General features: G+C 48.1%; 1 protein-coding gene across 1 annotated transcript; it reads left to right on the forward strand.

Annotated features, from left to right (window-relative positions):
* Positions 1-12,620: 12,620 nt before the first annotated feature.
* Positions 12,621-29,046, forward strand: LOC146177389 (uncharacterized). The gene is made up of 2 exons (XM_084581544.1): positions 12,621-12,868; positions 28,644-29,046. Exons 1-2 carry the CDS (start codon positions 12,621-12,623, stop codon positions 29,044-29,046), a joined length of 651 nt encoding a protein of 216 aa, XP_084437670.1.
* Positions 29,047-72,089: the final 43,043 nt, after the last annotated feature.

Consider the following 72,089-nt stretch of genomic DNA (forward strand, 5'->3'; position numbering starts at 1 on the left):
GCCCACCTCGCGGCTGTAGCCGGCGTGCATCATGTGCTGTACGCCGATGACATCACCCTATGGACGTCGGAGGCCTCCCTCAGAGACAGTGAGGCCAACCTGCAAGAGGCGGAAACATAGTGGATCGTTATGCTCGCCACTGCGGCCTCCGATGCTCCCGCCCGAAAATTTGAATTTGTGCACATACGCCCATCACCCTAGTGCACTGCCAAAATAAATTGTCCCTCGAGACAGGTGCAATCCCTGAACGCGGGGAAATCTGAGTTCTGGGACTTTATATATCACCACAGACGGTCAGAAACGACATTGTCCAGACTCCGTAAGGTGGGGTACCAGATAGGCGGCATGATTCGAAGGGTTTCTAACAAGCGTGGCGGATTGCGATTGGCGCATGCTTTTGTAATCAGTCGAATTCTTTATTTGACTCCGTACCTCCACCTGCGGAGGTAAAACGGGCTCTCGACCTCCACATGAACACCTCTAATCAGCGTCTCCTGGGGCTGGGCATAGTGAACACATTTCGGGAGTAGCGGGAAGCCCACTTGACCAACATTGTCGGGTCGGCGCCTCCTTGCCCGACTACATATCCAGCATAACACTCCCATGGAAGAGTGCGTGCGCATTCCATCACAGTAGAGACGTGCCCTTCACGTATGCCCTCTTCCCGCCAACATGACCCGTAAGGACCTTAATGCCCGGCGCCTGGGGCAGACCGAAGTCCGGGCTCGTCTCTATAAATTAAAACCCGGCGTATTTTACTTGGACGTTCCCCCCCCCCTTCCCCATGGGGGATAGTATACAGCCGCAGTCTTCTACCAGACAAAGGCAGTAAATGGGCTTACTTTTCGAGCCTGGGACATATCACACGTTGAGGAGGACACCACTGCGTTGGCGGCTTCTCATCCCACTTCAAAAATAATAATTTCCGATTTGCAAGGGGCCTTTCGGAACGTCGAGCAAAGTCGGGTGCCATACCCAGCCTACCGCCTTCTACAAGGAGGAGGAGGAAGATGAGGAGGAAAAGCAGGGAGGGTAACCAGTAAAAGCAACCAGTTTGCTACCCTGCACTGGGGGAAGGGGATGAGTGGATATAAAAGTTGTGAGAGAGGGATAGTTGAAGTTAATACAGTCACATAACAGGCACGCCACATTACATCACGTCACAGTCGTGTCATAGCAAACTCATAGTCTTGATTAGGCCTGTGGTTCTCATAAAGCGGAGCAGTGCCTGGGAGGCCTTCACCGCAGACGATCGCCGTGGCCAGGGACCTAAAGTCTTAGTTTCACTCAATGGGCGTCCATCTAGATGCTCCAGCGTACGGCAAAGACACTGCCTTTCCTCACTGTATATCGGGCACTCACAAAGAATGTCTCATCGTATCCACAGTTTGTACATGCGAAAATGCGTAAATACCATGGACGTGCCGGAATATTATTTTGGCTCCTGCACACATGCACTTGAGGGAAATTAGGCAGCTGACGCCGTCGCCCGTAAATTCACTCACCGGGCATTCCCCTCCGACCCAGAAAATTAGGAATTACAATTCATTCCTGACTACGCTTTTAAAGATATCGTTCTTCGCTACGAACTGGCCTTAGTCTTTATCCTCGCTCATGTAAAAGCCTCTCGAAGGCAGATGAGCGGCTTCTGCTCTGTCTTTATACTAATATTTTGCTGTCTGTGCGTTGTCGCTGAGAAAGCATAATTGCCGCTGCGTGTGCGCATTTTCGGCGCTCGGCGGCTTGGCCACGTCGGCCTCCCAGGTAGGTCGCAAAAGTGGCGGCTTGTTATACGGATACACGTCTGCACGAAGAGCGTCTCGCTGCATCTATTTTAATTGAACGGTGAAGGTGAGATTTTATTGCCCTGAAAACACGTGTCGCATTGCGCAAAGCGGTCTGCTCCCTTTGCTGCGTGTTCTGCTTACTGCGTCGTATTACCGCACCAACGTTCGCTGAATGTGCTTTAGCCGGTGTTACAGGGATATTCCTATTTCCAAAGGGGTCCTTGTTAAATTCTGAAGTTATAAATGTTCAGCCTCACATCGGCTCCTCTCAGCGACAAATAAAGCGCGAGTAAAACAATGGAATCGCGAACACGGCGAGATTTTAATTGTAGGGTACAGAGCGGTATGGTTGCTATTTCCACTTGTCACACGCATTAACTTCTAAATGGTAGCAATCTCTGTTTTAATTCCATACCTAAGCTTTTATAGGTGTGTGTTCTAACGCTAGCGTTACAGTTATACTGTCTCGTTGTTTCTTTTTTTGTTGTTGTTGGTCTTTGACACTAATATATGCCTTGCATGGTCGCAAAATCTCCTAACCTTTCATCATCTCGCCGCATCTCGTTTGCACACCTATGCGCAGATCATTTGTTATCCAGAGGATTTCATGAAACTAAGGGTGGTCGCCTTCCTACAGTTCAAGATTTGCATTGTCGTGATGCCTTTATGCAGGTAATCGTGTTTTAATAAAGCCTGGCTTTCGATGCAGCACAGCTTCACCCTTTACGTCCTTAGTGAAATCCTTTAAGCCTGTGCTTTCCGAATTTACTTGAAGGCCCTGGATGTTCACAAACGTGCTGGAAGAAATAAGCCCCAGAATGCGTTTACATGACGCTCGACGAAACACTAGGCTAACGAAAATGGAGCCAGAACGAAGATGCCGTTAATATTTATACTAATGCAAATCTAGAGAGTAGAAATCCATGTCAAGTAAAGTTGGCTGCACAATAGTTACGGGGGCGTTTGAAGGCTCCGGTGTTCGGAATCATTGGAAATATGTACACCGCTCTGAAACTGAATTTCCGTAGCGTCAGACGAAGCAACTAAGTACAGATTACCTATTACAAGCCATTTCTCAGCAGTGCGATTAATTTAGTTAGACGGAGGAAATTTGTAAAAACATTATACGATTCTACTCCTGCGGCTGAAAGCTGACATCTTTGTGCATACTAGTGCATTTAGGGTTCACTGACTGCTGACGAAACGTCCCAACAATGTTTTAAGAAATTCACAACTAGGCTTTCCTCTGTCTTTTCATTTTTTTTTTCATGATGGCGATAACAAGACCGGAATTGTTTTCCGTTTCAAAGTTGCGCGGCGGTCCACTCCTTGTTTGCGTCCACGCCATTCTTATTCGTTTTCGCTTTTTTAAATTATGTTTGAACGCAGTGCGACCTAAATAAATTACCCTAGCGAAAAACGTCTGACCCACAAGTGAAAATAAAGACTGGGGGTATTAGCCATCGCGAGCCGAAAGAAGCGTCTGTTAAATAGAAATAAATAATTTACAAAAGCTGCACAATTTGAAGTGCGGCTTCCATAATACAATCTAAACCGCAACAACGTACCGGTGTAAAATATGCGTCTTCATTTTGTTCAATTAACACATAACATTTCACGCACTCCCTATTGCAATGCGCCTAATTTTAAACGGAATCTTCTTTGCACCAGCGCTACAAAAAGAAATCGCAAAGAAACTGCGCATGTAAATGGGAACCAGCCACCAGTGCTACGTTCTGTCAGAAAGGGGAGCTCGCGCAGAGTAAAGAGGTGCATGGCGGGCAGAAGTGATGCACCTCTTTACTCTGCGCGAGCTCCCCTTTCTGACAGAACGTAGCACTGGTGGCTGGTTCCCATTTACATGCGCAGTTTCTTTGCGATTTCTTTTTGTAGCGCTGGTGCAAAGAAGATTCCGTTTAAAATTAGGCGCATTGCAATAGGGAGTGCGAGAAATGTTATGCGTTAATTGAACAAAATGAAGACGCATATTTTACACCGGTACGTTGTTGCGGTTTAGATTGTATTATGGAAGCCGCACTTCAAATTGTGCAGCTTTTGTAAATTATTTATCACTTCTGCCCGCCAGGGGAGAAGGGTTGTAGAGCGGACGCTGTGCGGACGTGTTCCGCATGAGCTCCCGCCTTGAGACCGATTTTCGGTGGAACGCGCTGTGCCTTGGACTTGCTTTTTGTGGACTCGTCTGCAGGCAGTTGCCCTGTACCTGTGGACACCATATTTTGGCAAGTGTTCCCCCCTTTTAGGGGTTTTTTCACGATTTGTACTCGACCACGGCGCGGCAAATCCGGCCTAATCATTAGGCCGAGCCGACGCCTGCGGCACCGGGCTCCGGGGCTGTGACTTGTGGTTGTGGGCCTTTGCGAGGCTGAATACAATGGAGTACTCCGTTGAGGGAGAATCTATATCGCCCGAAGAGTTCGAGGCGGGAGAATGGACCTGGGTTTTGAAGGCGCAAGATCGATTCAAGAAGTCTGTGTACGGGGATCACTCCGAGAGTAGGCCTACCGAGAAACAGGCGGGCAGCGACGGGCGCCAGACGCACGGAGCAGCCCAAGTCAAGCGGGGGAAAGCGCCGGTGTGGAAGAAACGGGGACCGTTTCTGAAGATGCCAGCCAAGGATTTCAAGGTTGTGTGCCGGCCCAAGAATTGTGACTTGAGTATAGTGACGCCGAGGGAGCTCGGATGTGCCTTGAGAGCGGCAGCAGAGCTGACGAACGCGACTGCGGTGGAAGTAGACCTGGTGCGGGTCAATGAGACAAACAACACGATGACGGTGAGCACGCCGTGTATGAATCGTAGTGGGGCATATGCGAATGTAAAGACGCTCAAGCTGGGCGGTCGTGACCTTGAGGTTTCGGCGTACGTGGCGGCGCCGGAGAACTCTGTGCGCGGAGTAATTTACAATGCGTACAACGGATGCCCATTGGCAGAAGTTCGCGCAGGATTCTTGAAGAAGAACGAAGACATAGACATTTTGGATGCCAGACCTTTGGGCAAGTCAAAGGCGATTCAGATCACTTTCGGCGGGAAGCGCGTTCCCCGGCAAGTTATTTATTGGAACTGTCTGTACGCTGTGATCCCGTATAGAGAGTTAGTCGAGACCTGCTATAACTGCAGACGAGTGGGACATCGGGCGGACGTTTGCTATCGTCCGAAGACTAATTTGTGTCGCCGTTGCGGGAAGGAACATCCTGCACCACCGGACGGAGAGTCGCTGACCTGCACGCCGGACTGCATCGTGTGCCATGGGGCGCACAGCACGGGAAGCCGCAACTGCAAGTTTCGTCTAGCCCGTCAGCAGCCGACGGGTCTGCAGCACAGCAACGAGGACAAGAGCCGAACTGGCAAGCAAGAGCGGCGTTCGCAGCACAGCAACAAGGACAAGAGCCAAACTGACAAGGAAGAGCGTCGTTCGAGGCCCAGGAAGCGGTCATCTAGCGGTGCGAGAGGCGATAGCCAGAGAAGGGACCGGTCAGCTTCCTTCCCGTCACTGCCCGGACCCGAGCCTGGCAAAGGAGGAGGGCAAGGTTCCGGTCATGGAAGAAGTCCCAGTGCCACAAGGAAAAAGGTGAGCTGGCCAAACGCGGGCTCCCAAAATGAGACTGCTCGAGAGAAGGAGCTACAAAGGCAGGTGTTGCAGCAAGCCGAAACTATCAAAAAGATGGAAGCTAGGATGGCAGAGATGGAACGCGCGCTTAAAACCGGCAGAGTAGAAAGGGTACAGACGCCGCTGGCCCAGGCCCCACAAAAAGCGGCGCAGGCGAACGCTTCTAGCGTGGACGCCCCACAGAAAGCGGCGCAGGCGAACGCTTCTAGCGTGGACGATAACTGTACAGCTATGGAAGTGGAGAATCGGGGGACGGTCAAAAGGCCGCCGCCGGCAGATGAGGGAGCTCATGCGAAGAGAATAGCAGAAACTTCGGCGGCGGACACGCCGCAGCCAGTAGTTAAAGTCACTAGTCTTAGGAGGGACATGCTTACCCTTGCAGAGAGAGTAGGAAAACTGGAAGAAAGACAGGATAGGTTGGAAGGTCGGGTCGACAAGATCGAAGCCAGACTAGGCAAGATTGAGGAGCGTCTTGACGCCTTCACCAATGACTTAAAGGGTTTCCAGACCCAAGTAATGGGTATGTTTAAACACCTAAATGCTATGCTAGAGGCTAGATTGCCTCCCGTAGTCGGCCAGGAGCCGATGTTAGTGAACCTAGTGCCTCACCATGGCCCCTCGCCAGCAAATTGAGGTTTGGCAGTGGAACTGCAGGGGCTTCCGTCGCAAGCGGGGGAACCTGCAGTTGCACATACAAAATCTAGATAGTAAGCCGGACATTATAGCTTTGCAGGAGGCTAGCGGCTCGGTTAAATTACCGGGATTTAAGACATTTACACCACCAGAAATTGATCGAGGGGGCGTATCGAGCGTCTTTACGGCCATGCTAGTCCATCGTAACACCACAGTGATTCAGCATACCATAGATAGCAGCAGGGAGGACTACGTCCTGCTGGAGATTTTACCCAAAAGAAAAGGCGATAAGAGTCTCTTTGCTCTTAATGTATACTCTTCTCCAAAAGATAAGGGGGTGGGCTTGCCAGACCTCCTGATAAAGACGCAACGGCTAGCGGCTAGGTCTCAACTCATCGTGGTGGGGGATTTCAATGCGCCTCATCCGGAGTGGGGCTACATCCGAGCCAGCCCGAAGGGAAATAAACTTTGGCAGGTTGCCCAGGACCTGCGATGGACGATCTTGAACAACCCGCTAGATCATACAAGGATAGGCAACAGCGTGAGCATAGACACCTCTCCAGACCTCACATTTGTGAATGGTATCAGGGATGCAAAGTGGGTAAACACGGGACAGCCACTGGGAAGTGATCACTATATCCTTTCCACGATATTTAGTGCTGCTAAGCACAAAGACAATGTGAAAGGAACTCGAGTGACGGACTGGGACCGATTTCGGGAAGTCGGGAATGATACAGTGACCGGGGAAATCGAGGACTTAGGAGCCTGGGTTGAGGCACTCAAGCAGGCCGTGAAGAGTACCACAAAAGAGGTTCCAGCGGAGGAGGAGGGCTCTACGGCTGATTCCAGATTGTTACACATGTGGGAAGCACATGCGAGTCTCCTTCGGAGGTGGAAGAAACAAAGGCATAATGGTGTGCTCCGTAGAAAGATGGCCAAGTTAGAACGAGAAATCGAAACGTACACATTGGAGTTGCAGTGCAAACAGTGGGGGCAGATTTGTGACCGGATGAATGGGCAATTCGGATGCAAAAAAACATGGCAGTTGTTGAGGCACTTTTTAGACCCGACGGCAACCAAATCTGCGCAGAAGGGGCAAATGGCTAGGTTAGTGCATCGGTATCAAGGCACGACTGGGGAGTTTCTACATGAACTCCGAAGACGTTACATAAACGCAGAGGCGGGCGGTTGCTTGCCGGATTACTCGGGAGAGGAAAACCTTGAATTAGATGCAGACTTTACGGTGGCGGAGGTGGAGTTTGCAATGGGTCAGCTTCGTACCACGTCAGCAGCGGGTCCGGACGGGGTTACTAATAAGATGCTGAGGAACCTGGATTTCAAGTCAGTAGGGGCACTCACGAATTTGATGAATAAATTTTGGGTGGCCAGGGAGATTCCGCCAGAGTGGAAGCATGCTAGGATTACATTTATTCCTAAAGCAGGGAAGAAGCTCTGCATTGAGAATCTGCGTCCCATCTCGCTAACGTCGTGTTTAGCCAAATTGATGGAGCATGTGGTCCTGAATAGGCTTCAGGCTTATGTAGAGGACAAGGAGTTGATACCTGAAACAATGATTGGTTTCAGGGCTAATTTATCAACGCAGGACGTCATGATACAACTAAAAAAAGACGTTGTTGATCCTGGGTACGGCACGGGCACCAAGGCTATCTTGGGGCTCGACCTAACTAAGGCCTTTGACAATGTTACCCATGAGGCAATATTGAGGAACCTATCGGACATAAGACCGGGGGGTAGAACCTTCCGGTACATCAGATCGTTTCTGGAGGGTAGGACTGCGGAGATTATAGTCGGAGAAATGAAATCGGATCCCTTCCCATTGGGGGGCAGAGGGACACCGCAAGGGTCGGTATTATCGCCGTTCCTATTTAATCTCGCATTGATCAAGATACCACCCAGGCTGCAAGGGATATCGGGACTTAAACATACATTTTATGCGGATGACATTACTCTTTGGGTAACAAGAGGCAGTGACGCACATTTGCAAGAAACTCTACAGCACGCGGTGGATATTGTTGAGGAGCTAGCAGGGGAAGCAGGACTCTCGTGCTCTCAGCCCAAGTCCGAGCTTTTTGTGCTGAGGGACAAGCCAAGAGGGATACATGCGAGACACTATGTGCCGCCACCGCCTTTAGAGGTCAAAATGGGGGGCGTACCGGTCGCTGAGGTTCAAACGATCAGGATCCTGGGTATGTATCTGCAGACTAACAGGAAAAATAGCGAGTCCTTGAAAAGGCTTAAAAATACGGTCAATGCTACCGTGAGGCTAATCAGGAGAATAGCTAATCGTAAGAGAGGTGTTAAGGAAAAGGACTTGTGTATGCTGGTGCAGGCGTTTGTGCTCAGTAGAATAGTGTATGCGACGCCTTATTTGAAGTTGGACGCGACGGAAAAAGGCAAGGTGGAGGCTATGATTAGGCAGGCATATAAAGCGGCCCTTGGGTTGCCTCACAATGCGTCTACCGAAAGGCTGCTGGGATTAGGGGTGCACAACACCCTAGAAGAACTACGGGAGGCGCACTTGGTGATGCAGCTCGGTAGGCTTTCAAAAACAAAAGCAGGAAGGGACATATTGGAAAGGATCGGCATTGGAGTTGATGCTCCAGCTGGTGACACTAAAATTCAGATTAGGCGGGAAATGCACAAGGGCTTGTACATAAAACCTTTGCCCAAGAACATGCATCCAATACATTACGAGGACCGCAGGAAGGCAAGAGCCAAAGCTTTACATGTTAAGTACGGGAAGTACAACGGGGCAGTCTATGTAGATGTCGCCGAGTATAGGGACAAGGACGCATTTGCAATTGCGGTGGTGGACGGGCGGGGACGCTTGATCGCCTCCGGATCAGTCAAAACCCGCTCCCCAGAAACTGCAGAGGAAGCGGCGATAGCACTAGCTATTACTAGTAGTAATGCTGACTTGATCTTCAGCGATTCCAAAACAGCCATCCGAAATTTGGCGAGGGGCAGAATATCTGTCACAGCGGCGCGATTGCTGAATCGGGCCACGGGGCGAGGGACTACGGAGGCGGAAATTGTCTGGGTACCAGCACACTCTTGGAATCCTGGGAACGAGACGGCTCACATGAATGCTCGAGGTTTCGTCAGCCGAGTAGGTGAGCCGGACGTTCCGGGAAGGTCCACGAGAGATGGGCTGGTATCCTTTCATGACATTACTAATCATTTCAAACTTGAGCGGAGGATTTACCCACCCCCGGACAAGCAATTGGTGAAGGCGCAGGAATGCGTCTGGCGACGATTGCAGACTAGATGTTTCTTAAACCCATACGTGTTGAGCAAAATCTACCCGGACATTCAGCCGGAGTGCAAATGGTGTCAGGAATTGGCAACCTATGACCACATATCATGGAGCTGTAGCATAGCACCGCCACCGGCGGATATTATGCGTGATCCTTCCCTCGAGCAGTGGGAGGCCGTGTTGGCCAGCTCAGACCCGGTCGTCCAGACCAGGGCCGTGGAGTGGGCCACCCAGGTCGCCGTCAGCCATGGGTTGATGGCCATCTAACACGGAACCATCCATACATGCTCTCTGACGAAAATAAAGTTTTTCCATCCATCCATCCATGCCCGCCACGACCGCTAATAAGGCTGATAATCTAGCCAAACACTATCCAAATCTTTTGCGCAGTCTCCCAAGCCCGTCACTAGCTGACTGCTAGCTTCCGCAAAGAGGCAGCGGCGCAGCGTTACTCTAGGTCTACTGTGGAACAGAGCTTCCTCTTCAGTGAGGCCGCGCATTCGCATATCGTGGCTGGACTCTCGCTGATGCACTTGGGCTGCTCCCAGTGGTCGCCTCCCGGGCGCTCCGAATTATTCTGTGAGCACCTGTACTTCGCTAATGGTCCGGTGCTACTGGGAGTATGAACCCATAATTGTCTTGCCCTCCACCGCTACGTAACGGAAACCCCGTTGTGCAAGCCACCCAGAATGTCGCTGGCGCCCTACCAGAAATTCTTACACCGCTGATGAGACGAGGACCGCGTTCCCGAAGCTAGGCCTGGAACTGCCACTAACTTCCGCACGGTCCATTCGGCAAGATTCCGTTCTCTAAAAGGAAGGGTCATCTGAGCAGCGTCACCTGGCAACAAATAGCGGAAATACTGTAAAAATGAATAAGATTGCATTTAAAGCCTGCCGTACTGGTTGCTTCAATTTTTACAAATTGAAGATGATGATAGACGACCGCTGGATGCCCTCACCCTCACCGATAATTCGTTGATGGGTTTCTTTCTTACTAATCTGCTGCGTTCCTTCTTCAGATTTAGGCTAATTCGGGACCTCACCATCCTGTGGTCACTGCATCGCACTTTCCCTTGAAGATGGTGATAGACGACCGCTGGACGTGATCATTTTATTGGGTCTGCACAGTATCTGGCGATCCAGATTGGTTCAGGTATGCAGATGTTGATGCGAGGAAATACGGCAGTATTTCGCGAAACTGTTGCGAGTGTTATTGATGTTTTCAAGACACAATGTGCCTGAGTGGCTTCCGGAAATAAAAGTATTGCTGCAAATGCCTGGTTTGTAATGGATCACGCAAACCAAATCATGCGGTTTTAACCCATGCTTTGTGTTTGTGGAGCAACGTTCTTTATGTGTAAAATCTGATAATTTGGCAATAAATAAAAAATGGCGCTATGGATGGACACTACTTACCTGAGCACTGAGCGAATTGAACATCTGTTCGAATCCTGTAAGTGCAACTAGTGGTAAGACGCCCGACTACTGTGCCGGAGTTCCCGGGTTCGAACCCGACCTCGGCGGCTGCGTTTCGATGGAGGCGAAACGGAGAGGCGTCCGTGTGCTGTGCGATGTCAGCGCACGTTAAAGATTCCCAAGTGGTCGAAATTACTCCGTAGCCCTCCACTACGGCGGCTCCCCTTTCTCTCTTTCCACTTTCACTCCCCCTTCCTCCCTTCCCTTACGGCGCGGTTCAGGTGTCGACAGAGCAAGTGTGACAGATACTGCGCCTTTCCCTTCCTGTGAACGAACCAACCAACCAACCTCTGTTTTACGGTTACATTATTCAATTAGCTTTATCGTAATCATTTCCAGACCAACCAACCTCTGTTTTACGATTACATTATTCAATTAGCTTTATCGTAATCATTTCCAGACCTCAGTGTGTGTAACCTTTAGGTTGCTTTCAGAGACACCTCTTGGTAACAATTGTCATTTAACCCGCGCAGAGGAAACCAGAGAGGAGAAATAAGTCGCGTGACCCCACCGTTGAGGAAACGGAATAACGCAGGTGATGACCTTCCAATTCCTCCCCACATGACTGATTTATTTATAGGAAGGGAAAGGCGAGGTAACTGTCTCACTTGTTTTATGTGGGCACCTCAACCGCGCTGTAAGGGAAGGGAGAAAGGTGGGAGTGAAAGTGGAAAGAGAGAAAGGAGCCGTAGTGGAGGGCTACGGAGTAATTTCGACCACCTGGGGATCTTTAACGTGCGCTGACATCGCACAGCACACGACGCCTCTTCGTTTCGCCTCCATTGAAACGCAGCCGCCGAGGTCGGGTTTGAACCCGGGAACTCCGGCACAGTAGCCGGGCGTCTTACCACTGCACCACCCCGGCCATTTGTGCTTATAGGAGCAGCCTGAGCGAGCGCATGGCGGTGCCACATATACGCAAGCGTCATTGGAGTTCTGCCATCTCAAGGTCGCTATTGCCTGATGGCGAAGAAAGGTTTAGTCGACTGCTTTCGGATACGGCGCAGGTTTAAACTCCTGTTCTTTTTCAAGCCAAATGGGCAACATGTCAGTATCTTGTATTTAAACTACGCCAGTGCCACTGTCTTTACAAAATGTGAAGGCCATATTTGTAGTGATACGCAGCTTTATTGGGGCCCACGACGAAGCCATTGCAATATTATTCCTCAGGCAAAATCGCACCACGGCAGTCATGCCACTGACCGAAAAAGACGAAGCAGTTATTTGTAAATAAATGACGCTTTTCGGCCATGTAGTCCCATTTGGAAGGTGCTTTTCAGCTGGTCGCCACTACGAAACTGTCGCTTCAACGTCTTTATTGCACTCTACCCCATTCTTTGCAGGGAACTCCGTCTGTACAATACTGACAAAGTAGAAGCCTCTACCCACAAGGGCATAGTACACGGAGTAAAGGCGAAGTAGTATTTAAATAGTTACAAGTAAATTTACCATCAACATCAGAAAAGACTGCATTAAATTGATCCAAATATTTTTTATAGTAATTAATAATTTGAGACTTTTACCTCAATGCAATACTGCATCATTTTATATGTAGAAAGGAGGTACATAAATATGCCCAGAGCAGAAAGCCCAAAGCTAGAGGAGTGGGATCTCTCCGGCTGAGAAACGGAAAACTTTCAAGAATCGGCCGATAGAAAAAGCTGTTGGCGTAATCACAAAAGTGACGCAGGGACACCACAAGAAATGATATGTTTTCAATAATAATGTTTTCGTCCTCGTTTTTGTCGGTGCGTGTAAATGCGCAGCGGTTTACGGGACGAAACCGAACACACGATGTTAAAGAAAAGGAGGAGGAAAAGATGGCAGTCGCTAAGAGTCTGTTCGAGGCCTGCGTCAACTCTGAACAGTGTAAGCTTAGCGACCCACTCACGCGTTGCATCGACTCCTTGTGCTCATGTCCTCAGCCGTACGTGGTGACTCACAATGCGCGATGCGCGGTCGAGTCCCACAGCAGGCCGGGAGCAATGACCGTAGTGTTCGCCACGGCACCGACAGCCACGCTCCTGCTGACCCTCCTAGCTTTGGGAGTGCTCTACGGCTGCAACAGGTGAGCCACTCCGAAGGCTGGTACCACTCTCCGCCAACCGAGTATTTCCGCGGTATCCAACAAGCCTTAGTAGGAATACAATCAAAGCGAATTGCACAAGATGGAAGGCCGTTAAGGTCTGACCCGTAAATTTGGCATGAATGAAAGACACTCAGAGTACAGGACGAGACCAGACTTCTTGAATCGCATTCTCAGATTAATTTATTTGCATCTATTTTCAGAAGTTTTCGAGATGCAGTCCAGGGTGTCAATAAAACAGCTTCAATCAACTGCGATAATACATCAAAATAACAAAATCCAAGCGCACATGATTGCTCACCAGCCTATACTTACTGCAGGGCGACCGCCTCTTCTAAATCACTCCAATTAACCCGGTCTTATTCTGACTGCAGCCCCTAGCCACCTGCGAACTTCCTAAACTCACACGCCCACATAAATTCCTAAATCTCTACTACCTCCTGAAACACCTTCCTTTACTTGGAATCTAGTTACACTTGGCAACCACCCGTTATCTTCTGTTTGCATTACGGTCTATGTCAATGCCTATTTCGCCTTCTTGGTTTCCCTATAATGTCACCAACTCGAGTTTTCTCGCCCCTTCTGTGTACTCTATCTCTCAAAGTTGCAACTACTCTTTCTCCGTTCGATAATTCTCTGTGCTGTTCCTAGTAGGAACAAATCACTGCGTAATTGTTTGTGGTAGACTCTAACGGTAGAATAATGCTGCCCAAACAATGAACTTCTCGCACATGTAGTCCAATAGACCGACACTATATGAAGGTGTACGTTCGCAGCTGCGTAGGAAGGCTGTTTCTACTCCATGGGTAAATAGGTACTTTCTATTAAAGTCATAGTCATGTTTAGATTGTTTACAAACTTAATAGCAGCATAATAGGTCTAAACATTCACTGTGTTTACAAATAGTGAATTTAGCGCTTTTTAGGGTATCTGGTGCTTCCTGTTAGGATTGTTTATTACTGAGCTGCCCGCCGAGACGCCAGACCGATACTGCGCTTTTCTTCAAACACCATACTAATTGCACTCCACCTATCATTACCCTCCTTCGCCGCTCCCAGATAACTCAGAGTAACCCCCATTCCAAAAAAACTTTGAACCCGATGCTAACCCAGGCAGACGTTCCGTTTGTGTTTTCAATCATGTTTCATCCTACTGATTTTGTGATCGTCTACACATATGCATCACGAACTAACGTCGGAGCGGCGTTTTACTCACTTAGAAGCTGCAGCGAGGTAGCGGCGCATACCCTCGGCCCTTACATAAACACTCCTCCTACAGTGACTATCGAGACCCTGCCAATAGTCGCCAGCATTCAAGACCTCGTACCATCGCCCCATAACCCTTCAGCATATAGACTGATAAAATACAGGCTATATGCGCCACTCACACGAGTCGCATTCCTGAATAACTACAGGATGATCTACACGGAGCTCTCACCCAATTTCTCCCAACACTGTCACACTGAGGTGGATTGGTTACGCTGTAATCTCAGGAAATGAGGTAGTGCATCGCCTTGCCCGCGAGCTACAGCACCGGGTGCCTGGGATTTCCTGGCCTTATCCCTCCACGTGGGACGCTTCTCTTTATTACAAAAATTGGCAGTGGTTTAGCTCAGCTATGCGAGGATATACGTAGCAAGAGTTACATGTCCATGCCTGAGCTTTTTGTGGTCATCTATTACCTATGACAGTCAGATATGTTGTGTTGGTTTCCGTTGACAAAACTCTTGCATGGGCCCCATCTCAGCTGCTGTGCTCCGTCTATTACGCTCGGCAGTCTGAGATCACCGTTTGCCACGCCATAACTCTCTACGTTCGGGTGTCTGTGCTGCTCTCTTCGCCTTCTTACGCTCATTCTCGCTTTTGTGCTGCTAGGCGCCGATTTTTGCGCTTTGCCGGCGGCTGCGTTTAGATAGAGGCGAAACGGAAAGACGTCCGTATGCTATGCAATTTCAGGGCACGTCAAAGATTTCGAGGTGGCTTCTTCTTCACCTTCTAAGTCCTGTGGAATATTCTTGAAGCGGGGATTACGGACGCGGGTTATGCCGGCGTATAATTACTGTGTAGACCTCCACTACCGGATCCTCTTTCGCTCTTTTCGGTTTCTTCCCCACCTTCCTCGCTTCCATTACAGCGCGGGTCAGTTGCCCACAGAGTGTGTGACAGATACGCTGCCTTTCCTTTCCTGTGAACCAATTTCTTGTTCTTCTTCTTATTATTATTATTACGCTCTGCATGTGTGCGTCGCCGCTTGGTAAGGCGTTCTTCTCTTTGTGTTTCTTCAAGTCGTCCTGGCTCATATCGATTCGCTTGATTGATTGATTGATTGATTGATTTATAGGAAAGGAAAGGGACCGTAACTATCTCACTTGTTTTTTGTGGACACCTCAACCGCACCATAAGTGAAGGGAGGAAGGTGGGAGTGAAAGTGGCAGGAAAGAAAGAACGAGGAGCCGTAGTGGATGGCTACGGAGTAATTTCGACCACCTGAGGATCTTTAACGTGCGCTGACATCGCCGCTCTCGGCGGGAGCTGGCCTGCCACAGAATTTTCATCTGTTGTAGGCCGTCATTGTACCCACCACCGTTTCGGTGGTGGACGACGGCTGTTGTTGCGGCGCGCGTCTCTCTCTCCCTCTTTCTTTTCTTTCTTCTCTATTTCCCTTGTCTCGGCGGCTGCGTTTCGTTGGAGGCGAAACGAAGAGGCGACCGTGTGCTGTGCGATGTCAGCGCACATTAAAGATCCCCAGGTGGTCGAAATTTCTCCGTAGCCATTCACTTCCTCTTTCCGCTTTCACTCCCACCTTCCTCCCTTCCCGTAAGTCACGGTTGAGGTGTCCACAGAAAACAAGTGAGACAGTTACCGCGTCTTACCCTTCCTATAAATCAATCAGTTCTCTTCTGTCTGCACGAGGCAGCGGAGGTGGGACTCAGCTACAGAGCCAGTAGTAGGTCCGTGAATTTGTTTTCCTTCTTCCTACAGCCACAACAACAGCACGCCGCTCCGCTTCCTGACGACGTCTCTTGGCAAAGCATTCCTCTTGGCTCCTTTGTCTCCGCCGCAAGCTTAGCATTCTTCCGTTTGGTTTTCTTACTTCAACGGCCAACTGCTTGGTGACGAGTTAAAATTTCCAAATTAAAATTTTAACTCCCACGAGTTAAAATTTTCTAATCTCATACGCCGCTGAGCAGCGGCCTGCCATTCTTGAATATCGCTCTCCATGGAGAACTCCGGGCTAGGCTGTTGCTGTTGAGAATGTAGGTACAAGGAAAAGAAACTGCACTGGCCTGCTACTGGCTCTGTAGCTGAGCCACCTCCGCTGCCTCATGCGGACAGGACAGAAGAGAAAATAAAAAGAAAAAGAGGTGGATAGAAACGCGCGTCAAACTGCCGTCATCTGCCACCGATGTTGTGGCGGGTAAAATGAAATCCTACGATAGGTACAACCATCGGTGGCAGGCTATCCTCCACCTCAAACGACGGGGACCTTCTAGTCCCAGTCTGGTAGGGCCAGGAGCAGCCATCTCCTCCCCGGGTTAAGCTGTATTACCCGCCCCATATTTATACGCGCGATGCTATCGCTGCCTCGTGCCAACAGGAGAAAATAGAAAAGGAAGAAAAAGGACAATTGGCAATGGTTTAGCTTCGGTTAAACCTAGTTGAGTTGCGAAAGCAACGCTTGCATGGCTACGCTTAGGACAGCTTAGGCTGATTTATTGATTTATAGGAAGGGAAAAAGCGCGGTAACTGTCTCACTTGTTTTCTGTGGACACCTCAGCCGCGCCGTAAGGGAAGGGAGGAAGGTGGAAGTGAAAGTGAAAAGGGAAAGAGGAGCCATAGTGGAGGGCTACCGAGTAATGTCGACCACCTGGGGATCTTTAGCGTGTACTGACATCACACCGCACACGGACGCCTCTTCGTTTCGCCTCCATCGAAACGCAGCCGCCGAGGTCGGGTTCGAACCCGGGTACTCTGGAACAGTAGTCGGGCGTCTCACCACTGCACCACCCCGGCGGGGCAGACAGCTTAGGCTACTAGCTCAGCAGCGGCCGGGCTCTCCTCTATAGTTTGTCGATTCTGGACGCGCGCTCCAACTCTTCTCCGCACAACCAACGGAGAGAGTGAAGCGCAGCTGGCGGCAGCTGTGGTTATGACGTCACTTTTCTGGAACCGGTGGAGCGCGACAGCACCTCCGACACACAATTGATTGATTGATTGGATAAACTATAATTTTCACCGATTTCGGAGGCACCCTACTCCCCGCTGCTGGCACGCAGGCCTGAGGAACGGGGGCTGGAACCTTCGCTACTAAGGACTGGCGAATATACATTTGTTATTCGAGGTCTCAGACATCCCCGCTGACCAGCAAAAAGCTGTCCGCCTCCGACAGCCAAGCTGCTGCCTCTGACGTCACGCGGCTACTCGCGCACGTGTAGCTTGGCCCACGCTGGGCCGCGCTAAATGGTACGACGACTAGCGTAGTGTTGCTTTCGGAACAAAAAGAGGTCGACAGAAAGACGCGTGTAGGGCAGTGGCCGCCTTCCGCCACCGAAGCGGTGGAAGGTGCAATGACTGCCTAAAACGGATACAATCACCGCTGGCAGGCTAGCCCAAGTCTCAAATGGCGCGGACCTATCAGTCTTAGCCCCGTAGGGCCAGTAGCAACCACCATTTCCTCCCTTGGCTAGTAATAATAATAATGATATGTTCACAGGGAGGGAAAGGCGCAGTATCTGTCACACTTGCTCTGTGGACACCTGAACCGCGCCGTAAAAGAAGGGAGGAAGGTGGGGATGAAAGTGGAAAGAGAGAAAGGGAAGCCGTAGTGAAGGGCTACGGAGGAGGAGGAGGAAAAAACTTTATTTTACGAGTGAGTTTGGACCCTTCAAGGGCCCAGGGCCACCGCATGGCCCTCACATTACGCGCATGTGTCCAGGTCACGTAGGGCCATGGAACTGGCACCCCGGTCCACACAGCGAAGTTGGATGTCCAGGTCCTGCGACGTAAGGAGGGCCTCCCATTCCTCCCATGATCCGATGGCGGGCTGTCCCTGCGGGGGAGGATCGGCAGGGCAACCGAAAAGAATGTGGTCCAAGGTGGCGTGCAACTCTCCACAGAGAGGGCACTCAGGGGAAGCGGGTCGATAGTAGGATAGGCGTTGAGGGGTGAGAAGCGTTCGGGTTTGAAGACGCCTCCAGAGGATTTGTTGGGAGTGAGACAGCTGGGAGTGGGGTAGAGTCGACGGGCAAGGCGTGCTTGCTGTGTAAGCTCAGAAAATGTATGTGCCCGCTCCCTCGAGAAATCCCGGCATGGGTCGCCATTTGCCCGGCTAATAAGTCCTCGGGCTATGTTATCGGCGGCCACATTTCCGGGATTGCCAGAGTGAGCCGGCACCCATATAAGCTCAATACGCCTGTCAGAATTCAGGGTGCACATTCAATATTTGCCACGCAGGAATGGTCACGTCCGCGGGCAAAATTAGGTATGGCTGTTTTGGAGTCGCTATGTAAGCCGCATCTGTTTGGGCGATTGCTAAGGCTATAACCACTTCCTCTGCTTCTTCCGAGTTACAGGGAGGGTCTATGAAGTGAGTGAGTGCGGGGGCTGCTGAAATGTAGGCCACAGCTACCGAACGGTCTGAACCACATGCGGCGTCCACCCAGCGGACATACCATCAATCCCGCCGCGTCGCGCGAGCCAAAGCTCTCCATAAACACTATGGGGCCACGGAGTAATTTCATCCACCTGGGGATCTTTAACGTGCGCTGACATCGTACAGCACACGGACGCCACTTCGTTTCGCCTCCATTGAAACGCAGCCGCCGTGGTCGGGTTCGAACCCGGGAACTCCGGACAGTAGTCGGGCGTCACCACTGCACCACCCCGGCGGGGCCCCTGGCTAGGCTGTTGTTTTTGTGGCTGTAGGAAGAAGGAAAAGGAAATGCACAGGCCTGCTACTGCCTCGTGCGAACAGAAAAGAAAAGAGAAGAAACAAAAAGAAGAGGGTAGAAAGATGCTCGCCGCAACAGCAGCCGGGCCGTGGAAGGTGCCTGGTCCTGGCCCTGATGGGGCTGGGATAGGTAAGTCAGCGCCGCTTCTGGCGGTGGCTAGCCTGCCACCGAATTTTATCTGTTGTAGGCCGTCACTGCAGCCGCCACCGCTTAGACGGTGGACGGCTGGTGTTGCGGCGCACGTCATTCTCTTCCTCTTCTTTTTCTTTCCTTCTCTGTTTTCTCTCTCCTGTCTGCACGAGGCAGCGGAGGTGGCTCAGCTACAGAGCTAGTTGCACGCCCGTGCATTTTATTTCTGGGAGGGCGGTGGGACTACTCATCTCGACCTCGACTGAACGCCTGCTGAAAATCGGGGTGCACAACAATTGGACGGAACTAGCGGAAACTGTGAGCATGGAGTAATTAGAAAGGTTGAGCAGAACCCCCACGGGCAGTCATCCTCGGCTGAGTGGGGATGCCGTCAGATAGGGGAACGAGCGACAAAGTGCCCATTCCAAGAAAGTATTGCGAATACATAATAGTGTCCGCTACCTAAAAACATCCAGCCTACGTACAAGGAGAGGAGGCAAAAAATAAAGAGCACTGCAGAATCTACATCGGAGTAATACGAAAGCATGGGTGGTGCCATTGGTAACCGCAGCCGTGGCCTAGCGATTAGGGCGTCCGTCTCGGCTGCGGGAGGTGGTTAGTTCAAAACCCACTGCCGGACACTCACCGGTAAAAAGGGGCACAAGCGTCCCCCGGCCTGACGCTCGGCTTTTCTAGTGTTGCGCGCTTGGGAGAAGCTCTGCAATCCCCGCTGCGCCCCTTCTCCGAGGTGGGCCCAAACGAACCCCGCAGCCTGCAAAGATGGTTCAGTTTGTCTTGCAAAGGTACTTCCTTTGAGCCTCACCTGCAGTGCTCCCTTTGAGCCTCAGCTGCAGTAGTGCTAAAAAAATTTGCTTCATCGCTTAATTCACAAAATTGCTTAATTTTCTTGTTTGCCTATTTTAGTCTTTGGTACTTTCAAATTGCCCGCCAATCCATTCCTATGCCCTTTTTTGGCTCTACTTCTGGTTGCGTGACATCACATCCTTGACAGCATATCCACTATGGCACCCCTTTTTCTCTTTCCACTTTCACTATCACCTTCCTCCCGTCCCCTACGGTGGGGTTCAGGTGTCCACAGAAGAAATGTGGTAGATACTGTGTATTTCCTTTTTTTGTGAACCATTTAAAGTTAAAGTTCAATTGGTTCACAGGAAGGGAAAGGCGCAGTAACTGTCACACTTGCTCTGTGGACACCCGAACCGCGCCGTAAGGGAGGGAATAAGGTGGGAATGAAAGTGGAAAGAGAGAAAGAGGAGCCGTAGTGGAGGGCTACGGAGTAATTTCGACCACCTGGGGATCTTTAACGTGCCCCGCCGGGGTGGCGCAGTGGTAAGACGCCCGACTACTGTGCCGGAGTTCCTGGGTTCGAACCCGACCTCGGCGGCTGCGTTTCGATGGAGGCGAAACGAAGTGGCGTCCGTGTGCTGTGCGATGTCAGCGCACGTTAAAGATCCCAGGTGGTCGAAATTACTCCGTAGCCCTCCACTACGGCTCCCCTTTCTCTCTTTCCACTTTCACTCCCACTTTCCTCCCTTCCCTTACGGCGCGGTTCAGGTGTCCACAGAGCAAGTGTGACAGATACTGCGCCTTTCCTTTCCTATGAACCAACCAACCAATCTTTAACGTACGCTGACATCGCACAGCACACGACGCCTCTTCGTTTCGCCTCCATCGAAACGCAGCCGCCGTGGTCGGGTTCGAACCCGGGAACTCCGGCACAGTAGTCGGGCGTCTTACCACTGCACCACCCCGGCAGGGCATTTATCTAAATACCTTATTTGGCCTAAATATTTTTCGGACACAACATTGTCACCGTCTATCCATTGACACCACAACTACTGCGGACATAATTTTGCGGACACATTTTGCGGACACGATCTGCGGACAAGGTCTGTGGACAGAAATCTGTGAACATAGCGAAGTAAAGCTTTCGCATTAAAAAGGGCCGAGACGCTTCCAAAGAGAGAGAGGGGAAAATGAAGCCGGAGGATGCGGCTAGCGTAAATGCGGGGGCGGAGGTGGAGGCGGAGGTGGAGGCGGTCGTCAACGGCCGCAGCGTACCCGCCACCGCCGCGTCCGGTAGATGCCGAAATGTAGACACGGCCGAAGAAGAAATTGCGATAGCACTCGCTTGCGTTGGAATGGAAGCCAGTATAGTGACATCAAAACGGCTGTCGGAACTTTGGAAAAGGGAGGTTCTTGAAGTAGGCAGCGAAACTTCGAGAGAACGGAAAACTAAAAGGAGTCTAATCATCTGGTCCCCCTCGCACGAATCCGTCCCCGAAAACAAGGCGACGATCGAGCTAGCGCAATCTCTCTACATTCGGGCAGCCGTAGAGCCGCCTGATTGCGAAGGGATGGACGAAAGGCTGCAACATATACGGAAATCAGAACACTACAGTCTGTCCAGAAGGTCCTCGTTAGCACTGGACCGAACGCTGAATAACAAGAAAGCCATCACTTGGCGGCGCCTGTAAACTGGGAATGTGTCAAGTCCCGTCTCGGCATTTTCACACGCAAGTGGTGTAAAAAGCGGACAATAAATGCGACATTTGAGGAGAGCGGGGTACTCTGGATCATATTGTCACGACTCAACTCACAGGGAGCCGTGAAGGTACACATAGCCGAGGACCCGAGAATAAGGTCGGCTTATAGTTTCGATCACAGAGACCAGCACCAGTGCGCCGCTCATGCCAACAACCGCTTCGTGGGCACCGAGCACGGCTTTCGCGCGGCGCTAGCACGTGGCATTATTCCCCCCCGTGAAAGAAAACATCGTCCCGATGGCAAGGTGAGAGGAGAAAAAAAAATAGGTGTGAGGTGAACTGTACAATAGCGCAAGGTTTCACTTGCAGGAAGCGCTCAGTCACGCGAAAAGTACGGCTTTAAGCGCACCACATGCCCAATTTCAGGCCGCTGGCGCCGAACACTGACGGTCACAGCTCCATCTGGAATGACTTCGTAATTAACGCTGTTTATGTGGCGCAGGACTTTATAGGGTCCGAAATAGTGGTGGAGCAGTTGCTCGCTTAAGCCTTTGTGGTGCACGGGGGTCCACACCCACACTTGGTCCCCTAGTTCATAGTGGACTTCCCTGTGCCGAAGGTTATAGTGTCGAGCGTCGGTGGCATGCTGCTCCTTGATGTGCAAGCGGGCCAGCTGACGGGCTCGCTCCGCCTGTTCTGCAAAATGGGTGGCATCGGCTTCGACCGCTTCATTCCCGCACGGGAGCATGGCGTCCAACATCGTACAGGCCTCCCTGCCATATACGAGACGGAACGGCGCAAACTTCGTGGTTTCCTGCGGCGCCGTATTGTAGGCGAAGGTGAAATAGGGCAGGATCTGGTCCCACATTTTATGTTCAACGTCGATGTACATTGAGATCACGTTCGCCAAAGTTTTGTTTAGTCATTCCGTTAAGCCATTTGAGGGTGAGCGCTGTTGTTATGCGATGCTCGCTATGGCTGAGAGTTAAGGTGTCCCGCAATAGCACGAGCTGTAAACGCCTTTCCTCGGTCAGTAACGATGGTCGACAGTGCACCGTGTCTGAGCACATTGTCGTCCATAAAGAATTGAGCAACGTCGCCGGCAGTACCTCGGACAAGGGCTTTCGTTTAAGCATAGCGTGTTAAGTAGTCTGTGCCAACTACGATCCACTTGTGTCCGTTCGAGGATAAAGGAAATGGGCCTAAAAGGTCCGTGCCCGCTTGCTCGAAGGGTGTGAGGGGTGGTTCAATAGATTGTAACATACCGGATGGCTTGAGCGTGGGTTTTTTTTCGCCGCTGGCATTGTCGACAAGTCTGTACGTAACGTCTAACGCTCGGAGAAAGATGTGGCCAGTAATAGCTCTGCCGGACTCGGTTTAATAGCCAAGATGCCCTGAAGTTGGTTCGTCGTGGCAGGCTAGGAGGATTTCGTGCTTAGATCAGCCGGTATGACTAGCAGGTATGTTTTTGCACTCGACGTAGAATTCTTCTTATAAAGCACCCCATTGCGGAGGCAATACGACGACAACCCCCGAGCAAGATACCGGCGTATTGTAGGATGCCCACCTTCAAGATAGTGAATAATCAGTCGCAGCTCGTCGTCGGCACGCTGTTTGGAAACAAGATCGGACGTAGTGACTGCGCCGAGGAAGCTATCGTCGTCGGTGGCATCTGAAGAACGAGGGCCGACGGGCGCGCGGGACAGGCTATCAGCATCGGTGTGCTTCCGGCCAGACTTATAAATAAGATCGAAATCGAACTCCTGCAGGCGTAATGCCCAACGTGTTAAGCAGCCACAAGGATCCTTTAAGTATTTCAGCCAACACAATGAGTGATGGTCAGTGATGACACGAAACGGTCGGTCATAAAGGATGCGGGCGGAACTTGGCAGCGGCCTATACTACCGCCAAACATTCTTTTTCAGTGGTGGAATAGTTGCACTCAGCACGAGAAAGTGCACGGCTGGCGTAGGCAATTACTTTATCGACCCCGTCTTGGTGCTGAACTAGAACGGCACCAAGGCCGACGTTGCTCGCATCCGTGTGTAGCTCTGTGTCTGCATCATTGTCAAAATGTGCCAGGAGGGGGGGTGACAGGAGCCGGCGTTGTAACTCGTCGAAAGCCATTTGCTGCTCAGCACCCCAGGAAAATGATGCGTCATCTCGAGTCAGGAAAGTCAGAGGGCTGGCCATCAGTGCAAAGTTTTTGATAAAGCGACGATAATAGGAGCACAGAACCAAAAACCGTAGGAATGCTTTTTTGAGAGCGGGGACGGGAAAGGCAGCAACGGCAGAAAGTTTCTCAGGGTCAGCTCGGATGCCATCCGAACTCACAATGTGCCCAAGGAACTTCAATTCGGAGGACCTGAAGTGGCACTTTTGAGGCTTGAGAGAAAGGTTGGCAGACCGAACGACTTCGAGAAGAGTTCTCAGGCGGCGCAGGTATTCCGTGAACGTCGGTGAAAAAATTATCAAATCGTCGAGATAAACAAGACCTTAAGACCTTAAACAGGCCGCTTAAGACATGTGAGCACAGTGTCCATCATCCGCTGAAAGGTGGCAAGAGCACAGCAGAGCCCGAATGGGAGGACGCGGAATTCATAAGCCCATCTGGTGTTACGAAGGCAATTTTTTCACGGTCCCTCTAATCAACTTCAATTTGCCAATAACCACTCCTGAGGTCAATGGAGGAGACGTACGTGGCTCGGCGAAGTCGGTCGAGAGAGTCGTCAATCCGTGGCAGCGGATAGACTTCCTTCTTTGTCATGCTGTTAAGTTTCCGATAGTCAGCGCAGAAACGAAGTGTTCCGTCTTTCTTTTTAACGAGGACTACAGGCGGCGACCATGGGCTGCTTGAAGGTTGAATGACGCCATCAGCGAGCATCTCCTTGACTTGCTGTTGGATAGCGTCTCTCTCCCGAGGAGACACACGATAGGGCTGCTGATGAATGGGTCGAGTGCCTTCATGCGTCATAATCCGGTGTTTAATGACCGACATTTGCTGCACTCCTGAAGCACACACGAAACTCCAGCAATAGATCGTGGAGTTGCCTGTGGTCAGCGGAGGAAAGGCTAGAATTGATGTAGACAGCGTGTACGGCATCATCCGGTTCAGTGCTAGGCGTAGCTTCCTCGGAAGCAAAACATTCGGCAACTTCGTGCAGATGGTCGACGTAAGCAATGACAGCGCCACCGAACAGATGTCGATGTTCATTAGAGAAATTGGTGACAAGCACCTCCGTCTCTCTGTCACGAACAGAAACAAAGAACTCCTGCCACAGAAACTCCCAAGGCTAGTGAGAGGGAGACATTAGGCTCAACAACCCGGAGGCCGTGATGTGGCTCTTCCCAGGTAAATCTGGCGAGGATGCTGGCGCGTGGTGGCACTGTGAGGCTATCATCGGTGACTCGCAGCGTGGAGTGGGACCCACGGTACTCATGCTTTTCAGTGGCCAGTTTGGCGGAAAACGTCACCAAGCGGTTCGGTAGATCTATAGTGGCACCGTGCTCACGAAGGACGTCAATGCCAAGAATAACATCACGAGAGCATTCGCGTAGAACAAAAAAAGTCGCAACAAATGTTCAGCCTCGCACCACAACCCGGGCTGTACACATACCCAGTGGTGCAACCACATGTCCGCCTGCCGTCCGTATGTCTGGTCCGTTTCATGGCGTCATCACTTTTTTCAGTGTCCTTGTTAGCCACCCGCTAAGGATAGAATAATCGGCCCCCGTATCAACTAAATCGTGATCTTCGCGTCGACGATAACAGGGATGTCCATGGAGACCCGGCCAAGACCAGGGCCTGTCGACGTCGGTTCGGAGTGAAGTGAGCGGTGTGGCGGCGGAAGCTGGACGGCAGTTGGGTGGTTGGCGTCGGGGCGATTTAGACGACACGGCGGTGATAACTGGTAGGCGATGCGGATGACGTCAGGGCGATGTGGTCTGTGCGGCGAAAACTGGACAGGAATTCGGCGTTCGACGTCGGGGCGAATAGAGCGGTGCGGCGGTGGAAGCTTTGCGGCGAATCGGTGTGCGGCGGCCTCGCCCCCAAAGGACGCCAGAGCTAGTTTTCCCGATGAGGGCTCGAGGAACCATGGCATCCAGCGGTATACCGTGGCCCAGAGGGTGAGGAGCGGCGAGGCGAAGGCGAGCGCGACTCGCGACGAGGTGAGTGTGGCAGACTACGCTGGCGGGTGACGTACTCGGCGATGTCCTGAGGCCGCTGACCAGGCCGTGGACGAGGCCTGTCGGGGGAAATCCTCTAAGGCCTATCTGACGATAAGGCCACTGCCGGTAGAGGTGACCTGCCTCGCCACAGTGGTAGCAGAGAGGGCGGTTATCTGGAGCGCGCCAGAGATGTCTTCCGGGGCGCCTGGCGCCGATCTGCCCAAAGGGGCAGCGGTTCCGCAGCGTGCACAGCGACCTGAGGTGGCGTGTAAGGCGAAGGGGTAGGTAGCAGGGCTGGGCGGCGTGTGACATCAGCATAAGTCATCCGCTGGGTGAGACCCGAGGGTGGTGGTGGAACGTCAGTACTTATCGGTGGCGTGAGTGCGTTCTGGACCTCCTCACGGATGATGCTGGCCAGGGAAGCCGCGCCAGGAGTAAATGATGCATGAAGTTGCTGGAGCTCCTCGCGAACCACGGTGCGAATGAGGTCGCTACGGGAGATCATATCTGCCCCGGGATTGTAGTCGGTTCGGTCAGACGGCGGTAGTGTGGAGATGGAATTCAGCCGCCGAGCGTACTGGCTGCATCGCTGCTGTAGCAGTTTCTCCATGATCACAGCTTCAGCCAGAAACGCCGCGACAGTGGCGGGCGGGTTCCGCACGAGGCCGGAAAAAAGCTGGTCTTTTACGCCATGCATCAGGTGCCACACATTCTTCTCCTCACTCATGGACGGGCCGGCGCGATGGCAAAGGCGCATGACGTCTTCAACGTACATTGCGACCCCTTCGTTCTGACGCTGAACTCGAGAGGTCAGGGCACTCTCGGCGTTCTCTCGGTGGTCACTGTTGGCGTACGTACTGAGGAGCTGGCTTCGGAAGGCCGGCCACGAAGAGAATGTGGCATCGCGGTTCTCGAACCGTGTCCGAGCAGTGTCTTCAAGGCTGAAGTAGACGTTCCGCATTTTCGCAGTGTAGTCCCAGCCGTTAAACGTCGCGACCCTTGCGTAGTGAGCTAGCCAGTCCTCTGCGTCTTCAAACTGCTCACCGTGAAATGGCTTAGGGGTAGGGGGGTCTGAAGGATGAGACAGGACGAAGGGGTGGAAGGGCAAGTCATGGTACGGGCGGGTGGTGTCGTTACCACAGCTAGGGTCTCTTCTTCAAGAGGGAATGCCTCGGGGTCAAGCCTCGGAGCAGTTGGCTGGTACGATGAACAGGAGTGGTCACGAGAGGCGGCCGCGTAGGGACGTTCGCAGTAGAAGGGATCATCAATGGCACCTCCACCAGTGTCACGACTCAAGTCACAGGGAGCCGTGAAGGTACACGTAGCCGAGGACCCGAGAATAAGGTCGGCTTGTAGTTCCGATCACAGTCCAGCACCAGCGCGCCGCTCATGCCAACAACCGCTTAGTCGTCGTCGGCACCAAGCACGGCTGTCGCGCGGCGCTAGGCACGTGGTAATGCCTTGCCACGTGCCTTGCCACGTGCCATCTGCAATGCCTTGATTCCCCTGGCGCCAAGGAAAACAAATAGTAGAGAAGCCTGGGAACTGTTGCTGTGGAGCGAGTCCCCTGCCAACCAGCAGCAAGCTATCCGCCTGGCGGTTGACGCCTCGAAGAAACAATGTCGCTTCGCCGGTCTTTAGTCGCGGAGGCCCCGACGTCCGTCCCATAGGCCTGCGTGCCGTGGCCGGGAGTAGGGGGCATCCTACATCGAGGAAAAAATAAAGTTCTTAGCAACAACAAAATTGCAGCTTTTGCGAGCGGCCGCGGCGGTGGTGACGGCGACGCTCGCCAGATGCCGCGCAGTGACGTCACTCGCTCTGCTCGCATGCGCAGTACGGTCGCCATAGAGCCACGCGAAGCCAGCAAGAGGGCAACGATTGTAGCTCGCGGTACAAACGATATCAACATTCGCTATGACAACACTAGGGAAACTCTTCGTACACATCCTTTTTTTGATAAATCTCTCACTACCAAGCAAATAAGCATTCTTAGACACATACAACTAAATACACTCCTTACTCCTGCGCGATCATTTCTATAGCGAAGATATTTCCCGCATGCCTGAATTGTTCTGAACACTATGCAAACTTAGCACACTGCATGTTTTCCTGTCCTGTTGCAATTCAGTCACCTCACTTTCCACAACCTCCTCCCCCGCTTTAACCTAACCGTATAGACGTGCTTGCGTGTCGTAAGGGGTAACGAGAATGCTAACGAATGCTGACAGGGTAATTCTGATATCAACCCTCCCACATATGAAAGGAGCGACCCGAGTTGGCAGCTCCTGCCCGTGGTATAGGGGTGATATGAATTCAAATCTCATGGCAGGCTGGTCGACGAGGAGGCCACGGACCACGCGACGAGCGGTTAAACCTGGCGTGGTATTGCTTTCGCAATAAAATCAGACATCCGCTCTTTGCCTCACTCCACAAACGTCGGGGTTTACTCGCGTCGGCGTTGCTTTTGTGGAAGCCGCGAAGTGGTGGGACGGTCCAAACAATACACAAGATTCATGCAGCAGGACCTTATGACCCTTGTCACCTCTGGCACAGTATTCGCGCCTAGAATATCGCTGCAATTCTCAACTATGTGAAAAATCGTTATGGAGCAACTAGCCCAACAAAACGTTTAGCTACAAACCATCATGTGGTGCCAGACATAAGCTTCTTCGTGTGTTAATTGCAATGTAACCATTCTTACCACAGCATTCCGAGTGGTGTCATAACCATTCTCTGCCTCATTGGCATGCATCTACCAATCTAGTTAGCGATGGAGTTTCTAACCGGCATATTTGACTCCGAGTGTATGCTCTAATCACCTGAAAAATTGGGTGTCACTGCTGCGAGAGCAATGTTTCAGCGTCATAAACGTGGGATATCCTATTTGTCTCGAATCTTTTATTCTCCTTTATATTACATGTCTCTTGAGCAAAGTCAGCTGTATTTTTTAGTTTAGCCTTTCTGTTTTTCACTTACCAATCACTTGCGCCGGCACACGCAGATGGAGGCAGCGGACGTACCAACGCCCTTCGTCGCCCTCACTGCCGGCAGATGCAGGAGACGCTCCTACAGAGCCTTCTTCTCTGGAGCAGAGCAGCAGCTCCTTCGTGCATCCGGGCACACGTGTGAATCGCCGATTCCTGGCCAACCTCGAGCAAGCTTGCCGCGAGTACAACAACACCCGCCGGATGGGCAGACCGCTGCTTGACGAAAGCGAGAGGTTGCGGGAGCCCGCCGCCAGCCTCTTTCTCGAGTATACCACCGTTTCGTCGGCAACAGCGCTCGCAGCGGCGTCCGACGAGCCTCCGCGCTGGTGGAGCGCCGCAGGTCGATCTGATGGCGACGCTGTGGCTGACCCTCACCAGGGACCCCGGATGGGGCAAGAGGGAGGAGGGGAGGCTTAAACCCACGTAGAGGGCGCCTTATGTACACGCCGATTTCGTAATTTTTTTTATTTATTCAAACACACTGCAGGCCGTTTTCAAGATTATGCAGGAGCGTTTACAATGCATTCGTGTCGTCAACAGAATAAACACAAAAATACAAAAAATTCATATATGTGCTGTGATCCAAACCCAAACAAAACAAGATGAATTAGAAAGGGAAGCCAGATTTTTTTTAATGTATTTAACAAATTATTCCACAGACGTACAATTCCGCGGCTCTTGAGATAATTTATTCCAATAGAAAATGACGTAAGGAAATGGAGTACTTGTCGATTTTTACGGGACTGGCTATTTGACGGAGTGTTTTACTATGATCAGTTCTAGATCAGTGTTTGGAAGAAGGGTGTAAGTATTAAAGCCATAAAATAGCTGTAACAAGAACTTTTATCTTGAAATTCGCTATGATAGGCTTTGTAAGTTTTCTTGTGTAAATAGAGCGGTAGTACTAGTTTCAAGTTCAAGTTCAAGTTCAAGTTCAAGTTTATTTCCTTTTAGCAAGAAAAGGAGGGGCCAGAACTAAAAGCTGTAAAAACAGCTTGACGGGGTCCTGGCCCCCTTACAAGGTTGGCAGAGCAGCAGACAGGAGAAAAAATCAATTCACATGTTTATAGCTAAACACGTTTATACAAATAAAAAACGGGTAAAACGTTGTACAGTTCCTTCTGTACGAACGAAGGAACGTTATAAAATACAGCACAAAGATACAAGGAAAGAAGTGGGAAAGCATTGCTGATACAGAAAACAATAAAACAATGGTACACAATGATGCAAAAAGAAAAATATATATACAAATTCATGACAGCTCTCCTCGACAATAGAGGCTGACATCGTGGTTCGACACGCAAACTGGGTCAAGTCCGGCAAAATGTAGCCTATTCAACAATTTGGGTACAGTATAATGCAGTGACTGTGTATACGCGTATGTGCGAGGTACTGGAACAAGGTATTTTTCTTTATGTCGAGTTTGTCTGCTTCCAGGATTTTCTTTTATGTCTGCAAGTGAAATTATACAACTGCTATTTGATTTTACGTGAGACTTATAAGTCAATATAAGTCTATACTCAAATAACTGGAACACCGAAAGTATATCATACTTGGAAAAAAGCTCTTTGGTGGGATGGAAATAGGTTACACCAGCGATATACCGGACGGCTCTTTTTTGTAATACATGCAGTTTTGATAAATTAGTTATTCCTGTGGTACACCAAGCTAGGCTACAGTACTGGAAAAGGGATAACACGAGAGCATTATATAATAGCAGCTTGATTTTAGGAGGTAGAAGATATCTTATTCGGGCCATGACGCCAACAGCTGATGACACTTTCGATTGAATATGGTCAATATGTTCATTCCAAGTCAGGTGGCTCGAAAATACCACTCCGAGTACTTTTACCGAATCTACAAGTTCAATTTGTTCGGTTCCTAGTCGTATGTTTATGCTACCTGTTAAATGTTTTCCTTTCGGTGAGTAACACACAACTTTTGTTTTGCTCGTGTTAATTTTCAAGCAATTTGCTTTCACCCAGCGATCCAAGTCAATTAAAGCGCTATTTGCTCGTTCTTCAATGTCGATTTCCGTGATCCCGGACAAGAAGATTGTGGTGTCATCTGCGTAGGAGTTAAAAATTACGCCCTGTGTACAGTGTGCCATATCATTAATATAAATAAGAAATAAAAGCGGCCCGAGTATGCTTCCCTGCGGAACGCCAGTGTAAATAGTTTGCAAAGAAGATTTAACATTATTTATTTCTACGTACTGCTTTCGATTTGTAAGGTATGACTTCAGTAGCGCGTAGGGTGTTCCGCGGACACCATATCTGTATAATTTTGAAAGAAGGATGTTATGATTTACCAGGTCAAATGCTTTTGAAAAATCTATGTAGATCCCTAGTACTACATGTTTCTTACTAAATGCTTCTATGATAATTTCTTTTTGCGTTAAAAGGGCTGTTTCTGTTGATCGATGCTTCCTAAAACCGTGCTGATAGTCTACAATCCTTTGATTTACCTTGCTGCAATAGTTTCTGGATGCAGTCTAATGCGTTAAGGTTTTAAGGCGAATACATTTATTGGCTCATTCTGTCATCTACAAAAGCTGTCCGTTAAAGAACCCCAGGGGGTAAAAATTTCCGGAGTCCTCCCCTACGGCGTCTCTCATAGCCCGAGTCGCTTAGGGACGTTAAACCCCAAAAGCCAAGCCAAACCAAAAGCTGTTCGCTCGAGCGGCGACCTTTTGGAGAAAAACAACTGGTACATCACTGTGGGCGTAAAAAGTGACTGAAATTGTGGAATTTACGGATGAAAAACGTCAACGTCGTCGAGGTAGGCAAGTTCCTATTTGTGCAGCGAGATAGACGAGGGGGGGGGGGGGGGGGGGCGGGGACTGACACAATTGTCATCTATCCTAAATATGCATAAGGCTTCGACTATTTCACGTGGGCTTCTTTTGCTGTATCTTTTTATGACGCTGCACGTCTAGTCCTGGACGGCAACCGCGGCATGAGGCACAATGAACTGCTGTGTTGTTCCCGGTTCCAGTCTTGAGACAAGCTTCATTTTGCTGATAGGTTTAAATCTTTTCACACGCGCCTATTCTGCGTTGAGGAATCTTAACCTTCTCTGATACTCTGATACTCTGAGAATTACTCTGATAACAACCTGATTCGTTTTGTGACTATAAATTCCCTCTGTTCGTAAATAAATGACAGTCGCTAGTCAGCGCCTGTTTCGTGTGCTCTCGTCTTCGTATTCGCGCTGTTTTTCTTTAACCTCTATTATGCACCAACTAGCCCTCCAAAATTCTCTCTTCGACTGTTTTGACAAATTATTTTTGCTAAACAAATGTTTTTCTCACGCAGGCGCCTTTCGAAGTTTTCATTATCATCATCATCATCATCATCAGCCTGATTATACCCACTGCAGGGCGAAGGCCTCTCCCATTATTCTCCACTTAACCCGGTTCTGTGCTAGCTGCATCCACTTGACCCCTGCGAACTTCTTAATCTCATCCGCCCACCTAACTTTCTGCCTCCCCCTGCTACGCTTTCCTTCCCTTGGAATCCAGTTTGTTACCCTAAGCGACCATCGGTTATCCGCTCTTCGCACTACATGTCCTGCCCATGTCCATTTCTTCTTCTTAATTTCCACTAGAATGTCGGTAACTTGAGTTATTTCTCTGACCCACTCTGCACGCTTTCTATCTCTTAATGTTACCCCTACCATTTTTCGTTCCATAGCCCTCTGGGTTGTCCTCAACTTAAGTAGAACTCTCTTGGTTAGCCTCCACGTTTCAGCCCCATAGGTGAGTACAGGCAAGATGCAACTGTTGTATACTTTCCTCTTGAGCGATACCGGTAAGCTGCTAGTCATAATCTGCGAGTGCTTGCCAAATGCGCTCCATCCCAATCTTATTCTTCTTGATATTTCCTTTTCATGGTCCGGATCTGCGGTTACTATCTGTCCTAAGTAGACATATTCGCCTACTATTTCCAGTATTTCGCCACCTAATGTAAACTGCTGTTCCTTCCCGAGGCTGTTGAACATTACCTTAGTCTTCTGCATATTGATTTTCAAGCCTACCTTTCTACTTTTTCTGTCTAGGTCATCAATCATTATTTGCAGTTCATCCCCCGAGTTGCTTAGCAAGGCAATGTCATCAGCAAATCGCAGATTACTGAGGTATTCTCCATCTACCCTTATCCCTAACTGCTCCCATTCCAAGTCTCTGAATACTTCCTCTAAACAAGCTGTGAATAGTACTGGGGAGATTGTGTCTCCTTGCCTAACACCTTTCTTTATGGGAATTTTGTTGCTTTCTTTATGTAGAACTATGGTTGCTGTACAGCCACTATATATATCTTCCAGCACTTTCACGTACGGCTCGTCTACCCCCTGATTTCGCAATGCCTGCATCACCGCCGAGGTTTCAACTGAGTCAAATGCTTTTTCGTAATCAATGAATGCTATGTATAACGGCTGGTTATATTCCGAGCATTTTTCTATCACCTGATTGATGGTATGGATATGATCGATAGTAGAGTACCGTTTCCGAAACCCTGCTTGATCCTTTGCTTGATTGCAGTCTAAGGTTGTCCTGATTCTATTAGCGATTACCTTAGTAAATACCTGATAGGTAACAGACAGTAAGCTGATTGGTCTGTAATTTTTAAGGTCCTTAGAGTCCCCTTTCTTGTGAATGAGGATAATGTTTGCATTCTTCCATGCTTCCGGTACCGTCGATGACACCAGGCACTGCGTATACAGGGTGGCCAGTTTTTCTAGCACGATATCCCCCCGTCCTTCAGCAAATCTGTAGTTATCTGATCCTCTCCAGCTGATTTCCCCCTTTTCATAGTTTCTAGTGCTTTCTTGACCTCGTCCTTCGTCACTGGTGGAACGTCTGACTGTTTTTCCCTACCGCCAATCTCATTACAGTCCTGACTACTTTGGCTACTGTAGAGATCTGTATAGAACTCCTCGGCTACTTTGACTATCTTGTCCATATTAGTGATGACGTTGCCCGCCTTGTCCCTTATCGCATACATCTGGTTTTTGCCTATGCCCAATTTCTTCTTTACCGCTTTAAGGCTTCCCCCGTTCTTTACAGCATGCTCAATTTTCTCCATGTTATACTTCCTTATATCGGCCACCTTGCGCTTATTGATTAGCTTTGATATCTCGGCCAATTCGATCTGGTCTGTTGGATTGGAAGCTTTCATACTCTGCCGTTTCTTAATCAAATCTTTCGTCTCCTTAGGCAGCTTACCGGTATCCTCTCTAACTATCCTACCGCCTACTTCTACCGCGCACTCAGTAATGATATCTCTGAAATTATTGTTCATTGCCTCTAGGGTAATGTCGCCATCCTCAGTTAGAGCTGAATACCTATTCTTTAGCGAGATCCTGAACTCTTCTGCCCTCCCCCTCACCGCTAATTCGTTGATGGGTTTCTTTCTTACTAATCTGTTGCGTTCCTTCTTCAGATTTAGGCTAATTCGGGACCTCACCATCCTGTGGTCACTACATCGAACTTTCCCGATTACCTCTACATCCTGCACAATGGCGGGGGTTGAACACATTATGAAGTCGATTTCATTTTTAGTCTCTCCGTTAGGACTTTTCCATGTCCATTTCCGGTTCTTCCGTTTGCTGAAGAAGGTATTCATGATTCGGAAGTTATTGCGCTCTGCAAACTCAACTAGTAACTCCCCCCTGCTATTCCTAGAACCAATGCCATAGTCACCTACTGCCTTGTCTCCTGCCTGTTTTTTCCCTACCTTGGCATTGAAGTCGCCCATTAGTACAGTATACTGCGTCTTTACTTTTCGCAATGCCGATTCTACATCTTCATAGAAGCTTTCAACTGCCTGGTCATCATAACTACATGTAGGTGCATAGGCCTGTACAACCTTCAGGTTATACCGCTTATTAAGCCTAATAACGATGCCTGCAACCCTCTCATTAATACTATAGAATTCATCTATATTACCCGCTATATACTTATTGACAAGGAAGCCTACCCCTAGTTGTCGCCTCTCTGGTAAACCTCGATAACACAGTACATGCCCATCCTTCAGTACAGTATATGCCTCATTCGGCCTCCTAACCTCACTAAGCCCTATGACATCCCATTTCATGCCCTCTAGTTCCTCTAACAGCACTGCTAAACTAGCTTCACTAGCTAGGGTTCTAGCATTAAACGTTGCCAGGGTCAGTTTCCAATGGCGGCCTGTCCAGCGGAGCCAGGCTTTCTTAGCACCCCCTGCTGCGTCACAGGTCTGACCGCCGCCGTGGTCAGTTGTTCCGCAGCCGCTGGTGACTGAGGGCCGGGGTTTTATGGAGCTTATCATAGGAGGTTGTGGCCAATTACTGCACCAGGGTGGCCAACTCCTGTTCTGGTGAGGGAGTGCGTTGCCGGAGGCATCAGGTCGCACCCCAAACCTGTATATGCAATTCCATCGACACGCGGATTTTTTTTGTTTTTTTTTTTGTCATCCGGTGGAGAATTGCGCGGCACCGGGATTTGAACCCTGGTCCTCTTGCATGCGAGGCGGATGTTCTACCGCTACGCCACCGCTGCACTTTGCAAGCATCTTTTACGTCCTCGCGAAGTTTTCGCGAGGACGTAAAAGATGCTTGCATTTAAACCTCTTTAAATCATGTGCGAAAGCTGATATTATATCAGATTCCATTTTATATTATCGCAGATGGGTTGTTCTTTCATTTGCTTTCATTAGTGTCCCCATATAAGCATTTTTTATTTTTCTTGATGAATAAGGAAGCAAAATATTGGGCGTTTTCAGTATTTTTATCACCAATGTCGTTTATAGTTTAATCACAATAAATTTTTCACGTTCATCTGTCAGTATTGTTTCTACTAAAAATAATATAAGCTGGCTTTAAAAAGTACATTTTAGGTAACTCATTTCGAACATTTGCAAAAATCGATGGCTTTCTTAGAAAAAGGCCCTCGGTATAAATGTTTGCGAGGTATCTCACACTTAGCCTGAACCGCAATTTTTAGTTTCAGTAAATTTTCTCTTACGCGAGAAATATATTGTTACGCGATGAGGAAGACAAAGTGTGTCCTTCTCTTGCCTCGCGGAAGGGACAAAGAGATGACGACGAAGTGGGACTGGTTCCGTGTTGCTGCTTGCTGCTATGCCACTTGAGGCTGTTGTAAATACACAGTAAATATATCGAGTTTCCACGGAACAACCAGTGATCTTGGTCGGCACTTCGGGACTGTGCTTTCACTGCATAACACTTGTATGGCCCAGAAGTGCAAGATGCCGGGCTAGTTGGTACTGCATAATGAAATAAAACAGCGCAACGAACGGGACGAAACACGAAGAAAGGGAGATAAAAACACAGGAGCTGAGGAGAGACAAAGACACAGCGCCTGTGTCTTTGTCTCCCTTTCTTCGTGTTTCGTCCCGTTCGTTGCGCTGTTTTATTTCATTACTTGTATGGCGCCCACCTTTTGTACGGGTGCGTGTATTTAGCTCTCTCCCAAACCAACACTTTCTCAGTCAGTTTATGATAACAAGTATTCATGAACGATGTACTTGCCTGAGTTTGGCACTCATTTTTGGCTCAGAATGGTCAGGAAAGGGAATAAAGCATCGATGTGTCGCCTATTGTGCCATAATTAGTCAACTTTGCAGAGGCATAAGTATCACGTGGTCATTTGTTTTCTCCTATCTCACAGCAGAACAAACTGATGGCTAGAACGGGACATGTATAGACGGTGCATAAACCTGGAAACAGGAAATTCCTCTGCATTACTTTCTTCTTTCCTTCTTTTGTATCCTGGTCCCGTCCTCTGTTCAACATTACAATTCTTCCTTTTGTGATGACTTGTGAAAACTGCTTCAAGCTGGCAAGCGCGCTTAGACTGAGGATGTGCGTGACAGAGTATTGCTGAAGCTACGTATTGAGCGAGCATGACGTTGCATAATTGGCTTCAAAAACGATGTACTACGAGGTACGCTTAGTGGCGAGAATCAGGTTTTAGCATGACCCGTAACAAGCTCAGCCATTTCATGCACGAAGCAATGAATCAGTGTCATGCAGAATGTCTCTATTTTCTGATAATTCTTCCGTCTATACTCCGTTTCATACATCAGGTGCAACGCAGCGAAAGCTACGCAAGTAGTCCGCAAGAAAAAAAACTGGAGGCGTATCACTACGCGCTCGTTCTGTAGCCGAGTGGTTCCTGCGGAAACGGGCTCTATTCTGAGCATACACGTTTGCAATAACATGCTTCGCATGCCTAGACATCTTCGCAGAGCGGATCTTATAAAAAAAATGCGCACCAAAGAACTATTTTCTCAAAAAGAGATGCGCAGCGCGGAGGGCACAGCCAGCGCCATCTAGTGACACAGCTGGCAAGGTTGCGGGGCAGCGAAAACGCGGCACGAACAAAAACGCCATAAAAAACATACACATACGAATTCGCCGAATCTGACTCTCTCTCCCTAAAGAAGGTGCTTTTTATGAAGTTGATGGCAAATGTAAAATGTAACAAGCTTGCAGACAAAGCAACTATTATGTTCTCTCGTCAAGAGCAGGCACTATTTTTCATCGCGGATGCGGAGAGCGCAAACAAGAGCTGTAGCTTTGGTAGTGTTGCACTTGATGTATGAAACAGAGTATAGACGATGACCTGAAACTTTCTACACCCCAATGTATTTTATATAAATGCTATTACATTGCAAAAACAGCACGGCAATAGCGTAGATGGTGCTTTTACTGACATTTTCGCTTAGAAAATATCATTCACCCAGATATATTTGATCAAGAGTTTAAAGGCACTCCGAAATTTAGCTATGAGTTGTAGGTCTTGAACAGTGAAAGCACAGTTTGGCAGGGCTGAGCAGTGACACGGTAATTGCGAACTTCCAATTTTTTTCTCGCGTCGAACAAATTTTACGCGAGCATCTTAAAGTCTCGTTTATAAGCTGAGAACCTTCTGTATTTAATGAGCTTTATCACGTAATTTTATCTTGAGAACCTTTATGCTTAATTTAGCTCTCATTTTAACAAAAGTATATCTTTTTGTCAACATAAGGATATATTTTCCCACACTATACTTCATTAATAAGGTTTAAATTATTTTTGGCATCGACTCTACCAACTGCTCAATGACGCAAAAATGTATGATTGAAACATGAAAGAATTCCCCGATAAAAAAAAAATAACGAATACGCACAATTTGTTGCTTCTTTATTGAACCAAGGAAGTGTAGAAAAGCATTATATGGGGACAGTTATGAAGTTACATTAAAGAACAACACCATGTGCGATAATATAAAGTAGAATTTGTAATTGTATCTATTTTTGCACCTGATTTAAAGGTATTTACTGCAAGCAGTTTTGCGTGTTTACGAAAGCTCTAAAGTCGCCTGCGTGAAAAGAAAAGTTTTTACCGAAACAGTACTCACACTGAAAGGGTGGTGGCAGCTTTTAGGGCCTGGGACGTTTCTCACGGAATGACCCAATTACGATTAATCAGTGCAAGTTTCGGGGGCTCCGGTCGCGTTCCAAGTGGGCCGACCTCCGGCTTTTCCTTATAGCCTCGAGCATTTTCCAGCAGTGGTCGCCCTTCAAGAGCCAAAGAGAGGCGCCACAATAACAAATTATACGAGTGCAGCAAGGACCATCGACTAGCCTATGCGTCCATAAAAATTATACAGCCACACAGGTCGACTTAGGCCACTAACTTGAATACTGCCATGTAATCTGGCCTTCCTCCCTTTCCAAAAGCAGGCACCACGGTTGCACATACTCAATGTGTGCTCCACGGAAAATTTGCCGAATATATCATTCGCGGCCCTCTTTACCTGCGCGCTGGAAATTCATCGTCGGGCCCTATCATTATTATTGTCGATTTCAACGATCTCGTTCCGATGTGGGGTTACCGCCGTGAAGAGAAAGGAGGACGCAAGCTGGCGGCGCCTGCGTAACCGCTGCGCCCCACTCTTCACCCAACTTCTATAGGCATCTCCATGACCTGGGAGCGGTGTTCGAACTTCACCCGCAACACTCAATGTGCATAGCATGCTCAATTTTCTCCGTGTTATACATCCTTGTGTCGGCCACTTTACTCTTGTTGATTAGCTTTGATATCTTTGCCAGTTCTAGTCTGCACGCAGGGTTTGAAGCTTTAATACTTTGGCCTGTCTTAATCAAATCTTTTGTCTCAGACATTTTACCGGTATCATCTCCAACTATCCAACCGCATACTTCTACCGTGAACTAGGTAACGATATCTCTGAAACTATTTCTCATCACTTCTAGGCAAGAATCGTCATTTTTGGTTATAGCTAAATGTCTATTGTGTAGGGAGATCTTGGATTCTGTCCTCATCCTCACCGCTAATTCGTTGGTGGAATTTTCTTGTTACTAATCTATTTTGTAACCTCTTCAGATCTAGACTAATTAGAGACCTTACCTTATTGTGGTCATGCATCAGACCATTCCGGTTACTTCTACATCCTTCATAATGCTGGTGTGAGAACACAGTATGAAATCTAATTTATGTTTAGTCTCTCCGTTGGACCTTATACATGTTCACTTCCGGGTCCTCCGTTTGCTGAAAACGGTATTGATGATTCGTAAGGTATTGCGCTCCGCAAAGTCATCTAGTAACTCCCGCTGCTATTCCTAGAACCAGTACCATAGATAACCCCCGCCCGGTCTCCAGGCTGCTTTTTACTTACATTAAGACTGAAGTCAACCATTAGTAAACTATACTCCCTCTTTACTTTCCCCATTGACAATTATACATCTTCGTGGAAGCTTTCGACTGCCTGGTAATTGTGGCTACATGTAGGCGCCTAGGCTTACGTAACCTTAACATTGTACTGCTTATTAAGCTTATAATTATCATGCCTGCCACCCCCTCATTAATGATATAGAATTCCTCTGCATTACCAGCCATATTCATATTGATAAGGAGCAGTACTGCCACTCCGGAAACCTCGGTAATACAATACATGTCCACCCTTCAGCACAGTACATACTTCATTTCGCCTCCTAATCTCAATAAGCGCTATCACACCGCCTGCACAGGGCGCCTTGATACGACTAAATCAAGCCATTCTCGACTACCTCGGATACTCCACAGTGACAAAGTCCTCTTTGTCTTGCATTTCAAAGCAGTATTCGGCAACGTTACCCCGGAGATTGTTCTCGCGTACCCCTCTCAAACTGCGAAAGAAAAGCCTTTCAACAAATTCGGCAATTTTTGACCGAGCCTTACAATCGAATTGATGACGAGGAACATGGTCATTTTTATTTTGGGAACAAGGGGTAGACTTCATGGCGCGGTGCTTCCTCCCGTGTTATGCAATCTCTCCAGGATGAAGCTGCTGGCTCATCTGGGCGCTGTCGCGGGTGTTCAGCATGCGCTGTACCCCAGTGACAGCACCCTGTCGGCGATATGGGCAATGCAGGGCACCTTGGGAGAACTGAGGCCAATCTATAGCAGATGGCGACCATAGCGGCACTTGATGCTTGCCACTGCGCTATTCAATGTTCCCCCAAAAGTATAATTTTGTGGAGACGCCCATCCGCCAAATGTACAGCCAAACTTTTAATATCTCTATAGACAGGTCCAATCATTGCGTGTCGAAGACCTGGTACCGGGGCTCTTTATACATTATCACAGAAGGTCAGAAGCAACATTGGCCGAGCTCCGTAAGGTTGGGGGGGGGGGGGGGGTGGATTGGCCGTATAGTCCACTGGGTTTTTAACAAGCGTAGGGTACAATGCAGGACTTTTTGCGGTTGGCGCATGGCGTCTTTGTATTTTAATTCTATATTTAACTTCACAGCTCGACCTATGGAAGCAAGACGAGTATCCACTCGAAGTCGTCCTCAGCATAATAATTAGCGGGCGCTTGACCTCTATGTTACCACCTCCAATCAGTGTCTCCCAAGCTGGGCGTGATACTCGGCCACAGTAGGCCAACCCTCCAAAGCACTAAAGAGCCTTGCTTTCGGTCCGTGGCACCAACACGCGGAGGATGTCGGTATTGCGTTTACTGCATCTCATCCCACTTCCAGAATAATTATTTCCGACTGGCGAGGGGCCTGTCGGAATGTCGAGTAGAGCTGTATACCGTACAATTACCAAACAGCATCTACACCGCGGATCCCGCTCAGCAAAATATTGTATGGGCTCTTTGTCACATGCGCCTTGAGGGAAATGGGGCAGCTGACGACGCCGCGCTTGCTCTCACCGCACATTCCTCGCCAAAGTTGGAGATGAAGTACTCAATTCATTCCGGCTTATCCTCTTAAAGCTATTCTTTTACGCTACTAATCCCGCCGCGTCCTTTTTCCCCGTCCGTGTAAAGGCCTCTCGAAGGTGGAGGAGCAGCTTCTGCTCCGCCTTCATACAAATATCCAGGCAACTCTCAAAGATTCAGCCGCTTCTTTCTAGAGCAGATGTCCGCGCCGTGCGGAGAAGTCTGCGAACATCTACCACACGGTGTGGGTCTGCCCATTCAACGCCGCAATCCCACCTCACCCCAAAGACACCCAGGAGGAATAGGAGGTGAACCCGCTCTGAAGCTCGGAACTACAGACCCAAGAGCTCTTGGTCGAGCGCATATCTGGGTAGCGGACGACGCTATGAGTTCCTAGTACTTGTGAGCCGCCCCATCAAGGATCAGTCCAAGCATGCCTCCCGATATTAACCGTCTTTTGCTACCACCACACAACAACTATGAAAAAGCTCTGCTGCCAACTGCTGCCGAATCCTTCACCGCAGTGGGCCATATCACATGACGAGTACATCTTCAAACTCCGCTATTCACGTCGTCTTGCTACATCGCGCACCCTCCTAGTCCTTTAGCTATCAGCCATGCTACCTGCGAACTGCCACCTGTCTTGCGACGTCATAGAACACGACAAACATGCAGCGCTCGCCAATTTCGCGTGACGGTCTGTCATGCTGCCCCCCTGAACCAAATAGCAACCTTTAGGGCGACAAAATGAAGACCTCTTTTACCCTGAAACGCCGGTTTCGGCACTGTGAACGAAGATATCGAGATTGCCTATTGCAGGATGTAGTTGGCAGATACCATAGCAGGGTAATGATTTATTGCACGGTTAAAGGGCAACATGAGAACATGTGGCATTGCCGAGCTGTTTCGAGCTTGCAACGCCAGGTGCTCGTATGAAATCGTAAGCTCAGATGGTATCGTACCCTCCAGAACTCTTGGATTCCCTGTCAGGCACACTACTTAGTTAAGGTGGGGTATTATGTCTCTGTGGTGTGAACTTTCGCGTAATGTGCCAACTTATCCCTGGATGCTAAGGAGCATGAGCGGCATAACAGAGTTATGAAACTTGTGTCTAAGGGAGTGTAAAAGCGCGTATATGGGAAGTAGAATCAGTAAAGGTAGCAGGCAGATGGCAGCCATTAAGAAATTCGAAACACCGGTGAACGATACAAGCTTGCATTGATGAGAATGGGTTCAGTTCGCCAATACGAAGGGCCTTATCCAGGCACGTGGACATGAAATCACAGCACAATGGAAAGAATATTTTGTTCGAATATTAAGCGACAATAAAACTCGCCTTAAGTGTATGTCGTGATATAACCCTGCGGTCATGATCACGCTTCGGCGCTGAGAAATTAAGCGAAAATATGCAATTTAGTATACGTAGCCCACCTACGAGCTGAAACAGAAAAACAATAGTTCCTGCGCCCAAGCGCGGGAAACTAGATAAGCCCTGAGACACGTTTCAGCATCTCTGATGTTTGAGCCCCACCTGCTGGAATAGCGGTGCACATCAGAAGGTGCGGTTCTGGTGGGCGTAGCTAGCCGGCGCCACTAAGCTGCGCCTAGCGAACAAGCAATAAACTGCCACAATGCTCTTTTCTTTTCGCCTTGCTCTTCTAATTACTCCCATGCAAAATAAATATTGTAAAATTCTACATTAATCGCAAGATCGTACTACTTACATATAAGTGCTCTTGTTATAAAACCGAACAAGCTCACCTCGTCTTGCTTTCTGGCAGCATGCTATCTCCCGCCCCAAGTTCCGTTGGTTCGAATATCGCCTGAAATTAATAAACTTATTTCAGAGACAAACTTCGATCACGTAGTTACTTTTTGCATATCATTAGCGCTTTTGCTCACTTCCATACCACGTGTGACATCATGTTTATGTGAGCTTTGTAGAGTGTTTGAAATCACCAAGCAAGCTTAGTTGGGAATGACGCGTCGTGATACACTTGACCAACCAAAATGTTTCGCTCACGGCCAACGGTGCCGAAATTACGTTTTCTGCGCAGCGGGCCCAGTGAAGAGAGGATATTAACCCAATCGTGCAAAACGTTGACGTAATCTTTGTCCTGTGTTTTTTTTTTTTTCCTACCCGCTCGCTCACGCAATCTGCCAACTGCGCGCGTTCTTGGCTACTAACATCTGACCATAATTCTAGCCCTGGTAGTTGTTTCTGTTTCTACTATCCGATCACGCTCGATTGCCCTGATTCATGTACTTACATTAACATTACTTTTTAATGCGGCCCATTGGCTGTTAAGTCGCTTATGATCCGCCCATATCTCCTACTATAGAATGCAGATTATGCAGGCCTGGAATTAAGTGGAAACGGGTATATCTAAGCCAGGACGCAGTCGGTGCTTACAGCAGAGTGGCAACCAGGTTCTCTCTTCCTTTATCATTATTTCAAACATTTGTCCCGCCCCTTCATGTTGAGGAAAATGCTTGTAACGTTTTCGCTAAATGTGGCATAAAAATTCCCTTGAGGGGACGCTGCTGAAAGATCAGCGTCGAAGCTGAGATCTGAAGCGCTGCTTCGAAAAAAGTTTCGTGATTGGTGAAAATCCTGTAAAGCGATTGCGCAGGCCAGTTCCGACGATTGCTCGCAGCCGCACGATGTGCAGTCAAAGTTTCAACCGGCGCATTTAAACGCAATTCACCAATCGCGTCGAGCCAACCGATCTTCTAGAGTGCCATTTTGGCTCAAAGAAGTGTACTTAATTTTGGTATAATGCATGGATGCAGTAAAAATCAGAGGTTCTACTCGTTCTTCTTCAAATCTTCCGCACCTCTGCAAAGTGCTCCTCGATTCGGCAGGCGACGTGTAGTTCACACGCAAACACACTGAGACGAAGGCCGACGAAATTGCCTTAACAAAACGAACATTAACTTTATATAACAAGAACACGAAGTACAGGGTACAGAAAACTTAGTTACACGAGACAGAGAGGCGACGCACTTTACAAAAGAGACTGAGCTAAAAACTAACATCAAACTGAGCGCATCGCTCTTTTTTCTCAGTCGGGGTCTGCCTGCTACGCTGTCTTTTCCGAGCGAGAATCAAATCAGAACCAGAACCGTCGGTGCCTGCGCGGCGCGCTCTTAAATAGCCAGCGCCGAACCTTCTAGATGCGGAGGAGGAACGGAAAACAGCTTAGCGCTGCCAAAGCTATGCCTTCCCCCCCTGGCCTTCTGGAGAGGCCGCGAACTTTCTCGAACATGGTTAACACGCGCAGCCCTCCCGCACGAAGCGAGGAGGAGGGCCGGGACCGTGCGGGGGAATGCACCCTTGACTCCGCGCATGGCGACGAGGGCGAGGAGGCGCAGCGCGGTGGCCGAGATGACGTAATCGGTCGCGTCGATTTCTGGTAGCTTGGAGAAACTTCCATCGCCGTTTTCTGCTGCGCGCGCGCCGAAACATTAAAGAAAGTACCACCGCGGCCTTACAGATGCCGAAGAAGTGAAATACCGATGTACGCAGTATGCAGGCGAAACTAGTGTTTTCACGCATGAACTCAAGTACAGAACAAACCTGCTTGCCTTCAAAAACAAAATCTGGTGGCATGTCGCCAGTCTCATTAGCACGTACAGTGTAGTCTACATAAACTGCAGGATACTGCGGGATATATGGGCTTTTTGCTAAGCTGTAATCAACAGTGTTTTGAGACAACCTTGGACGCTGAATTCAAAACTTACTCTATTCCAGCCCTCTCCTCTTGTATTCTGCGCTGCTCGCCCCCACCCTCAAGTAAGCTCCGCATGGAGATGTTCGCGAAGATGTTTTATAACATTAACCGTTTATTTAAATGAGTCGAACCAGCTTGAACATGAGCTGAAAAACGTCTTATCGCTAAGAACCACAGTGATGTTCACGCTATTATATTGTTGTTATATTAAACGTTGTAATTTTTGCCCAGCAATAACGAACGCAGCCAGCGGCTCAATGATTTCAGACTGCCTTAACGAAACTGGACTTGACCAAAATCCCTTATTATATTTTTAATGCGTAAGCATTGTATGGCAATGTTTACGGTTTTGTGTCATCACAAGTTTATCCGCACCATTACGTTCCAACGAATGAGTTTATAAGAACTAGAATAGTTACATCAGCTACATGTGGAATCTGTAGATGGGTAATCTGCAATGGTAAATCTAGAAATACCTGTAGGACAATAAATGAATAAATTAATTAGAGCATATTGGTCAACCAGGCTTCGATATAGCCGGGAGGAGTAATGTCGACGTCGAAAGGTGGTCACATGGTACTGGACTTCCGGTTACGTAGGCCGAACTTCCGGCGGAGGAAAATTTGAAATTTAACGTGAACAAGCTGAAAAGGGCGTGATTTGCTTGCCCAAATGAGTGGAAATATTTATAGTGTGTAAAGATAGGTAATCAACCCACTGCAGTCTAAAAAATTCCGAGAGCGTGACAGAATCTGCAGTGCAGAAATGTGAAATCTGAGGTTCGTTTGCTCGCAGTATATCGCGCGCCCCTTGTCGAACACAACCAGAGTTCCGTTGAACTCGTCAATATTCACCGGCGTTCTATGATTAGTTTATAGGAAATGAAAGACACAGTCTATGTGACTCGCAGAATCTCGATGACACATATCTCGCGGAGAAAACTGCTACGCTCAGGCTACGCATTGTGGAGATTCTGCAGTGATCTAATATTTGGTGTTATATTTAGGTTATCAACTTAGTCGGACGTTTTGCGAACATCATTACGATTATTTCGACGTCGTTTTTAACGTTGTGAAGAATGCTGCCCTTATCCTGAATTCCAAAAATGTTTCTTTGGGGCTGTCAAGCCCGGGTACGAGCCTTTCGCAAAACCTCCAGAAGAGCAGGGTAATAGAGGGTTGCAAAAGTACGTCTGGCAACCGTGAGCGGCACGCTGATCCCGCGCTGGCCGCCATATTTTGTTCGCTCCATCCGTTTGCTTCGTGTCGTCCGTCAGCGCTCGCCGTTCTGTTCGCGCTTTTCACGTTTTAACCTAGTGTGCTGTGCTTGGACCTCTCTTCGGTCCCTGGCGGTTTCTGTTAGCGACGCCTAGAAGCGTATTTTGACAGCCGAGACGTGGCGGGGCCCACCGGCCGCGCTGCCGAGCGCAGTTACAAATTGCTCTATGAGTCGTGCATGGGCCCCTCGGCAATCCGCAGCGTCATCCCTATCCAGGTACAGTATCCAGATTTCTGTAATGTGGCTTTTTTTTTCTGTGCGCCTTTGCTGTTTACTTAAACGCCTATGAGAGATCATCGCGAGTGAGTTTGCTTGGTTTGCGCAATCACCGTCGCTAATCCCACTGGAAGATACTTGGTTGGTGAAATGAGCGGGGATGCATTTTATTTTATGATAAAAGGATCGTGAGTAATTTGACATAAGTTGGACTGGCGCTTAGCACTTTCCTTCCCATGCCGTCTACGCAGTAGTTGGCATTAGTCTCGTAAATAATCGGGGGCTGCGTAAAAAAAAAACTGTCATGGTAATTTGTGCTTCCAGTGGTTGAATATTGATTGCTGTGCGATAGGCGATGACGAGTTAATAAAATCTGTAAATTATTGATCAATTGATGGAATAAAGAAACTAAAAAAAGGAAAAATAGGAAAATAAGGGTTTAAAAGTGTCAGAATGAAAAACCAGTGCTTGGTGATGCTAAGGAAGAAAATTTAGAATGTGTAATTGATTAAATGAAACAATTGAAGAATGTGTTCAAAAGTGTCAAATTGCTCAGAATGGAAAGCCGATTGTTGCTGACGCATGCGTATTGGTGTATAAAAATATAAAACGTCAAATAAAATAAAAATAAATAAAGAAATGATAGAAATATAACATACATAACATAGAAATATAACATACATAACAACATATACCATACTACACTTGTGTGTAGTATGTTACTTTTGATGAATTCATATTTCACTGCATTGTATTCTTTTCGCCCCTCCTGCTAGGGTCCAGTTAGAGCCTGCAGTATTTGTTAAATAAAATAAATAAATAAATAAATAAAAGAGCTAAAATATAACATGTGCAGAAAGAAAACATCGTGCGTGTGTGTGTATGAAAGAGTTATACCTTTAACAGCGGAGCTTAACTGACCCCCTAATTTTTCTATAACGATATGATATTGCCACCTAGCGTTGCCAGGTGGCGCATGACTGAGGTGTGAAAGGTGGACGAAGTTGAAGAGGACGACAAAGTGTCGCTTGCACGTTTGCGTCTGTGCTGCTGTGTTCTTGTGTCTGGGCTACCCCCTGCTATCATGGGTATCCTTAGTCACCATGTACGTGACATTCTGGTGGAGGTGCTGGGAAAAACGATCGCCTATGCAAGAATCTCCATCTACAAGACGTCGCGCCAGCCCTGTACCATTGGACACCCCCGTGCATCGCTCCAGTCGACGGCTCCAGGAACTGTCTCCGGAGTTTCAGCCAGCACCCGCCGCCATGACATCTAGTGCTCCTGCGCAGCAGGTGACGGGCCTCGCACCGGCCTGTAACTACACCTTGCAGGCCCCTCGGGTACCGAAGACTTTCCATGGGGACCTCTTTGAGGATGTGGAGGACTGGTTCCTTCAGTTTGAATGTGTCGCTGCATTCAACCAGTGGGACGATGCTGCCAAACTAAGGAACGTGTACTTCAGCCTTGAGGACGGCGCCCGTATCTGGTACGAGAACCGAGAGCAAGCTTTAACTTCTTGGCGGGAATTCCGTCATCAACTGCTCGAGGCTTACACTAGCGCAGATCGTCGCGAGCATGCAGAACGTGCCATTCACTCTCGCATCCAAAGGCCGAATGAGAGTGTCCAAGCATACGTCGAGGACATGACGCGCCTCTTCAGGCGAGCCGATCCCGCCATGTCCGAGGACAAAAAGGTCAGGCACTTGATGCAGGGTTTGAAAGAGCAGTTGTTCGCAGGCCTTGTGCGAAACCCACCCTCGACTGTAAACGGATTCCTTGCGGAGGCCACCACAATGGAAAAGGTGCTACACCAACGTGCCGTGGCTTATGACCGACCTTTTCATACACGCACAACCGCGGAATCATTTGCATCTTCAGAGCGGCATCCCGATGCATTGCGCGAACTGATTCGCAGCGTCGTGCGCGAAGAACTAAGCAAGTTCTGGAGCCCTCTGCAGCAATCGCCATTTTCCGTTTCTGCTATAGTGCGGGAGGAGGTGCGGCAGGCACTCAAGAGCCCTCTTTCGCCTGTAGTTCCGAGCCCGCCATTGCTGTCGGGGACCGACAATCGTCCCACATATGCGGAAGTTCTGCAGAGTCAGGCTCCCCCTTCACCACCGCCCATTCTCGCGTCACCTACAGTTCCGCTGCCCTCGGTGCAGCCAGTGCAGAACTTCGACAATCGCCCGCTGCCCCGACGCAAAGCCGACATTTGGCGCCTAACGAGCCTAAGAAACTAACGAGCCATCTCTTGACAACATCGACATTAACTGTCACTTGTCAAAGGAGAAACGGCGGGCTTTGGAGCAACTGCTGCTAGACTTCAAGGACTGCTTTGCTTCTTCCTCGAAGGTTCGTGAAACGCCCATCACACAACATCGCATCATTACTTATGACGACGCTCGCCCAATACGACAGCAGCCTTATCGTGTGTCTGCCAAAGAACGAGAAGTGATCCAGACGCAAGTTCAGGAGATGCTGGATGATGGTGTTGTGCAGCCTTCACAAAGTCCGTGGTCTTCACCAGTAGTCCTTGTCAAAAAGAAAGACGGCACTCTTCGATTTTGCGTCGACTATCGGAAATTGAATAATGCGACAAAGAAAGATGTATACCCGTTGCCGCGCATCGATGACTCACTGGACAGATTGCGACGTGCAAAGTATTTTTCATCTATTGATTTAAAAAGCGGCTATTGGCAAATCGAAGTAGACGAAAGAGACCGAGAAAAAACCGCATTTGTCACTCCAGATGGCCTATATGAATTCAAAGTACTCCCATTTGGATTGTGCTCTGCCCCAGCTACATTCCAAAGGATGATGGACACCGTCCTCACTGGCCTCAAGTGGCAGATCTGTCTTGTGTACTTGGACGATGTTGTTGTTTTTTCCGAAACATTTGATCAACACCTCGAACGCCTTCGAGCTGTCCTGAAAGCCCTCCGTTCTGCTGATCTCACGCTGAAGCCCCAGAAATGCCACTTCGGGTATACAGAACTCAAGTTCCTCGGCCATGTTGTAAGCGCTGATGGGGTGCGCCCGGATCCCGATAAGACTGCTGCCGTCGCACGATTTCCTGTTCCAGCTAATAAGAAGGCTGTTCAGCGCTTCCTCGGCCTGTGCGCATATTATCGGCGTTTCATTGCGGACTTTTCTCAGATCGCAGAACCTCTGACGCGCCTTACAAGGAAGGACACCTCCTTTGTGTGGAACTCTGAGCAGCAGATGGCCTTCTCTTTGCTTCGTGAGCGCCTTCAAACATCCCCTGTTCTGGTGCACTTCAATCAAGCGGTTGACACTGAGGTGCACACTGACGCCAGTAGTATCGGTCTTGGCGCGCTCCTTGTTCAGCATCAAGACGGGTTTGAGCGAGTAATAGCCTATGCCAGCCGCACTCTCTCTCGTGCCGAAATGAACTATTCCACCTCAGAAAAGGAATGCCTGGCGGTCGTATGGGCTACTATGAAGTTTCGTCCCTATCTTTACGGCCGGCCATTTAAAGTCGTCACCGACCATCATTGTTTGTGCTGGCTGGCAAATCTGCGAGACCCATCTGGACGACTTGCACGCTGGAGTTTACGTCTTCGGAAGTTTGACATAACCATTGTTTACAAGTCCGGCCGCAAACACGAAGACGCCGACACGCTGTCACGAGTACCCGTTGACACTGGCGATACTACAGCCGATGACGATAGCGGTTTTCTAGGAGCCCTCAGCGCATCTGAGCTCAGGGATCGACAAAGAGCTGATCCAGACATCCTTCCACTCATCGATTATCTGGAAGGGCGTGATACGATTCTGCCTCGACACCTATCTCGGCACCTTGGTTCCTTCTGCATACGGCAAGGCGTATTGTATAAAAGAAACTCCCAGAGCCAAGACAGAACTTACCTTCTGGTAGTGCCATGCGAGCTCCGTGAGGATATTCTCCTTGCTTGCCATGATGAACCAACGTCTGGTCATTTGGGTTGCTCACGGACTCTTGCTCGAGTGCGCAACATGTATTACTGGCCAGGACTTTCCGCAGCAGTGAAACGCTATGTACGAAGCTGTCGCGAATGCCAGCGCCGTAAAACACCGCCCCAGAAGCCTGCCGGATTTCTCAAGCCCGTTAAAGTACCCCGCATTCCGTTCGACCAAATTGGAATGGATCTCCTTGGCCCTTTCCCTTTGTCGCAGGCCGGAAACAAATGGATAGTAGTCGCTACTGACTACCTGACTCGATACGCTGAGACAAAGGCAATCCCTCATGCCACAGCTTCCGAAGTAGCAGAGTTTTTCATGCACAACATAGTCTTGCGGCATGGCGCCCCTTCCTACGTCATTACCGAGAGAGGGACAGCTTTCACATCACAGCTGATCGACCGCATATTTGAGCTGAGTTGCACGACCCATCGCAAAACCACAGCGTACCATCCACAAAGCAATGGCCTTACAGAAAGATTGAATAAGACGATTGCGAACATGTTGGCAATGTACGTCGATGTGCAGCACAAGACCTGGGACGAGGTGCTGCCGTACGTTACATTTGCGTATAATACAGCTTTACAAGAGACAACGCGCTTCACACCATTTCGACTTGTTTACGGACGCGAAGTTCAGAGCATGCTCGATTCCATGCTCCCGTGCCCAGATGATGACCAGCTATCCTCAGATGCCCAGCAATATGCCATCCGCGCTGAGGAAGCCCGCCAGCTCGCCCGTGTGCACATTGGGCAGCAGCAGACCACTGACGCGCACCGTTACAACCTCCGGCACCGCCAGGTCGACTACAAGCCTGGAGATCAAGTCTGGGTATGGACACCAGTTCGCCGTCCAGGCTTGTCAGAGAAACTCCTTTCCCGCTACTTCGGGCCGTACAAAGTGTTGCGCCGTGTGAGTGACCTTAGTTATAAAGTTATCCCAGACGGTGCCACACAACCAAAACGTCGAAAGCACAGCTCGGACATTGTGCACATTGTGCGACTGAAGCCGTACTACCACCGATAGCGTATGGCCACCCGCTGTGACCACTCTCTTGCTTTTCACACCATTTTTACCGGCCCTTCTCATTTTTTTTCGGAGGGAGGGGGTAATGCCACCTAGCGTTGCCAGGTGGCGCATGACTGAGGTGTGAAAGGAGGACGAAGTTGAAGAGGACGACAAAGTGTCGCTTGCACGTTTGCGTCTGTGCTGCTGTGTTCTTGTGTCTGGGCTACCCCCTGCTATCATTGGTATCCTTAGTCACCGTGTACGTGACAATATAATATAAATCTGATTTTATGAACACAGCCAGTTACACAAAGCACAAACACTTCGCAGTAATGTGAGTTGACTTTTTCAAATTTCTTTTCGTTTTAGCCGAGTTATTCCTCCTCCGAGTTCCTCGAAGCTTCCAATGTCAGTGCTTTCATATGAGATTACGGCTTCAAATGTTTACTTTCTGACAGAGAGAATAAACAAGAAATCGACATATTTAAAAATTCTAGTGAATTTCAGGTAGCTGCGAATTAGCGAACCATCGGGTGACTCGAAAAAACACACAAAAGTGAAGCGCACGCTTCGTTATTTCATCGGCCGCTCTGGCAGGTATAAAACCTGAGCAGCGCGCTCTAGACTTGGACCGGTCGGAACGGGCTGCAAGTGAGCATGTTACAACACACTAGTGGGATGTCATCTTTTCCTGCTTTTCAAGGCGCCGCGGGTTTGGCAGCCGCTTGCTTTTGCAGCGTGAAAAACGCACCTCGGGCGCACTAGACAACCGTATTGCTCTCTGCACCAAGCACTACCATTTCGTACGACTGTGAAAAGTAGTTTCGGTAATTATGCCCGTGTCTTAAATCCAATACACAATGATAAATGCGACCTACGTACAACATGTTTCAAAGAACGTATTTGCACAATAGCGTTCGTTATAGATGCATTGCTTCTTCTCCCGTGTCCTCCATCGCAGCATAAGCTTATCCTTCAAGTTCACAAGGCTCCATAGCGCGCAAGACAACCTTGCTGTTTTAGGTGATAGCACATTCTGTGAGCTAGCTCCCAGTCAGATGGACGTGCAGTAATGCTTTACATGATGCAAGTGACCCTTGTAAAGCCGATTAGGACTGCAAACGAACGGTCGCATACACGCGTATACCTTGATTCCGAGCGCGTCTATGACGGTGCGCTGGCTGCAGAAGGGCACGCAACAACATGCTGGCATCATTCCGAATAGAGCTTGGAGCTAACAGCGACTGCTGTGATGTTAAAAAATGAAACAATCGCTTGTGAGCATTCCAATGCACCTTTCGGTGCATGTACGGGTTCTACGAAGGCGCACGTTGACAGCGTACTCGCGCGGGCGGTCTGAACAAAACATGGCCGCCGCGCACAGTTTCTGTTTCTTTCACTAGATGGCGCTAACTTTTGTAAAGCCTCTATTGCCTCGCTCGAACTACTATAGACTCAAAAAACAGCTCCGCAATTTCTTGGGCCGTGCCTCTACCGTATGTACTCGTGTATAAGCCGCGCGTTTTTTCATCAAAATTTTTCAGGTGCGGGTTATACAGAAATCAGGTCGATAGTTACACATTAATACGCTGATGAGCTACTGCGACTACTGTCTCAGATAAATAAAAAGCTGGTGATGAAAACGAACATTTTATTTCATCGTTCATCACCGCTTTCGCGCTAATAGCCGTCGGACGAACTCCGCTCATCGGCACTCTAACCGCTGTCGGACGAGCTCGCCTCACTGGCGTGCTCCCAAAGCTGGTCGCCCTCTGTGCCATCCATGGCGTTTGACAGCCCGGTCACTCTGAAACTTTTCAAAATGGTGTCCGCTGACAATGAAAGTCACAACACGTGCGGAATCCAAGCGCACACTTGCTGGAGAGATGCTCGCTTTAGCCGCCCTGTTGGAGTTGTTCCGTGGTTTCCCACGGCCATCTATTCGGTGCAGCACAGCCGAAATTCTGCGTTGAATGGCCGTTTAGCGCAAACATCGAGCGGCTGCACCACGCATGTGAGGCCACAGGAATTACGGCCAAGACTGTTCGGCAGTCTGCCAGCCAAGACTTCAGTCGGTTGCTAGGTGCCCTCTAAAGCTATCAAGCCCGAGAAGGGCTTTCCGCCGTTGTAGGCTTCCTGGTCGGTTCTGCCACACTCTTTTCTAGCCAGTCTGTGACCGATTCGCCGGACATCCAACCTTTTATTTATTCACCGGACGACGATACCAGGGGAAAACTTCTCTCTTCGCGAAGTCTTTCCCTTAAAGACAACATCGGGTTGAAGTTTCCTTCCATCAGCAGTGATGCAAAGCATCACCGTACAGCTTTGCCTCTCGGCGCCAGTAGTGTACGTGTTTATATACTTTTTGCCCCTTTGGCTTCCATTGTGCAATTATCAGGGACATCAAACCAGACAAGGGTCTGATCGGCACTGCCTATCTGTCAGAGGTCGTGGTCACGCTCCCTCCTAAGTTCATTGACAAAGCAATGAAACTTCATTACTTGATTCTCGTATTCAGCTGGCAGCTTCTAGCACAACGTCGTTCGACAGCAGATGGAGAGGATGGAGAACGTTGAAGCCACCCTAATCGGGCTTTGATGCTCGCAGGTATAATGTTCATGTGCTGAGCGGTAGCAATTGCTTTTCAGGCGGGTCATTTCTGTAGTCGCCGCGAAACCGTTGGTCCTAGTAGTGCGAACATACTCAGAGAAGTCCGTTTCAAGTTTTGGAAACTTACAATGTTTGCTACGAAAAGCTTTCCGGGTGCGGGTAGTCTCAACGATGTCTTCCATTTGCATACACCAACAGGGAACGCACCTTTCGTGAAAGTCAGATTTGCACTGGTTTTCCCTTTACCGTGTTCCTCAGCGTATTTTGCCACTTCGAGTTCGAAGCCTGCAGTATGGTACCGTCTGTGCTAGTATATTGTGTTTTGACCGCGTTCAAAAGCACACATCTTGCCACGCAACGGCGCACGTTAACACAAAAAATGGCGCAAGCAGCCCACGCGCTTCGAAACGGATAACAAAGACGCAATGGCGCGGGGCAAAGAATCATGAAAACCGGAAACAGAAATCCACGGAAACGCCGTGTTGCGCAACGATGATAATAATGAATGCAGTGTGAGAAAAACTGGCGCCATCTTGTAGCACGTTTTAGGACTAGACGCCTTTTTGTTGCGTCTTAGTTTTGTTTTGTTTTTCGAAGTTTTGCTACCGGAAGAGGGGTTCGGGCTATACACGAGGGCGGCTTATACACTAGTATGTACGGTATTTCTGTCGTCTCAACCTTCAATTTGCGGACGCGAGGCACCCTGTAGGGTCCTTTCTGACACGGCCGCTCGATGGAAGCGCACTGGGTGCGGCCTGCTGCGTCGCGCCGCCGTCAATGGGCAAGCGCGTCCTTGGGGAGTTTACAGTTGCGCCCGCTATTTCTGCTGAGGGCGCCACTGTTCGGGGTCACGTCGCCGGCGGGGTCGCCGGCTCTGAGCGCGCGGTTTGCTTCCTTTCTGGACGCGTTCGCCTCATGTCTGAGTGGTAAACGCAGACTTTCTTGTGTGCGCGTGTGCAAGCACGTCAACTTTGAGACGGGATTCGTTTGTTTTTTAAGGCGAAAGCCGTTCTAGGCTCATGGAGCGAAAATCTGTGCGCAGAAGCTGTGGCTGTAATCTGTGCGTCGCATCTGGGCACTGGTGTGTCAGTCGCAAAAGCGGACGTGCAAGGAGGGAGATTAAGAATGAAAAGGATTGATGGTGATAGGTAATCAAGAAAAGTTATAAATAGGCATTGATAGAGGTAATGACTAAAGCTAATGACTAATAATGGTTAATAATGACTAAAATGATTTGTAATGGCCAGTATATCAAACTATGACATGTAATGACCGCAATTTATTAGAAATGAGTACAATTATTAGAAATGAGTACTCATTATTACTGCTAATGACTACGAAATGACCAATATGTGGAAGGATGACATGTAATGACCACTGCTGATTCTAAATGAGTAACCTGCTTAGTTATGAGTGGCACGGGCTACAATGACTGCGCAGGCAGACTCATCATGACTGGGAAACAACCATTATATCAAACGAAGACTTGAAATGACGAACTGTGACAAATGATGAGAGGCAAATGATAGGAGAAAGGTAGGCTTTCGCCGTGCTCCGCTTAAGAGACATCTAAGAGACCCTCAAACTTTTACCTGCTGAGCTCGCTTCAGACAAAGGCAGTAGCGAGGAGTGGAAATGCACTCGCTTCCTCTGAAATGAAAGGGGCGCTGAGATTAAAAAGTCCAGATGCTGAAGCATAATGCCCTATCCGCTGCCAGCAGATTGAACTTTTTGGTGATTATTTATAGGTTAACAGTGCAAACAACGTGACGGGAACACAGGAGAAGAGGACGGCACAACCGCGCTAGTTGTGTCGTTATCTTTTCCTGTGTTCCAGTCACGTTGTTTAACCTATTTAGTTACCAGGGAGCTGGCCAGTGAACTAGGATTTTTAACGATGTGTTGTCAAGCAGATGAACACGATGAGGTAGCACCAGAAGCTTTTCTCGCAGGTTATGTTGCGAGGACACATCAGAAAACGATACGAAGCGTTTTTTTTTTTCTCATATAAGCATACAGTTTGTTCTCAATTTTGCCGCGCTAGTCTGAGTGGCCTTGCAAGCAAAGGAGCCTGTGCATACAACATTTGTTTATACTCTTGAGACTGACTGAGTCGATGTAATAAACTGAAAAGCCACATTCCACAGAAAATCCGGCGCCTGCTCTGTCGGCGGAAAGTCGGAAAAATACCTCTCTGGTAACAGGCGCTTTAGTTGGTGATATGGCCAGACACCTTAGGCGCAATGAGAACACATTACATGTTCGATGTGGCAGAAGCTGCCAAATCAGAGAGAGTATATACCATGTAAGGGTAAAATGGGAATTATTGAAAGTGGGACCCTTAGATCCCAAGTCAGTCACACTATACTCCTATAGGGCACGTTCGTACGGCTTCAGTAAAGAGGGGCTTTATACAGCTATGTGTAGGGTGCTATTTCATATAATGCGGTGGCTTAAGACTGCATTCTAATGATATGCGACAAAGGCAGCCATTACGGGATACGGTGAATAAGCAGGTAGCAAAATAAGGGCAATCTAAGAACGAGGCTCCTCAAGGAGACTTAAGAACCCCAAGTTTTGTTTATCACTACCAGGTTGTTGCTTAATTTATGCGATATTTGGTAATGGTTTTGGGGCGACATGTCAGTCGTGCAAAAGCCTGTTGCAGGAAATATGAGTCAACTGGACCAGTTACAGGTTGATGAAAACCAAGGACAATGGAGGCTTGATGTACTCCGCAAAGGAAGTAATCAAGCTTTGTCAGCTTACGAGCACCTTCATTAACAGGATGATGACGTCTGAAGAGGTCCGGTGAAGTAGCAAGCTATGTAAACTTTTGATTTCATCATTGTTTTCTCACTGTACATAGCACCTGCAGCTAATGTATGAAAACAATGATCGTGCCCATGCGGAGGCGCTATGCAAGATATTGTGAAGTTGCGGCACCCACTGATAGCAAGCTGGGCTGGAAATGTCAACTCAACAGTGGAGCGGCATTTATGGCTATAGCATAAACCTCCCTTACGAAAGGTTTTCCATCTGCGATTGGTAATTTTCTTTCTTTTTTTGTGTGTGGCCAATAAATAAGCGTCCTCTGCTGCTCGCTGAATCCCGGCTGCAGTTGCGCTCTGACGCGTGAACATTCTTGTGATCACAGCTCAGAGTTTCACAACAGCAACACTCGATGCGCGTTCTTCCATTGAAAATTACGAACCAGCAAAATTGTATGGGTTTGCGAGCAGCCAATAAAAATACTAATAGAAACTTTCGGCGCATATACGTAGCACCTTGAGGCAAACCGGGTCTATGAAGCGCGCTTAGTTCGGTCATGAAAAATGCGAGAAGCCATGACGGATAGCCTTCTGGCGTAAGAGGTTTAAGGTCTCCAAATGAATCGAAGATCCCAGGTTATCATGCAGATTTTACCTAATAAACATCTTCATATTTCCAACGTAACAATTGTCAGAATGAGATATAAAGGTCGGTTACATGTCGCATTTTCACAGAGGTTGCTCACAGTAGGACAATATAATTTTATTGGACAGCGCTGTCAGCTTAGAACAGGTTGACATCAATTTGCGTATAAAAGCTATATGCAGAAATGAGTAAAGGTATGAAAATGACACACGGAATTCGCGACATAATTAAGTGGTTATGCATTAGGCTATCACGGCAGCTGAACAGCTTCGAATTGTTCACAACCGGGTGACACTTGCATGTGACAACTTGATCCGAATGCAACATTACGGTAATGCGAGCTCTCCAATGGAGTGGCCTTGACACACCGTCACACTAAGTTTTTCGGGGTACACTCCAGTATACATCCCTGCCGAGCAAGCGCTAAGTGCTGACAGGGTCATACTAGACATGGCAGTATATACTAATTCCTGTTGTCAAATTGTGTGTAGCGGAGCTCTTATATCCTTAAAATAAAAGGCTTCTACCACGCCGACGCCTCCCTGAAAGCGCAGCCAGGCGCAGCTCTCCGCGCGCGGCTGTCCCCGAACGGTGGCGCCGCGGCGGTGGCGAAGGGAAGTAGGGGCCTCCCGCCGGTTTCGGGCGACGTAGCAGGCCGCACCTAGTGCGCTTCCATCGAGCGGCCGTGTTTCTGAGAAAGACATGCTGTTTCATTAGACCACAAATTACCATTCACCATTATTTCAAGTGGAATTCCTGCTTAGTCGCGCACGATTCTCCGCATCATAACCCTTGCGTTCAGATGATAGTTAACATTGATGCGTGTGGCGCCGGTGCTATGCTTTTAAAATGCTACAAAGACGAAGAGCGTGTAATTTCTTCGGTCAGACGTTTACTATTTAATCGTGGGTACAACTATACAATTACGGAGTAAAAGTGACTGTCTATAATCTTCGCCATGAAACGGTTACGGTATTCATGCGGTCTCCACCTAACAGTTGTCACCGACAGTCAAGCCCTCCTATGGGCTTTTATTCGTGTGGGAGCAGCCGAGCCTTCCGGAGGGCTTGGTCCTGCACATGCAAGTGGATCCTTGAGTAAAACAGTCATCATCATCATAATCAGTCTGACTATACCCACTGCAGGGCGAAGGCCTCTCCCATATTTCTCCAATTATCCCGGTTCTGTGCTAGCTGCATCCGCTTGACCTCTGCGAACCTCTTAACCTCATCCGCCCACATAACTTTCATGCCGCCCCCTGCTACGCTTTCCTTTCCTTGGAATCCAGTTTGTGACCCTAAGCGACCATCGGTTTTCCTTTCTTCGCTCGACATGTCCTGCCCGTGTCCATTTCTTCTTCTTAATTTCCACTAGAATGTCAGTAACGTGAGTTATTTCTCTGACCCACTCTGCACGCTTCCTATCTCTTAATGTTACCCCTACCATGTTTCATTCCATAGCCCTCTGGGATGTCTTCCATTTAAGCAGAACTCTCTTGGTTAGCCTCCACGTTTCAGCCCCATGAGGTTGAAACAGCACCATGTCCAATTGTTCGATCTCCTTAAGGGTATAACTTCTGTGTTTCTTGTATGACTGGTTCAGAACACGCGTGCCCATTTTGCCTTTCCACGACGTACTGCGATTCGAAAAACTTTGATGATTGCATTGCTCCCTAGAAACGGAGTTTGCTGATATGAAGGCCATGCGAACAGGGCAGGAGACAACAGGGAGGTTAACGAGTCTCCTAGCACTGCTTGCAGCACACGTAATTCTACAATAACCGTTTTTATGTCCGGGAAAGCCTCTTTAAAAAAAAGGCCTAATAACAATAAAGAAATATTATTTATTCCTACAATACTTAGTAATGAACGAGGTCAAAAAGAATGCGATGAACGCTCGATAATGTTCTCACCTTCTTTAAAGTTGAGGGGGAGAACTTGAAATGCAGACTCACTTTATTTACTTATTATTCTACATATTGTCAAGTCCGGTAGACACAACAGAAAGGAGTGGTAGTGTACATTACTTGCGAAACGAGAAAAACAAATGAAGTAATTAAAAGGCACTTTGAACAGCGAGCTTAAAATTGGTGCTGCCACAAATGGTGACTGAGGAGGCGGAAAGGCGGTTCCATTCAGTGGTGGTTCTTGGTAAGAAAGAAGAATGGTATAGATTAGTGCGGCAAGATGGCACTTCAACTTTGTGTTGATGATCGATGCGATATGAGATGTAACTGGGTCCGGGGAAAAGATTTTCTTTCAGGTAAGGATTGAGGTAGTATATTTTATGAAAAAGACAAAGGCGAGAGTGCTTGCGACGTAGTGAAGGGTCAGGCAGATTTATAATGTTTTTTTTTTTTTTCGTGGATGTTACGCTAGAATGACGTGAATAATTAAAGAGGATAAAGCGCGCTGCACGGTTCTGAATGTTTTCAAGTGAAATAATGAGATCGGAATGAGCAGGGCACGCATATTCTAATTTCTGACGGACGAGCGTTTTGAACATGGTAAGCTTTAGAGAGGTAGGAGCGAATGCAAAGTTACGTCTTAGATAACTTAATGTTTGGTTAGCATTGTTAGTGATATATTCAACATGCATGTTCCATGAAAGGTTACTAGTAATATGCAGGCCAATATAGTTATGAGTTAACAACCGACAGGGCAGTACCATTAATAGAATAGGGGGCGTATCAGAAGGGGTAGAGCGGCAGGAGACACGCATACATTTGCATTTATTTGTGTTAAGCTGCATTTGCTATTTGTTACACCAATTTGATAGAATAACAAAATGATCTTGAAGCTTACTGGAATCATTAAGGCTAGTTATTTTGTGGTAGATGACGCAGTCGTCCGTGAACAGCCTAATGATTGAGTTCGAGATACAGTCAGGATGGTCATTAATGCAGATGAGAAACAGCAGGGGCCCCAGTACCGATCCTTGCGGTACACCGGAGTTTACTGAACAAAGTCTAGAGGTTTAATCATTAGCGCTTACATACTGGGTCCTGTTAGAGAGAGAATGCTTCATCCATGCAAATACGTTCGGGTCAGTATTAAGAAGGGAAAGTTTGAAACTCAGTAAATCATAAGAAACGAGAATCAAAAGCTCGCGAGAAGTCCAAAAATATACAGTCAGTATCAAGGTGCTGATCTACATTAATAAACAAGTGGTTAGTAAAAGACAGGAGTTGGGTTTCGCAGGAACACAATTTTTTAAATCCATGTTGTGCGTTGTTAAAGAAGGAATTCGTCTCGAGGAAATTATTGAGCTGTGAATAAATTATGTGCTCTAATATATTACTTGGAATGTATGCCAATGAAATTGATCGATAATTATTGGAGGAATGAGTGTCACTTGATTTATGGACCGAAACCAGCTTTCCCCACCTTCCAGTTAATGGGCAGGGTAGAAAGCTGTAAGGACTGGTCGAAAATCTTTGATGAAATAACACTTGAAAAAAAAAAAAAAAAAAAAAAAAACTTCAGTACACTTTAGCATTTTTGAATGAATGAAGTCGGGACCACAGGATGAAGAAATGTTTGATTTCTGATAAGTTTGCCGATGACAACCCAGTCAAGCAAGATAGGATTCATAGCCGGAAAACTTGGGGACGATAAGAATGGTTCTTTCTTCTAGCCCTTGCCGAGAGCCGTATTTCGCAATTTGTGTATGTCATGTAGGACGTAGCTCACTTCTGGCAATCTTTGTTTGGCTGAACACTTCACCGCTGTAATCGCTTCTACTGGCTGAACATGCGCCATTCAATGCAGCGGTTTGTGGCCAGCTGCACAAAGTATGTGCAGCACCCACACGCAATACACAGACCGTGCTTCATTCTGTGAGTCTTTTTCACGCCGTCCTTTTGAAAAAACCTAGGTCGAAACTGATAGGACATTTCTTCGAGTCTCAAGACGCAATCGATGGACTTTAGTTCATGCTGACTCCCTCAACCGCTGCAGCGAGGCAGTCTCTCTGCCTTCGCGGCTTCCGCAGTGTGCTTGATAATGGTAGGCATTCTGGTGAGCGCGACAATATGCCCAAACATTATTTTTTGTTTTCCTATAGAGTTAAATAGCCTGTTTTCGAAAAACTAAAACCAGTTTGCAGCTAGCCTAAGTGCTGTCCACTTTGTATATATACTTGTCTTTAAACAGCTACATTTTAAATTATTAATGTGCGCCTGCTGTTGCTAAGCTTTGTCGTCCTACAGTATGGAACTCCGTGAATGTTAATCAAAACACGTGTCCTAAAGTTCTCGGTAGATGTTATAGAAGAGCTTTGTCATTCATGTACTTCCCATTTTCGACACTAGATACCATATCATCCTCAAACAAAAGCTTGACCGAGGGAACTAACAGGATATTTTCTAACATGATATCTGTGTATATCGCATCAGACCACAAAAACTGGGTCTGCATTTTGCCATTTGGATACATGTGCAGTCGATAAGCAACACAGAACTTAGTCACAGGATTTTCGTAGCTTACTTTTTGTCCTCTACGCACACCAGGATTGCTACAGGCTCGACACTATTTATCATGTTTTCTATACAATCCTTGCATCACCCAAAAAGTGTCCGGCAAACGAAGCTAGCTGTCACAGATAAAAGGGATCCCAAACTACAACCGAGGACGCCCATGTTACCCGTATTAAGCCCTGCCACTCGTAAGGATACTACTGATTTCATTTCCTGACTTGATGCCCGGAGGACTTCGGCTGGCCAAAGGAAAAATATCACATCGCTGTGGATAAAGTTGACAGGGCCCCGTTCTTCTAACCTTGAACAGCAGCCGCCTTGATTGCTCTCTTCGGCTGTACTCTTTCGTGCCGATGCAATACGTTTAGCCGGTAACAATATGATTCTGCTTTACTATATTAAACTCCACGGTACTATGTACTGGAAAGCAATGTAAAATTTGAGCCGAAAATTTTAAAATGGCACCCTTTTAGAAAGATATCCATCTGAATATTATAGGTCCGTGAAAAAAAGATTTTGCTTTGACAGTTCTTAAGAAATTTTTATTGTTCAATATTTTTGCAATAATGTTAACCGAGATATGAATAGCAACTAAGAGAGAGGGATATAGGGATACAGAGAAATAACATTTATTTGCACCAGTCAAAAGGTTGGTAAGGATCTGAGGCACAGCTCTGTCCCAGCCATGTCCTCCCCCTCAGCCATCGACCTGGATCACCTGGATCTAAGCAGCGGCCAGAGCGAGACTGATGACTTCAGGTTGCCCTTTTCCTTCCTGTTTGAGTAGTAGTGCCTCGCAGGATTCATCTGTTCTGTCAGGTACTCGAAATCTAGGACACTAACATATCATGTGGATCATGTCCGCTATGCCCTGGCACCGTTTGCACCTGGGGCTGAAAATTTACCGGTGAAACTTGCCGTAAAGCTGGGGTTTCGGAAATACTCCGGTTTGTAGCTTACGCCTCATAACCACCTCACTTTTTGTGATTTGCTTACACGCTTTTGGAAATACTAGTCGGCCTAATTTGTAATGATCAAAGATATCTTGATATGTATTAAAGTTATCATCGAACTGTAGTTGCTCCTTATCGCTCAAGGGGTACGGGGTGGCACATGAGACGTCACTGGGATCCCGGAATGTAGCTAATCCTCGGGCCAATACATGCGCTTTCTCGTTCCGCCTCAGCCGCCGGTGCACCGGTGTCCAAACCAGCGCTACCTCCTCTGTCGGTGGTTGGCCACTACTTGTCAGTACTGTTTCCGCTGTGGCCATAATGCGGCCCGCGTCAAGGTTTCTAATCGCTGATTTTGAGTCAATAACAATTCTTTTTTACCTGTTGCTGCGTAAGTGCTAGCGCAATGTCCACCTCGTCTGCCTCCGCTGCGGTCGAGTGCCGCGTGGTGCAGCAAAATACTGAGCCCCCGTTTTCTGCAGTTACCAGAACGCGTCCCATTTCGTCCGCAGTTTGTGAAACATCTGTATGCAAGAAGTCCTGCCTGCCCTCAAAACGGGCTTGCAGCGCTGCTGCTCTATCACTCCTCCGGCTCTCATGATAGACGGGATGTATGTCTTTGGGGAGCGGCAGTATTTTTAATTTGTCCTTAGGCTGTCTAAGAGCCTTGTCTGTACGTCTGGAGCATGTTTGCGGCTCGTAGCCTGTTTCTCCAAAATGCTGCGAAAAGTATGACTGCGCAACAATATCTGCTGTTGTGAGGTCGTTGCGGCTTCAATGAACTCTTTGAGGATATTGGAAACCCCCAGTCTCAAAATCTTGTTCATCGATGTATTGGGTGGTAAACCGAGGGCCATTTCGACCCCTCTACTAATGAGAATGCCACATTTGTTCCTTTTCTGCCTTGTGAAGCCGTAAATACGGCGCAACATCGACTATCCTGCTAATTATGAAAGATTGGACTAGAGTTTTTCATAGAAAATTACAATTATAATAAGAAAGTACAGTAACATTTCAACGGAGGCGCTGTTATTTTTGCTTCCGGATGACGTTGATGGACAAATGCTTAATAATGCACTATAGTTTTCCCGCATGGGAACTACCTCGGTTTCTAGACAACGTCACTTTCACGCTCATAAGCAACAGCGTCCCGCGCTTTAAGCTGCGTAGCAACGTTTTACTCCCTAAGCTCAGAACTAATTACCGGAAACAATGGCTTTAATTTATAATAATAATTGGTTCATAGGAAGGGAAAGGTGCGGTAACTGTCTCACTTGTTTTCTGTGGACACCTGAACCCCGCCGTAAGGGAAGGGAGGAAGGTGGGAGTGAAAGTGGAAAGAGAGAAAGGGGAGCCGTAGTGGAGGGCTACGGAGTAATTTCGAACACCTGGGGATCTTTAACGTGCGCTGACATAGCTCTCCCCTGATGGGGTTGGTACAGGTAGATCACCGCCGCTTGCGGCGGGGGCTAGCCTAGCGCCGAATTTTTATCTGTTCTAGGCCGTCATTGCACACGCCACCGCTGGTGGTGGACGACGGCACGTCTTTCTTTCCCTCTTCCTTTTCTTTCTTCTCTATATTCTCTTCTATCTGCACGAGGCAGAGGAGGTGGCTCAGCTACCGAGCCAGTAGCAGGCCCGTGCATTTTCTTTTCCTTCTTCCTAGAGCCACAACAACAACAACAACAGCGCTGACATCGCACAGCACACGGACGCCACTTCGTTTAGCCTCCATCGAAACGCAGCCGCCGTGATCGGGTTCGAACCCGGGAATTTCCTTCTGTATTATTTGGAATTCTTTGACCTTAGACATAAAGCAAACTTATATAGATTTGTTTTCTTCATGTTCAAATTAAAGGTTTTTCTTCCCAACATGTGATTTCCATGGTTGTTCTTTCTAGATATCGCGGTAGCGGTAGGTGTGTTATTGCACCTTGTCTTGCAATACGTTTGATTCAAACCTTTCTGTAATTTCCGTTACACTGTGCATATGTATATTTATTTTCAATATTGCTCACATTTGTAATTAGTTCATGGCAGGTCCAACTTGCGGTCTTTTACCACGTGACCTCTAGCTGTATATGCTTGTAACTTTGTTTTGGATTCTTTAATAAATTTTCTGCTCTTCAATATAGCAGCAGACTGAACGTTTATAAGGTTTTCTTGCCTCGTGCTGTAATTTGTGGTTTTAGTGAAATTAGGTATTCGTGATTCCCGTCCATCTGCAAAATAATTATTTTGTTGGCCTGACCAATACACCTACAGCAGCTTCAAATGAAATTCATTAGGTTCTCTGTTTTACATTAATTCCACGCAGGAGAATATTAAGACTGGCGCTGTATCTTGTTTGTTGTAATTCAGTGCTTGCTTGAATTAAGAAGTGTGGTCGAATAGGTAGCATATCGGTAATCTACCTAAAAATTGAAGGGACATCTTTTTTAAACCTTTGGTGACGTGCTCAATCTGGGCGCGAGGACATACCGCGGCGCCACCTCTCGGAATCGCACGCATGACGTAGTAAGTGGGATGACGCACGTTGAACGGCTGCTGTACGATGCTTTCCTAGGCAGTTCAGTTGCTCGTTAGCGCTACGTTCGTTTATTTGTTTAATATATAGCGCGGTCTGGGGCCTGTATAAGCTTATTTTTTGGTTTGAGACCCAGTCATTCGGCAAAAAAGCACTTCAGCGAATCAGAGCTATCGAGGTTGGCGAGCTTTATTGCTACGACGACGCGCACCGGCTGCAGCATTTCTGCTGTTATGAAAAAACAAAAAGTGAAGCTACCTACAATCAGTCAGATGTAAGTAGACAGTGCACAGGTAATGGGATTCCTGTGCAAGAGCAGAGGACTGTCAGGAGCCTGACATGTTGAGCGCCTTCGCATATAACGCCGGCGCAAGCGGCACCGTTCGCTTGCTCCCTTGAACGTAGTAAAGCAAGGTTGGCTGCGGCGATGACATGGATTAATTTTTTAGCAAGTGTGAAGACGTTTGTTCCACGCTGCCAATTCTTGCGCACTAACTACCGTCATTGGCACTATCTTTAAAAGCGGATATTTGTTTTTCTCGTGCACAGTAAGCTTTTATTTTTGCGCTTATCTCGATCAGCGTATCACAACATGCATATAATGCTCTATCTTTCGTTTATTCACGGACTCTGTCATTTGAAATTACTACAGTACTGGAGACGTTGCGTGAGAAAACTCACCATGCATACCGCGGCCCGAGGCGGCAGAATCTTCTAGTTCACTATAGTAAAACTTCCGTGTCAACTTGTTCATTCAGAGTAATTTGAGACCTTCTGGCCTTAGCACGATCCCTCTTTTCTTTGAGAAGGTACTGCTCCATGAAGAAGCGAGCATCTTTTCCATCCTTTCAGCAATATTAACTTTAGAATTCACAAGCAGCGCTCATTATGAGAATGATCACCCGCTGATTTGCCCATTCAAATTTTAATTAACGAAGGAGAATTCTGTGAGCTTATGTTTCGGGTAGCAATGGGAGCTTGCGCCGGGTTTCCTCGCTTACGCCCGGGTCCAGAGCAGGAACGGACCGTAGCAATAGCTTAAATAAACTTCAGCAACCTCAGTAACGATACAAGATCAAAAGTGCAAGGCTGGTAGTCTATATCAACCCAAACTACAGAAATAAACACAACTATTAGCTTTAAAACGCACAAATTCAATCGAGCGTCTGCTTCAGCAGCAGCAAGCAGGGTCACGTGATCCCACTTTCTCCCCTAGGTCGACACTAGCGTCATTCGCTACAATGGGGACACTCGCGCCAAATACTGCTGCACTTATTGACGCAAGCACACCGTATAGCACGCTTATAGAATTTCTTAAACAAATATAACGCGGCTATTTTTCACTCGTGACCTGAAAAATGCGTCGCAGAATCCCCAAGCCATACGTGGCATAATTGTTTTGGAAAATGAGCTAAATTACATTACTAATTGCTTTGCTGAAAATCGCAACATGTTCATCAAATTATATGACCAATTACTGGTTCCAAAATTAATGTCATTGCATTAAAATTACTTCTGCTGAGCAACATAATTATTTTTTATTCACTTTCAAGACTTCGCTTATTCAACAACTGATTAAACCTGGAAAACAAGAAGATAGCCTGTTTACTGACGCGATCACCAGAATGTTTCTTGGTGTCGTCAAATTCTACCAAAGTCAACAATTTCTTCCCTTTCATATTCTATAACACGCACTACAACAAAGATAAGAGTACGAAAAAAAAAACCAACAAAACAAGTTGACAGAGACATGGTCGAACACTCGTCATTGCCACTGAGCTCAAGATAGAAGAAAGCGGCGAGCCCCCAAAGCCCCCAAAGCATCTAGGATATTTATTGTTTCGGTGGTCACAGGGTATGACTTCGGCACCTTGCGCTCAGTAATGTTTTAAGCCACACAGCTTTGCTCCCCCCCCCCCTTTAAACCGTGATGATAAGTGTAACCAGGTACCACTGTGTCGTAGACGACGCAACAGGAAGTACCACTGCGCTCTCCAAACAAGTTTTGAACTCTGTGCGTCTTGCCCAATCTGTCTGTTTGGCGCCCCCTTGACACTGAAGGGACAGATGGTCTTTTCGGTGTCGTGCTGTTTGGGGAATGGAAGCTACTCCCATCGGATAGCCGCAGTAAGTGATCCGGGTGCACCCCAGGTCTTGGAACAGAGTTCCACTCACATGTCTCTTTTTGCTGATGCTCAGAAGACGGCGATGGGTCAGAATTGCCGCACGTTGTTCGCACATTCGCGTCACAGTACCATTTTCTCTATTGCAGCAAACGCGGTGCACGCTAATAAAAGCAATTTGGAAAGAAATGAATTTTGTTGAGTAACTGTTGCCTTCGAGGCCATAAATAAAATAGATTCCATAACTGAAGCCCACATATTACAGACTCCCTAGCCGCCATAAAACAACTGAAGAAAGTGGCAAAGACGCTATGTGTAACCCAGGAAATCCACGCACTCAATAAAAAACAAAAATACGCATCCGGATACATTGGACACAAGAAGATGCTAAGAACCCTGACCAGAGAAAAGTTGACCACCTCCCACACGAAGTTCCAAACACTAATGCGTCCCCACCAGTATCCCTTTTGATGCCCGCTCCGCTGTTCCCATCTTAGCATCCTCTTTAAGGAAAAGTACGCATGCCCTCATTCCCCCGTGTACATGCCCCCTCCTCATAACTTAACGAGATTGGAGGAGGCTTCCCTTAAAAGGATAAGAGCTGGGGCGGCCCTTACCACGTCGGTAGCATGCCGATGGGAATCTCAAGCAGACATTTGACCAACCACATGCCCGAAGTGTTCCACACCAGCTGCAGAAATGGATGTTCGCCACCAGCTGTGGAATTGTGCAGGGACAAGGGCAACAAGGACACAGATTCTGCGTGAAATAGGACTAACCACAACAAGGGAAGAGGACTTCTATAAATGGCTCACCGACAACGATAAGAGCGGGGGCTGCTCTGGTTCCTAACGGAAAATAGTTTACATGAGTTTCTATAATATGCTTTATGGCAAGCTTGCGTAAAAAAAAATTGCCTTAAGGAATTCTTACATTACAAACTAAAAGAAAGTAGCAAAATTAAAATAACTTCGTTACTGTAATTATTGGATTGCATGGGCCATAACGGAATGTGAGATAAGCAAATATCTTCCATTTCCACCGAAGAAATGACCAACGCGAAACCTCCAATGGAAAACAAATTAAAGATAAGCTGCACAAAATATATTTGGGAAGTCGGCAGGATGATCCTCTAGCAGCCTTTCAGAATTATACAAATGAAATAAGAAACTGCAGTCTGCTCGAACAGTTTATCACGTGTCACTTACAATGGATTAAAATGTTTGACACTGTACATGATAAAGAATAAATACTCCTCTACCGCGAAACAGTTCATGCACTGCATTACGAAAATTACATATTGATTGGAAGCTTGTGCTACACTGGCTAGCGCATTCAGTGTTTCTTTAAAGGGCCCATGAAAAGCTTGAAGCCGTGCTCAAGAAAGACGCACGAGCGGTCGGCGTGCCTTTACTAGTCAGCAAAGCGCAAACAAATTTTAGGCTAACATCTTCCATATTCCATATTAAAAATGACGCTCCTCCTCTCCCGTCGCTGTAACCCTGAACTCATACACGCCTATGCGCCGGCCCAAAAAGAAAATGTGCGGGCCGACGCCGCGCCCGTAATGCGTCACGAAGTGACGCCACCGACTCTCGGTTTGTTTACTTCCGGTGGTACTCCGATTTCTTCCCCTTCGTGTTTGCGGCGGTTCGCGTGTCGGTCGCCATGGGTCGCATGGATCCCGAGCTCGAAGCGAGGCTGCGTGATGCCGCCGCCGAGCTGGACTTTGATCCTTATGATTATACTGCGTTTCGTAATCCGCTCGACAGCGACGACAGCAGTGACAGCAGTGACAGCAGCACGCCATCGACTGGCCCGTCTGAACCACCCGCTGGCAACGGAGACGGCCTACCATAGTGCGTTCTGTGGCGCGCGCGTCACTGCATATAAGTTATTACAACTTTCTTATTTCACGAAATGCCGTTTCGTGTTTGCTTCGGCGCCTTTTCACATTTTACTTATGCGCAGGTGCCGCTGCGGCCGCTGCGAACGCATGCCCACACCTGAAGAAGATGTGTGCTGCCGCAGCATGCCGGAGGTGCTGGTGGTGTGCCAGCAGGACAGCGGCTGCATTACGATCCACCCAGCGTTCCAAAGCGTGTGCCTAACGCCCGAAGTCCTTCGGGCTGTCCACATCGCACTAGAGGAGGAGGGGGCGAACATCGATGGAGACGGAAATGCGAACAAGTAGGTAGCGCGGAAGCGTCGGGTGACAGATTCGCATTATTTTTTTTTTGTGTGTGTGTGTATGACCCGTTTATTGTAAGCGTGGTATTTTCAGGTAGCCCCGCTTCTTAGCCTACAGCTTGTTTACCAAGTGGATTTGGGGCAGGCTGGGCGAAGGCAACAGGGTGGTGCTGCCAGCCTGCGTCGTTTGCCGGGTTCGTCGTCAATTTCCGTCGGCGAGCTACGTGGGATTCAGGCACCCTCCCCTTTAATCTCAGGTGATTGTCGCTTCACTGCATGCTGGCTTCTAAATTTTATCACGTGTGCCAGGCGCACTGCTTCGAGTGGTGCATGGAAGTGCGTTACTTTTAAGGTGGAAAAATAGAGAATGCTCTTTTATGAACGCCAAGTTATGCACTTTGTAGAGTGTCTGTTTTGTGGCACTGTTTAGGAGCAGACATCTCATTCCTCTAAAGTGCCAGAACTTGTAGATGTGTAAGCAAGAAAGGTGTAGAATCGTTAGCTAGTGAAAACTAAAGCCTGGGAAGAAAGTTCAAATCCTAGTAAAAAAAAAATATACACATCCAAAAACAAGCCAGAATGGAAGACAATGCTGAGCATCGCCAAGTCTGCTTGGGCACATGCTTCCAAGCATCTACCATAAGCATTCATTTATTTGGAATGGAATGTTATAGAAAAAAAAATTAAAATCGAAACAGAATGCTTGTGCTGAGGCAGCACAAGCATTCTTTGTTTTGATTGATACCGAGTGTGTGAGTGCTCAGTACTGACACAATTAAATGAGTGCTTGAGGATTGTTTACTGACACTCCTAGTCGTGAATACATGACAACAGATCGCAGAATACATCCATTCCAGCAGTGGAGTAATACAGGTGAAGCACAGATTAAACCACAACTCTTGTTCCTGCATTTGCTGATCTGAATTATTAATTCGAATTTATTTACTGTCTGATACGCTTGCAGAGTGTCACATTTCTTATCTCCAAGCTGCAGTAATAGCTGGTCCCTTTCAGGTGTGTTTGCCAAAGTGTAGGGGCAGCACTGCATATTTTCAAAAAGTTGTGCATTTTCAACCGTCCTTGAACCAAATTTCATGAGTGTTAGCCATTGGCCGCAGTCACAGTTGCTGCTGCCGCTTCGATCTTGGCTCGTATTGCACTCTTGCTCAGCTTTTTGGCAATGGGCTAGTCTGGCTTCTCTTTGTTCAATGGTCTCGGCAGGCTGTCTGGCACGGTTGCAGCCTCCGTCTTTAGTGAGGTGGCGTATGTGCGTGGTGTATTTCCGTAAGTTTAATGAAGGAGAAGGAGTAGATGAAACATTAAGACTATGATCATTGTAGCGCACGAAAATGTCTTGCAGTTAGAAATTGATGGAGGCGATGTTTACTGCACAGTGCGAGAGTGTGTTTTAGTTTTACTACGAGGTGTGATAGGTTGTGGCGATACCATAGTGCTCTCATGTCTGAGCTATGAAGATGACATTGTTTGGTGCACAGCGTGAGAGTTCAAAGTCGACATTGCATTCACTTTGAGGTTTCTGCATGGGAGGTGTAGAGCGAATGCTCTAAAAGCCTTACTTTAGCTGTCTCGGCTATCACCAGCTGTCATGCCTGGACATAATCCCCTATTCCTTGATTATCAGCTGTATCTAACTGTGCATTACATCGCTCTCCTTTCACAGTGAATATATGTACACGAATTCTGCCAGCTACGGTAGCCACTGCTTCTCATTTTGGGGCCTGTACCGCAGGAATCACTTAGTCGGGCTGGGAGACCTTGTCATTGCCTGTTCTAATATTTATCCCTCTGGCATTTTATAGAGCGAGGAGCTTCTTTCATAATTCATTCATTTGGCACTGTTGATAAAGATGCTTTTAACTTGTTCTCTTGCAATTTCTGGAGCCTGGGGCCTGAACTTTTTGACAGCTTGGCTTGTTATCTTGCTTCTTTGAGATCTGTTAATATGTTTCTAGTTTTTTCTGTCGCTTCTTCGTACGCGTCAGACAGCCGGCCCACGTGACGGTGCAAGTAGCAGCGAGCGCGGCGAGCCACCACCGACATTCTAACAAGGCCTTTGCATCACCTTCTCTCCCATCAGCGAACGTCACGACAAACGGATGAGCGATAAGGTATCAGCCACTGAATCTGCGCGCTGGGCGTACAGGCTTGGGCAAAGGGGCGAGATTACATCATGTGACTCGACTCAAATTCGTGCTCGCACCTTCATTTGCCGGTACTTTATCTTCATCCGCCGGTCGTGACGTAGGCTGCTGGGGTGCGCAGGCCTTGCCAAGATCGCCGTGGCGAAGGGCGAACCCGAGCTGGCTCCAACCATCGCCAACATTTCAGCCTGCCGCTGAGAGAGGAACATCGGGCCATGGCCGCAGCTGATTTCGTTCGTCCAAACCACGACTGAGTGCAGCACAATCGTGGCGCTCAAATGCGCTAGTCACGTGGTATTATTTGTATTTCGCGGGCTTTTTTTTGAGCCTGGAAAAAAAGATACACGTGATACTTCTTTTTATCGCAATTAATGAAATGGGGGTTTCTTAAGGTGCTCTACAACTTTCCAATTCACATTTTTGGTGTGAGATGAATATTTAATAAAGTCGAAAAATTAACATAATTAGCTAATTAAGTAATTGCAAAAAAATTGCCTGTAGTGCTAAAGGAGGCCAGTTTCACTAACCTACCTCAAATATATTATTTTGTAACCCTTGGTTCAAGTTATCTGGGACACCCGGTATATAT

This window comes from Amblyomma maculatum, chromosome 10, assembly GCF_055883805.1.
Source record: "Amblyomma maculatum isolate TAMU_Amacu chromosome 10, ASM5588380v1, whole genome shotgun sequence".
Classification (NCBI taxonomy): Eukaryota; Metazoa; Arthropoda; class Arachnida; order Ixodida; family Ixodidae; genus Amblyomma; species Amblyomma maculatum.

Coding starts and splice junctions, on each gene's coding strand:
- LOC146177389 (XM_084581544.1), top strand. CDS start 12,621: ATGGCAGTCGCTAAGAGTCTGTTCGAGGCCTGCGTCAACTCTGAACAG. Junction 12,869..28,643: donor GTGCTCTACGGCTGCAACAG/GTGAGCCACTCC, acceptor CGGCACACGCAG/ATGGAGGCAGCGGACGTACC.